The sequence below is a fragment of the Arachis stenosperma genome, chromosome 2 (assembly GCF_014773155.1).
Source record: "Arachis stenosperma cultivar V10309 chromosome 2, arast.V10309.gnm1.PFL2, whole genome shotgun sequence".
Lineage (NCBI taxonomy): Eukaryota > Viridiplantae > Streptophyta > Magnoliopsida > Fabales > Fabaceae > Arachis > Arachis stenosperma.
The window spans coordinates 47,775,333-47,847,421 of NC_080378.1; positions in this window are offsets into that span (position 1 = coordinate 47,775,333).

The following is a 72,089-nucleotide window of genomic DNA, read 5'->3' on the forward strand; positions in this document are numbered from 1 at the left end:
CCAATTCTATACACCATTCCCTCACTACATACAAAACCGAAACCCTTACCCTCATGCGTTTGATTGTCAACCTTCATCACCTCAATCTTCATCTTCACATATGGATCAAGCCACACAAGAAGTACTTTTCATACTCATTCAAGAACAATAAGAGTTCCAGAAGAAGCCAGAGCAAGTCATGTCTACCTTAGTAAAAACTCTTGATCGTTTAGCTTCATTACATTCATAACACAACCAAGAAATTCTAGTTGATGAATATGTGGAATCAAGTGAACAGTGTGGAGTGAGTGAAGAATCACAAAATCAAGTAGAAGATGACAAGTCACAACATGAAGCACAAGAGGAGACAAATGAAGAGTTAGTGGGAATTGATCAAGAGGATTCCATTATTCAAGATTTTTTGTCCAACTTAGTTGATCCCTTCACTAACATTCATAAGTCTCCCTATTTTGAATTTAAAGGAGATGTTAATATGGACTTCACACAACGTCCAATCTTTGACTTGAGTGATGATGTGGAAGATTCAAGAGAATTTGAGGAAGATTTTGGCTACCAAGAAGTGAAGGTACTTATGCAAGAGCAAATTGAGTGGGTGAAGATTTCTCCAACAAGCTTTCTAGGCCCACATCAATATGCCATCTTAGAGATGGATTGTCAACTTCAAACCCTTCTTGGAGTAGTAGATAGTGGAGAGAGCAATGTTAATTGGCAAGGGAAGAGAAAGTTCATCAAGAAGGAAAATTTAACATTTGGAGCTCAATTTTAGTGCAAGAGTCAATTTTGTGGATTTCGGGGAGTCTACAAGTGTGTCCATGGTGATTCAAGACAATGTTCATCTATGTGCAACAATAAAGATCAACGAGTAGATAAACAATAGACTAGAGTATGGGATTCGGGAATCGGTTTTAGAAGTCAACACTTATGGATCCTAGCAGTTAGCTTGGAGTCTCTCAAGAGTTTGGTACAATTCATTTGGGACCTCAGAGGTCAAATCAATAGCAAACTTGGTTGGAGATTGGTACGCGAAATTGTGATCACTACAACTTCACACAACTAACCAGCAAGTGCACTGGGTCGTCCAAGTAATACCTTACGTGAGTAAGGGTCGATCCCACGGAGATTGTTGGTATGAAGCAAGCTATGGTCACCTTGTAAATCTCAGTCAGGCAGACTCAAATGGGTATAGTGATAAACGAATAAAGCATAAAGATAAAGATAGAGATACTTATGTAATTCATTGGTAGGAACTTCAGATAAGCGCATGAAGATGCCTTCCCTTCCGTCTCTCTGCTTTCCTACTGTCTTCATCCAATCCTTCTTACTCCTTTCCATGGCAAGCTTGTGTAGGGTTTCACCGTTGTCAATGGCTACCTCCCATCCTCTCAGTGAAAATACGTCCCTGATGCTCTGTCACAGCATAGGCTAATCATCTGTCGGTTCTCGTTCAGGCCGGAATAGAATCCATTGATTCTTTTGCGTCTGTCACTAACGCCCTAGCCTGCTAGGAGTTTGAAGCACGTCACAGTCATTCAATCATTGAATCCTACTCAGAATACCACAGACAAGGTTTAGACCTTCCGGATTCTCTTGAATGCCGCCATCAGGTCCTGCCTATACCACGAAGATTCCGATTAAAGAATCCAAGAGATATTCACTAGAGCCTTGATTGCTTGTAGAACAAAAGTGGTTGTCAGTCACCTTGTTCATGAGTGAGAATGATGATGAGTGTCACGGATCATCACATTCATCAAGTTGAAGAACAAGTGATATCTTAGAACAAGAACAAGCGGAATTGAATGGAAGAACAATAGTAATTGCATTAATACTCGAGGTACAGCAGAGCTCCACACCTTAATCTATGGTGTGTAGAGGCTCCACCGTTGAAAATACATAAGCATAAGGTCTAGGCATGGCCGAATGGCCAGCCTCCCAATGATCTAAGAACTAGATGTCCAAAGATGAAAGATACAATGGTAAAAGGTCCTATATATAGAGAACTAGTAGCCTAGGGTGTACAGAGATGAGTAAATGACATAAAAATCCACTTCCGGGCCCACTTGGTGTGTGCTTGGGCTGAGCAATGAAGCATTTTCGTGTAGAGACTCTTCTTGGAGTTAAACGCCAGCTTTTATGCCAGTTTGGGCGTTTAACTCCCATTTAGGTGCCAGTTCCGGCGTTTAACGCTGGAATTTCTTGAGGTGACTTTGAACGCCGGTTTGGGCCATCAAATCTTGGGCAAAGTATGGACTATCATATATTGCTGGAAAGCCCAGGATGTCTACTTTCCAACGCCGTTGAGAGCGCGCCAATTGGGCTTTTGTAGCTCCAGAAAATCCACTTCGAGTGCAGGGAGGTCAGAATCCAACAGCATCTGCAGTCCTTTTCAGTCTCTGAATCAGATTTTTGCTCAGGTCCCTCAATTTCAGCCAGAAAATACCTGAAATCACAGAAAAACACACAAACTCATAGTAAAGTCCAGAAAAGTTAAAAACTAATAAAAATATAAAAAAACTCAACTCAAACTACTAAAAACATACTAAAAACAATGCCAAAAAGCGTACAAATTATCCGCTCATCACAACACCAAACTTAAATTGTTGCTTGTCCCCAAGCAACTGAAAATCAAATAAGATAAAAAGAAGAGAATATACTATAGAGTCCAAATCATCAATGAAACATAGCTCCAAATTAGATGAGCGGGACTAGTAGCTTTTTGCCTCCGAACAGTTTTGGCATCTCACTTTATCCCTTGAAATTCAGAATGGTTGGCTTCTTTAGGAACTCAGAATCCAGATAGTGTTATTGATTCTCTTAGTTAAGTATGATGATTCTTGAACACAGCTACTTTATGAGTCTTGGCCGTGGCCCAAAGCACTCTGTCTTCCAGTATTACCACCGGATACATACATGCCACAGACACATAATTGGGTGAACCTTTTCAGATTGTGACTCAGCTTTGCTAGAGTCCCCAATTAGAGGTGTCCAGGGTTCTTAAGCACACTCTTTTTGCCTTGGATCACAACTTTATTTCTTTGTTTTTTTTTCTTTCTTTTTCCTTTTCTCTTTCTCTCTTTTTTTTTTTGTTTTTCTCCTTCTTTTTTTTTTTTGTATTCACTGCTTTTTCTTGCTTCAAGAATCATTTTAATGATTTTTCAGATCCTCAGTAACATGTCTCCTTTTTCATCATTCTTTCAAGAGCCAACAATTTTAACATTCATGAACAACAAATTCAAAAGACATATGCACTGTTCAAGCATACATTCAGAAAACAAAAAGTATTGCCACCACATCAAACTAATTAAGCTAGTTTTAAAGATGAATTTGAAATCCTGTACTTCTTGTTCTTTTGTGATAAAAATAGTTTTCATTTAAGAAAGGTGATGGATTCATATTCATAGCTTTAAGGCATAGACACTAAGACACTAATGATCATAAGACACAAACATGGATAAACATAAAGCACTAAAATTCGAAAAACAGAAAATAAAGAACAAGGAGATTAAAGAACGGGTCCACCTTAGTGATGGCGGCTCTTTCTTCTTCTTGAAGATCCTATGGAGTGCTTGAGCTCCTCAATGTCTCTTCCTTGTCTTTGTTGCTCCTCTCTCATGATTCTTTGATCTTCTCTAATTTCATGGAGGATGATGGAGTGTTCTTGGTGCTCCACCCTTAGTTGTCCCATGTTGGAACTTAATTCTCCTAGGGAGGTGTTCAGTTGCTCCCAATAGTCTTGTGGAGGAAAGTGCATCCCTTGAGGTATCTCAGGGATTTCTTGATGAGAGGGGTCTCTTGTTTGCTCCATCTTCTTCTTAGTGATGGGCTTGAGGTCATGCCTTCTCAGTTGAACCGGCTTTGGATGCCATAAATGGTTATGGAAAAACAAAAAGCAATGCTTTTACCACACCAAACTTAAAAGGTTTGCTCGTCCTCGAGCAAAAGAAGAAAGAAGAGAGTAGAAGAAGAAGGAATGAGGAAGAAGGGAATGGCTTTGTGTTTCGGCCATTATGGGTGGATTTTATGAAGGTGAGTGGTGAAGAGAAAGATGGGATTTGATAGGTGAGGGGTTTGTGGGGATCCTGTGGGGTCCACAGATCCTTAGGTGTCAAGGAAAAGTCATCCTGCACCAAATGGCATCAAAAATCACGTTTTGCGCCAATTCTGGCGTTAAACGCCGGGCTGGTGCCCATTTCTGGCGTTTAACGCCAGTCTGGTGCCCCTTTCTGGCGTTAAACGCCCAGAATGGTGCCAGACTGGGCGTTAAACGCCCAATTGCTAGCCTCACTGGCGTTTAAACGCCAGTGAGTTCTTCCTCCAGGGTGTGCTGTTTTTCTTCCTGTTTTTCATTTTGTTTTTGCTTTTTCAATGGATTTTGTGACTTCTTATGATCATCAACCTACAAAAAACATAAAATAACAAAGAGAAATAGATAAAATATAATCATTGGGTTGCCTCCCAACAAGCGCTTCTTTAGTGTCAATAGCTTGACAGATGGCTCTCATGGAGCCTCACAAATGATCAGAGCAATGTTGGAACCTCCCAACACCAAACTTAGAGTTTGAATGTGGGGGTTCAACACCAAACTTAGAGTTTGGTTGTGGCCTCCCAACACCAAACTTAGAGTTTGACTGTGGGGGCTCTGTTTGTCTCTGATTTGAGGGAAGCTCTTCAAGCTTCCTCTCCATGGTGACAGAGGGATATCCTTGAGCCTTAAACACCAAGGATTTTTCATTCACTTGAATGATCAGTTCACCTCTATCAACATCAATCACAGCCTTTGCTGTGGCTAGGAAGGGTCTGCCAAGGATGATGGATTCATCCATGCATTTCCCAGTCTCTAGGACTATGAAATCAGTAGGGATGTAATGGTCTTCAACTTTTACCAAAACATTCTCTACAAGTCCATGAGCTTGTTTTCTTGAGTTGTCTGCCATCTCCAATGAGATTCTTGCAGCTTGTACCTCAAAGATCCCTAGCTTCTCCATTACAGAGAGAGGCATGAGGTTCACACTTGACCCTAAGTCACACAGGGCCTTCTTGAAGGTCATGGTGCCTATGGTACAAGGTATTGAAAACTTCCCAGGATCTTGTCTCTTTTGAGGTAATTTCTGCCTAGACAAGTCATCCAGTTCTTTGGTGAGCAAAGGGGGTTCATCCTCCCAAGTCTCATTTCCAAATAACTTGTCATTTAGCTTCATGATTGCTCCAAGGTATTTAGCAACTTGCTCTTTAGTGACATACTCATCCTCTTCAGAGGAAGAATACTCATCAGAGCTCATGAATGGCAGAAGTAAGTCCAATGGAATCTCTATGGTCTCATTTTGAGCCTTAGATTCCCATGGTTCCTCATTAGGGAACTCAGAGGAGGCTAGTGCACGCCCATTGAGGTCTTCCTCAGTGGCGTCCACCTCCTCTCTTTCCTCTCCAAATTCGGCCATGGTTATGGCTTTGCACTCTCCTTTTGGATTTTCTTCTGTATTGCTTGGAAGAGTACTTGGAGGGAGTTCAGTAATTTTCTTACTCAGCTGTCCCACTTGTGCCTCCAGATTCCTAATGGAGGACCTTGTTTCAGTCATAAAACTTTGAGTGGTTTTGATTAGATCAGAGACCATGGTTGCTAAGTCAGAGGGGTTCTGCTTAGAATTCTCTGTCTGTTGCTGAGAAGATGATGGAAAAGGCTTGCCATTGCTAAACCTGTTTCTTCCACCATTATTGTTATTGAAACCTTGTTGAGGTCTCTCTTGATTCTTCCATGAGAGATTTGGGTGATTTCTCCATGAAGAATTATAGGTGTTTCCATAGGGTTCTCCCATGTAATTCACCTCTTCCATTGAAGGGTTCTCAGGATCATAAGCTTCTTCTTCATGTGAAGCATCCTTAGTACTGCTTGGTGCGCGAAATTGTGATCACTACAACTTCACACAACTAACCAGCAAGTGCACTGGGTCGTCCAAGTAATACCTTACGTGAGTAAGGGTCGATCCCACGGAGATTGTTAGTATGAAGCAAGCTATGGTCACCTTGTAAATCTCAGTCAGGCAGACTCAAATGGGTATAGTGATAAACGAATAAAGCATAAAGATAAAGATAGAGATACTTATGTAATTCATTGGTAGGAACTTCAGATAAGCGCATGAAGATGCCTTCCCTTCCGTCTCTCTGCTTTCCTACTGTCTTCATCCAATCCTTCTTACTCCTTTCCATGGCAAGCTCGTGTAGGGTTTCACCGTTGTCAATGGCTACCTCCCATCCTCTCAGTGAAAATACGTCCCTGATGCTCTGTCACAGCATAGGCTAATCATCTGTCGGTTCTCGTTCAGGCCGGAATAGAATCCATTGATTCTTTTGCGTCTGTCACTAACGCCCTAGCCTGCTAGGAGTTTGAAGCACGTCACAGTCATTCAATCATTGAATCCTACTCAGAATACCACAGACAAGGTTTAGACCTTCCGGATTCTCTTGAATGCCGCCATCAGGTCCTGCCTATACCACGAAGATTCCGATTAAAGAATCCAAGAGATATTCACTAGAGCCTTGGTTGCTTGTAGAACAAAAGTGGTTGTCAGTCACCTTGTTCATGAGTGAGAATGATGATGAGTGTCACGGATCATCACATTCATCAAGTTGAAGAACAAGTGATATCTTAGAACAAGAACAAGCGGAATTGAATGGAAGAACAATAGTAATTGCATTAATACTCGAGGTACAGCAGAGCTCCACACCTTAATCTATGGTGTGTAGAGGCTCCACCGTTGAAAATACATAAGCATCAGGTCTAGGCATGGCCGAATGGCTAGCCTCCCAATGATCTAAGAACTAGATGTCCAAAGATGAAAGATACAATGGTAAAAGGTCCTATATATAGAGAACTAGTAGCCTAGGGTGTACAGAGATGAGTAAATGACATAAAAATCCACTTCCGGGCCCACTTGGTGTGTGCTTGGGCTGAGCAATGAAGCATTTTCGTGTAGAGACTCTTCTTGGAGTTAAACGCCAGCTTTTATGCCAGTTTGGGCGTTTAACTCCCATTTAGGTGCCAGTTCCGGCGTTTAACGCTGGAATTTCTTGAGGTGACTTTGAACGCCGGTTTGGGCCATCAAATCTTGGGCAAAGTATGGACTATCATATATTGCTGGAAAGCCCAGGATGTCTACTTTCCAACGCCGTTGAGAGCGCGCCAATTGGGCTTCTGTAGCTCCAGAAAATCTACTTCGAGTGCAGGGAGGTCAGAATCCAACAGCATCTGCAGTCCTTTTCAGTCTCTGAATCAGATTTTTGCTCAGGTCCCTCAATTTCAGCCAGAAAATCCCTGAAATCACAGAAAAACACACAAACTCATAGTAAAGTCCAGAAAAGTGAATTTTAGTTAAAAACTAATAAAAATATAATAAAAACTCAACTCAAACTACTAAAAACATACTAAAAACAATGCCAAAAAGCGTACAAATTATCCGCTCATCAGAGATTCAAAGAGGAGTGGAAACATAAGCCACCCTAATAAGGATAACCTCACCAAGTCCAACTTAAGGACTTTAAACTAAAGTGCGAGGTGGGAGACACCCCACCATGGTAATATCTTTCTAACTTTCTCTCTTTTAGTTTTTAATGCTTGAATAATTGGTTATTTTGCTTGGTTGGTTAGTTTTGTTTTTATGGTTGTTAGTTAATCTTAGTAAAATAATGTGTTTTTGGGAGTTTTATGATGTTTTGGGACTTGAAAACCTATTTAGAATGTCATTGTTGATGCCTTAAAGGCAAAATTTTTATTGCAGGAACAGAGGCCTGTGCGTACGCACAGCCTGGTGCGTGCGCACAGTTCTCCTATTTTTCCATCCCTGTGCGTCCGCACAGCAGCGTGCGCATGCACACTCCTAAACACTCCCTCTATTAATAGCATGCGAACGACTTGTGCGTGTGTACAACCCTTCCTTTCTTCCTATGCGTCTGCACACCATGCGTGCGTGCGCACACTTCACCCTTTTCATTTCAAAAAAACCCCACCTGTGTGTGCGCACAGCACTGAGCGCACGCACAGCTTGTGACAACCCCTCTGGTCGCAACGCACGCACCCCTCATGCATGTGAACGCATCCCCTCTTTTCCCTTCTGTGCGCGCGCACAACGCTTTGTGTGTCCACACAGGCCGCGATATCCCTTCTGCTCGCAGCGCCCACACGCTGCTGTGCGCGCACATACTGATGATTGGATTTTTGACGGTTTAGAATTTCACTAATGAAATCTCGTTGCAAGTATAGTTTCTAAACCAAGCAATAATTCTTTCATACAAAACATTGTTTGTCACTAGTACAAACCCCTAAAATTTATAAACCAAAGTATTGAACCTCGGGTCGTTCTCCCTAGGAATTGTAATGAAGTGTCTTGTTATTGGTTATGAGTTATTTTTGGGGTTTTGATAAGAGGCATGAAAGATAAATGGCAAGAAAGTAAACTAATGGCTAAAAAGGTCTTGGCAAGGGTTGGTAGTCAAGGATCTCTATCCTAATCACTAACCACAATATGAGAATTGGCAAGGATTAATCTCATTAAGTCATCCTCTAACCAGTAGTAAAGGAAAGTTAAATGAGATATATCAATCCTAGTCCATAAGTCCTAACTCTTCACTAATTCAATTAGTGAGAAATAGAGTCAATGGATCCCAATCATCAATTACTTGGACATTAGCAACTCAAGAGTTCCCTAGTTACCTTTCCAAGCCAAGAGTATAAAATTCTTCCCTAAAATCCTTCCAAGCATTTCATCAAACACTTGGAAGGCATAAAAGGAAAACATAGTAATACAACAACAAGAACAAAATTTAACAACAACTAATTGCAAAGAATTAACAACAACAAATCAAATGAACACAATTATTATGAATTACCTCTAATTGAATTGAAAGAGAATAGGAGGAACAAAAGTAGATCTACAACAAAGTATAAGAACAACATAAAGGAAATTACAACAAAAGAATAGAGGAAGATGAATATAGCAACAAGGAATTGAAAGGTAGAAGTAGAAGAAAGCATAGATTAAAACCTAGATCTAAGAACTAATCCTAATCCTAATCCTAGAGAGAAGTGAGAGCTTCTCTCTCTAGAAACTAACTCTAACTACTAAACTAAGCTAAAATAAACTAATGGTAACTAGATTCCTCATCCCTCTTCAATCCTTGGCTTAAATAGCATCAGAAATGAGTTGGATTGGGCCCACAAGGCTTCTAAAATCACTGGCCATGAGTTGCATTAAGTGGATCATGTGCCACCATCGGCACGTCCACATACCGTGCACGTGCGCGCCCTTATGCGCGATGCAACTATGGAAAATCTTATATCGTTTCGAAGTCCCGGATGTTAGCTTTCCAACCCAACTAGAACCGCATCATTTGGACCTTTGTAGCTCAAGTTATGGTCGATTAAGTGCGAAGAGGTCGGCTTGGCAGCTTTTGCGATTCCTACATTTCTTCATGAGTTCTCCATCTTTACATGCTTTTCCTTCATTCCCTTGATCCAATCTTTGCCTCCTAAATCTGAAATCACTTAACAAACATATCAAGGCATCTAATGGAATCAAGGTGAATTAAATTTAGCTATTTTAAGACCTAAAAAGCATGTTTTCACTCTTAAGCACAATTAAAGGAGAAGTTATAAAACCATGCTATTTCAATGGATAAATGTGGGTAAAAGGTTATAAAATCCCCTAAATCAAGCACAAGATAAACCCTACAAACAAGGTTTATCACATACCCCTCATTTTCCTTAAGTGTGCATCCACACACGACCTTGTGCATGCGCACGAGTCACTTTTCAAACGTTAATTCGAAAAGGGGACTCACGCTTCAGTTCCCCAAAACCCCCCAACCCTTTCTCTTCTTCTTTTTCTCTGAGGCGACAGTCACCTCCAACCCTCAACCCAGCAACTCGGCCACCACCCAACCACCACCTCCGGCGACCATCGCCGACCTTCCTTCTCCCTTCCCTCTTCTCCATTTCTCCCACATTCTTCTTCTACCTGCGCTACACATTGCCTGAGCCAGGAAGCCCTAGCCGCGCCTCCAGTTCGGTGACCAACCCCCAGCAGCGGCAAACCTCTGTGCCGCTGTGACCCCTCTTTCTCTACCTTGCCCACATTCTTCTTCTTCTTCCTTTTGTATTACAGGTTCCTTTCCTTCCCTGTTTCCTTGCCTTGTTTCATTTTCTACTGCTTTATTTTACTTGCTTTTTAATTTGCCTTTTAATTTCTATTTTAGTAATTAGGACACTATATGTTAGATAACTTCTGTATTCTGGATTGAATTGTTGTCGATTGTACTAAGAATGCTGCTTGTAAATATTGCACATAACCTGCCGAATGAAATGCCTGAATGGAATTTTTGATTCAATATTTTGTGTCTAATTAGCATAAGTTTTGGATTTTCCTTCCATTATGCATTGTCATTCATACCTGTGCAGTTTTATGAGATTTTCGATGATGGTTAAGACTGAATTCATGGATTCACCTTGTGTTATTTTTGCTGAAACATCAAACTGAACTTGAAATTCCAGCTATGTTAGAATACCAAGCTGAAACCATTTTGTTTGATGCATTACAAGTGCATAACCCAATTTTGTTTAGTGAATTGATGCAGTTGCCTATTCATGAAGTTTTTTAACATAGATAATCACATAGATGGTCAATTGTTTTCTTCAAATTTTTATGCAATCTAAATTGAAGCTTTTCAACTTGTTGTCTTTTTGAACAAGGGCTATATATGTCTGATTATTTTCCACTTTTCAACATGAGTAAGCAAACTTCTCATTGTCAAATTGGTTATTCTCTTGGTGCTGAATTTTAATTGAATCCTATAATTTGAATACGCTAGGACAATAACCAAAGTTTCTGGAATTAATTCACTTGCATTGTTACATCTAACTCATATATATACTTCTTTTTGAGTATTTAACTGTTTTATACATGTTTTCCCTTGATTGAATGTTCGTTGACCTTATTGGCTCAGATTTACATTGTTTGATTATACCCTCTTCTTTTTGGTAAACTTTTATCTGTTTCTTCTGAGTTGTATTATGTTTTTGTCTTTTTCAGGATGACTCACAAGGGAAAGGAAAAAGCCAATCCTTTGGCTCGTCCTCCTCCTGCACCTCCGAGTTCTCAACTGGACACGTTCATAAATGAAACAGCCGAGGAACAATATAACAAATTGAAAAAGCGAGCCTTTCACTATGAGCAAAAGTTAAACCTACCGGAGAAATATGTGGATCTAATACAAAACAGATTAGATTTTTATCATTAAAAATTTGTAGAATTTGATCCAGTGGAAATAAATGAACACCAGGTCAAAGAATTCTACAAAAATCTGCTTAAGAAGGATGCCACTACTGTTTTTTTGAGAGGTGTCACATTTGACACCTCCGACCACGCTATGGAGGCCCTCTTGCAGATACCGCATATTCTTCCGCCTCGGGATGCTTACACTCAGATAGTGAAGGACTTGAAATCTGGAAAGCTTTAATTGGATGTGGTCCTGAAGAAGATTGGCCTGCCTGAGGCTAGATGGGAGTACAGTAGAGGAGAGAATGTGGTCCCATTGAGCATTGCGTGCTTCGACTTGACCCCTGAGGCGAGGATCTGGTAGCAGATGATCGCTGACTGTATCCTGTCGAGCATGCATGCCACTCATATTCGCGTCTGTGTGGCCGTTCTTCTATGCGCGATTCTGGAGGGGAAGAGGATCTCTGTTCTTCTTCTTATCAGAGATTCGATGTGGAAGGTGAACCAATAGTAGAAATACAACATTCCCTTCCCATAGATGATCACCAGATTAGCCGCTTTGTCTGAAGTGGAGAGACGCCCGATAGACAGGACGTCTGTCTTCATCAGCAAGCAGCCAATCTTACCATACGCCGAGTATGAAGGACCGCCACCACAGAAGGAGTGGATGACCACTGAGCCACCATTAGTAGCAGAGCCCTCAGCACCTCCTGTACCTCCTATACCTACACCCTGACCTCAGACACCTTATTAGCATGGTCGACAGATCATTAAGATCCTCCACCGCTACGAGCGCCGCAATGCTTGCCGCTTTCAGTGGATTGTAGCGAAGTTTGAGGGTCGAGACCCTGGGCCACCTCCTCCAGATACACCAGAGCCTGAGTCCGAGACCGAGGAGTCGGCACCAGAGGAGCCAGCAACTGTAGCTGGCCAGGCAGTTGAGCCCCCTGACCAGAGAGCGGAGGAGTCTACGGCTGAGCCAAGAGCTGAGACAGTAGCAAAGCCAGCTGGCCAGGCAGTCGAGCCCTCAGACCAGAGAGCGGAGGAGTCCACAGCTGAGCTGAGAGCTGAGACAGTAGCAGAGCCAGCTGACCAGGCAGTCAAGGAGCCGACAATTGAGCCCATCCCAGAGCCTTCCCGCACCATCATTGTGTATCATCGTCATCAGCACCCACCACCATCAGACAGTGGAGCATCTCACAGTTGACCACCCCCGGTTCGATTTTTGGCATGGAGGACCGTGCATGATTGAAGTGTGGGGGAGGATATACGATTCTTGGGTATAAACATTCTTTCCTCAACACTTTTCATTTAGTTTATCTCAGTCTTATTATGCTTTTGTAGATATTTACAACACTTTACTTTTTGCTACATATTGCTACATATTCAGTACTTAGACGTATGTGCTTCTACTTTGGTATATATATTAGTTACTTACAGTTATATCTAGTATTGCACTTTTATTTTGGTATATATACATATTGCATTTTCTATTGCATGGTACATAGTATAGATATGGATTACGATTGGATGTTGTGAATAGCTAATACCTAGCTCATTTTGATCCTAATTATTCATGTTACCTTTTTGCTTGTTGAAAATTAGGAGAAGAACTAGGACTTTTTGAAAAAAAACTTTGCATCCATTACAACATACATACATACATATATAGGAAATAATTTTGGTGAAAAACAACATGACTTTCCAACAACTTTAGGCTTTCGATTGAATTGATTGGAAAACTATTTTTTTTAACTTGCTTGAATGGATTTCTTATGGAACATGGTAGAGTAGAGAACAAATGCCTTGTGAGTTTTTGAGCTATATTGAGTGGTTACATATTTTTAACCACAAAATTTTGTTCGTTGTGTGTTATATCTCTTCTATGATTGTAATCTTGGTTTTGCTTGATTCTCTATTTCCAATGATTGATATTTTGAATTGCATTGAGCATGATTGAAGCCTTCTTTGTTTAAAAGCTACTTTTCCCATATAGCCTACCCTTTGCATTTACCATTGTTAAACCCCTTTGAGCTTTATTTACCCCATTGTTCTTGATTTTAGCACATCACAACCATAAGTGGAAAACCATGAAATACCTTGGATTGTGTCCTTGATTAGCTTAGGTTGAAGGAGTGTGTTACGCTTATGTGTGGGGGAAATTTTGGGGAAACATTGGTAGTGAGTGACAATGTTTAAGAAAATTTTGGAAAATGGGAACATTCATGTATGAACTACTTAAACCATATACAATTCTAATAAAAAAAACTCTTCATCATAAAAAGGGGCACAAAGTCACCCTGAAGAGTAAAGAAACAAATAAAGGAATTGTATATGTGTTCTTTGTGTGAGAAAAGCATACATGAGTGTTAGTGAATTAAAAGTGATGGAAGGTTAGGATTACATTTTGAGTTTGATTCAGTTGATATAGGTTGAGTGAGAACTTAAACTAATCAAGGATACAATTGCATTAGTCCACTTGGCCATATCTATCCCACCTTACCCTAACCCCATTACAACCATATGAAGTCCTCATGATAATTGCATCCATGCATCACTTGTTTTTGATTGTTAGATGAAAAGCAAATTCTTGAAAGCATGACTGGAAGGAGATTTGAGTGGATTGACCCTAAACTCTGAGCGATTAGAGTGTATACACACCTAGTGAGGGTTCAATTACTCAACTCTTTGTCTCCATGCTTCTTATCATGTATTCTTGCAAGTTGCTTCATTTTTGATGACTTGAATCAATTCTTTGGATTTTGTTTTCATTGAATTAATTTTCTGTTTAGCCCTATCATTTTTATACTTGCTTAGAATTGGATTGCTTGCCTGTTTCACCAAATTAGTAGGACATTATCGATAGATAGATATATAGCATATACATACTTACATGCATATGGATAGTTGCATTTAATTAGTTGATTATCCCTTTTGATCATTTTCCTTGTTGGTTTAGCATGAGAACATGCTATTGTTTAGGTGTGGGAAAATTGATGAATCCATATTTGACGGTATATTTTGACTCAATTTAAATGGATTCTAGCATATGAACTCACACTTAAGCACCCAAATAGCATACTTTTGTGTTTGATCCCTAATTTGATCCTAAATGTGAAAACATGCAATTTTGTGCTTTGGTAGAGTGATTTAATTCCACTTTTATTCCATTCGATGCCGTGATACAGTTTGTGAGTGATTTCAAGTCTTGAAGGCAAGAATGGATGGCCAAAAGTGGAAAAAAGCATGTGCAAGGGAGAAAACATGAAGAAAACAAGGAAAAGCACACACAGTGAAGTGTGCGTGCACACAGCCTTGCGTGCGTACGCACAAACAAGAATTTCCGTGTGTGCGTGTGCACAAGCACCTGTGCGTACACACAGGTTAGTTTTCAGCCAAGTGTGCGGACGCACAGTCACAAGTCCCTGCACATGATTTCATTAATGAACCATGTGCTGCGTGAATTTGGAGTCCTCTTGGCCCATTTTGAAAGGCTTGAAGGCTAAATTTGGATGCTTTATAAAGGAGAATTCAACACATTTGAAGAGGAGGACTTAGATTGATTTTCTATAGTTACATATAGTATTAGGAGTAGGAGTAGTGTAGAATAGAGAGCTCTCCTAGGATTTATGTAGTTTCATTTTCCATTCTCATGTAGCATTTTATCGCAAGCTTAATTTTGGATTTTGATCATCTTTAACTGTAAGTACTCTTAATTTCCCCTTTAATTAAAGCACTCTTACCTTCAACTTCTTCTGGTTCAAGTTGCCTTGTTCATATTGCAATTTTGTGTTTCTTAAAGTTTTGATAAATGAATTTTCTGTTTCATGCTTTCTTTATGTTTGTTTGGATGTTTATTGTTGATTTTGTGCTTAGTTGGTTATAGCTTTTTATTTTACTTTGCAATTTCCATGTTTTATTTTTATGCACACAAGGTGTTTGTGAAAATGCCAACCTTAGATTTTGAGTAGATTTTCACACCTTGTCTTGTGGTTTGAGTTCCTAGGATACTAGAGTCATAATGTCCGACATTTAGTGGTAATTCTTGGGTAGTTAATTGGCCCTTGTTTCCATCGACGCTAGCCTTTTATTAACTAGTTTGGTAAGTTGGCAAGGACTTATGGATTAAGGTCAATTATGCTTGCTTGACTTACTCCTCGATAGTTGGGATTGACTAGGCGAGACTAACTCATGACAATTACTATAGTTGTGGTTATGGCGATGATAGGATTCCTTGGATCCTCACTCCCAAGTCAAGGTCTCTTTTATAGCATTTTCACTAGTTTTGGATCTTGTCTTCTTTTAATTGCATTAATTACAATTTTGATCATCTCCTAGTTCTTTTATCCTCAAGTTCTTTTAATCTTTCATTTCTTGCTTGAAACCCCCTTTTTTGCCTCAACAACCAAGGTAGTACCACTTCAATTGTGTCCTAGGGAGAACGACCCAAGGTTTAAGTACTCTCGGTTTAATTAGAATTTGTAAACATTTGATTAAGAGAATTCATTGTTGGTTTGGACTATACTACCAACGAATTGATTATTGTTTTGGTCGATCCCAAACTATACAATAAGCTTTCTCTTTGAACTTTATTTACCCCATTGTGTAACGACCCAACTTCCAATACGTCATGATCGTACCAAAAGTAAGGCGTTACTGACCTGTTTTCCTTATTAACTATTTAATATTGAGCCTTTAGTCCGAAATCGTGTTTCAGTTTTAGTAGAAAATGCCAGAAAATTTTGTTTTTATTTGTCAAATCATATATCAAGCATCACCAAATAATAATAATCATATAATTATTAGTAAGTATTATACAAACAAATCCAAGTGTAACTTAGATACAACTCCTATCCCTCTTTATAAAATAAAATCTTAAGCAACAAGGGCGAGGGAATTCTATGAAAGCAACTTAATTCAAAAACTTAACTCGTAAATAAGGTCTAACAATCGCCCGCAGCTTCAAACTGAGTCTTCGAACCTGTATCATTGAAAGGGTGGAAGATTTTGGGGTGAGAACAAACCACACGTTCTCAGTAGGGAATGGGAATGCCGTAAAAGTAATGATTTACATGCAAATAATTAACTCAAGTTTCCAATGTAGTTTTCTTTATCAAACCTTTTCAAAAATTTCTTAAAATTTACTTGAAACCGTTTAAATCCCTTTCTTTAACTCATATTACTTACATAAAGTCTCAACCGCGTTAGCAATTCATCAGCTACAAATAGCATTCCTCAACCATCACAGTAACTAAGTAAATCAGCAACATAAATCATATACCCAAACCTCATTTCACAAATACCATTCCTCAATACTTTACTAAGTTCACAGCATCAACAAAAATATCTTAATCGAACACACAAGCAAGTTACTAAGACAAACAGCATAATCACAAAGAAACAAGACAAGCAACACAAATTACAAAGAAATAAAACAAGCAAACACAATCAAATGCAGATGCGCAAATAAGGATGATGCATGTCTAGCCCTAGTGCAGGTAATGAGCTCATCTGTCGGTTACTAACCCGCTCCCGACGTTATCCAGCAACCTCTGTCTGGATAAGGCTTTCCTATTGGCTATACCCCTGTGTACAGGAAATAACCCCTCTGCCACCACAGGGTCCACTGCATACAGGAAATAACACATCTGCCACTGCAGGGATGTATGCCGACACACCTTCTGTATACAGGAAATAACCCCTCTGCCACTACAGAAATGGAACAGGTGGTCACGGTACTTCTGTAGCAGGAAATAACCCCTCTGCCTTACAGAATTAAAATATGGATCTGCACCGCAGGAAAGCGTTCTCAGTGGTCGCACCACCATCTATCTGACTACCTTCACGCAGCAGATCATCACATAAATATCTCAGGAGTTGCCATAATGCAACAAATGAATAAACACAATGATCCTCAGTTCGTGGGTTATACCCGAGACCGATACACAGCAAACAACGATCTTCAGTTCGTGGGATATACCCGAGATCAACATATAACAGTTAGTGGGTTATTCCCGTAATCAATGATTATCAATTCATGGGTTTTTCCGCATTTAAAACAAATAACAATTTATAGGTTTCTCCGAGATCAATGATCATTCAGTTCGTGGGTACTTCCCGAATTTAACCAATTATCAATTCTCCATTCTCTTTTTCCCTTTGAATCCTTATCACATTTTCTTAAACCTTTCTTAACTTTCTCAAGCATTCGTTCATAAAAATCTCAGTCATCAATTCAGTTCATAATCTCTGCTTTGGCAATCTTAAATAAAGCCAACTTTAAAACTATCTTTCATTAGAAGTAATCAAGTAAAACTCTTTCTCATGCTTACTAACTTCCCAAAGATTCAAAAGTCATCTCTCTTTACCATTCAAATTCAAATATTATAAATTCATCAATCTTCTAAACAGCAATCCTTTAATTTAAACCCAAAACATAATTCTTTTCATATTAATTCAATCTCAAAACATGGTTTCTTTTTTAAATAATTTATTTTTGAAGTATAAAACTTTCTTTGGTAAACCGAATTCAAAATAAAATAATTCTTTTCTTAACTAAACAAAAGTCAAGTAATATAATTTTCCAAATTCAAAGGTTCTAAAATAACTTTTCAAATAAAACCTCATATTTTTTATAAAATTTCGGCAACACCTCCCCTAAAACTCGGACTTAGCCTCCCTGACGGGTTCCCTCTTTCTCAACAATTCAACAATCCTTTCCCAATAATTATCAAATACAAGATTCTCAAGCAACCAGAAAATCCACAATTCATAATATTTAACAGATCAATCATACTTCGCAATTTCTGCTAATCCATCAATCCAATCTCACCATTTCATATTTACTTTTCACTTATCATAAAATCCATTCAAAATTAACCACAATCAATTCTCCATCCATTTATTAGCAACTTCCATAACAGATTCTCAATAATCATCTCATCATAATTCAGTTTAAGAACTAACATCCTTTCATCAATTAAAATCAGAATCTCACCCAGTCATCATTTTTTTCTAAAAGTAAACCAGTCTAACTTTAAAAACTCATAACTAATCTCCCAAACCAATCTTCAATCAGTCACCAACCAAATCCACTACCGTTACAATATATCAAATAACCAGCACATCATTCAATTCAATATAAATCCATCAAAGAACAGAATTTCAGTCAATTTGCAACCATCAGGCAAACCAGCCTATAACAACCAGTTCAACATAATCAAATAACAGGATTCTCAGTAATTCCAAACTATCAGAAAATCGGTAACAGTTACAGCCTCAAATCAAAATCAATATCATCAATTAATCACTTACAACAATGAAACCGGCCACAATCACAGCCAAGTTAGAATCAACAAATCATGACACAGAAAATTAGTCTAACCATTACAAAATTATTTAGATACTCTTAAAGTTTACTATATTATTTCAGAAAATCACAGGTTCTCAAAACAGTTTAATCTCTTAGTCCCAATCCTTCAATAACCATCAAAACCAATCTCAACTAGTTATAAGTAGACTTCACAGCCATTCCCATTCATCAAATATCCAATTCAACATCAAACAAGTCAATAATTCACTCAAAATCAGAATCTCAACCAATTCATCGCAGAATCAATAATTCAGTCACATTTCACAGCTGCATCTAATTTCAATTATAATTCAAAGTAATCACAACCATATTTAATTCGAATCATAACTCAGAAAAATCACAATAGCTAACCATTCTTAAACACATTTCAAGTCATTATTGTCAACTAAGAAATTCTTAACTATTATTAACCATTTGCACTTATCCAATAACTTTGTAGGCATTCTAAATTAAAAACGTTAAATCCCCTACCTCAATGTTGCATTAACAACGCAATTAAACCAAGCAACAGTCTCGGTGACGTTTTTCCTATGAGTTCCCTTCCTCTAGCAACAACACAGCAGCTCGACCTATCTAGCAGCATCAGAATCATCAAGAGCGGCTCCAACATTGGTTCACGGCAACTCCAATGGCACTAGCAATCTTCAAATAGAGCCGGCAGCTACCTCCAGTAACGGCGGCGGCAAGGTAATTTACAATAATCTCTTTATACAATACAAACAATTTCAGGGACAAGTTTCAAAGAAAAATTGAATTGACAGAACTAGGAGGAACCAGAAACAGGGCAAGCTTACCAAAACGGCAGCGATTCTAACGGTGGTCTCTGACGGTAGAGGCGGCGTGCAGATCGACGGCAGACCACGGTTGCCCCTCTACTATGCGGTTCTGCCTCCTTTCCTCCCAACCTCCAAGAGAAGCACCAGCCCCAAACAAGGCTCGACGGTGGTAGTGGAGTGGCTGACCTCAACACTGGCGACGCCGGGCGAAACAGCGACGGCGACAAAGGGGCACGAACGGCGATGTTGGGACGACGACAACAGAGCCCTCGCCGTGATGGTCATGAAATCGGTCGCAACGGTGACGTGCCACATAGCCCCTCTCCTCGCTGGTGAACCTGGCTCGCGGTCGTTCTCTCTTCCTCTGCTGGCCCTCGACGGCGACGACTCCGGGGGGAAAAACGACAAGCAAAAACAGCGACTCCTCGAGTGACAAATCGGCGGCATGAGTTTTGGCGGGAGTGGCTGCGACAAAGACGGCGCAGTGGCGGCGGGCTGAACGGAGGCAGCAGCGTGGCTCACCTCCGCTTCTGATCGCAGCTCCGCCTCCTCTCTCTCGGTCCGTTTTTCTTCTGCATCCCTTCCCCCTTTACTGCTGCGACTGATTTGAGAAAGGGAAAGGTTGGTATCACGGCTGCTGGGTCCGAGAAGGGCAATTGGAGTAGGGTTTCGGCGGCTATGTTTGGGAAGAATTAGGGTTTCCAATTTGGGAATTATGGTTTCTGATTCAATTTGGGAATTTAGGTTTAGGAATTGGGGATTTTATAAAAGAATATGGATAGATATGAATAGATATTTTGATAAAATTGAAGGGTAGAGTAATTTTAGAATCAAATATACTCTCTTAAAAAAATATTTAGACACATTATTTATCAACATATTGCTAAGTTAAATCAATTATTTCTAATTTACATTATAAAATGAACAAGTTAATTATATTTTGTAAAGTACAATTTAAATTCAAATATCAATTTTCTAGATTAAATCATACAAATCTCTATTATTTTTCTATCTCTGAAACTTTAATTTCAATTTATAAAATAATTAATTATATTAAAAACTGTACATAAATATTAATTGACTTAATCATAAAATGTTTATAAAAATCAATCTAATCATTTCTAGTAAATTAATTCCTATGAGTTCAAATTAATAACATAATTCATTTAAAATAGAATTTATTTAAATTAAGTTATACAATTCTTTCTTATTTTTCAATTACCAAAATTATAACTTCAATTATACCAAATATCTAATAAAATTTATATAAAAATTCTAATTAATTTAAACTTCAATTATCATGAAACTCTATTTAATCACCTTTAGCAAAATAATTTTCTTAAAATAAATCACAAATAACTAATTATTTGATTTTCAAAAACTAGGGTTGTTACATTCTACCCACCTTAGAAAAATTTTCGCCCTCGAAAATTGCTAGAATAAAATAAATTCGAACTTGAATCAAAGAAAATAGAATATATGAACAGAAACATAGGCATTATCAAGGATGAATATTCAAAGAGTTACGTAAGCAATCAGATTCATAGGCAAGCAAAGGTATATAAGAATGACAATGTATGGTTGGGAAACAAGCAAATCACATTCTAAGAAGAAAATTCAAACCAGAGAATTCCAGTGAAAATAACTAAGAAAAAGATAGCACGAGTTTGCGTGGCACGAATAAAGATTACACGTCAAAACGAAGCTAACTTTATAACTTCTAACGCTCCCAAACCCCGTGGATCGCATTACCTATTACTTCTATTTTGTCTATGATAACCCATTAGTGTTCCCATATACATAAATCATTAGTATTAAGCTGGCCAGACCTAATACCATGAGGCATGCAATGGTAAACAAACAGTGTTAATCATCAGACAGTCATGCAAATAAAACACAAACTCTTGTTATCAGAACAAGTCACAAAGCATGACAGACCATTCCCAAGGCTCTAACAGGAACAAACTGCTCTGATACCATTTTGTAACGACCCAACTTCCAATACGTCATGATCGTACCAAAAGTAAGGCGTTACTGACCTATTTTCCTTATTAACTATTTAATATTGAGCCTTTAGTCCGAAATCGTGTTTCAGTTTTAGTAGAAAATGCCAGAAAATTTTGTTTTTATTTGTCAAATCATATATCAAGCATCACCAAATAATAATAATCATATAATTATTAGTAAGTATTATACAAACAAATCCAAGTGTAACTTAGATACAACTCCTATCCCTCTTTATAAAATAAAATCTTAAGCAACAAGGGCGAGGAAATTCTATGAAAGCAACTTAATTCAAAAACTTAACTCGTAAATAAGGTCTAACAATCGCCCGCAGCTTCAAACTGAGTCTTCGAACCTGTATCACTGAAAGGGTGGAAGATTTTGGGGTGAGAACAAACCACACGCTCTTAGTAGGGAATGGGAATGCCGTAAAAGTAATGATTTACATGCAAATAATTAACTCAAGTTTCCAATGTAGTTTTCTTTATCAAACCTTTTCAAAAATTTCTTAAAATTTACTTGAAACCGTTTAAATCCCTTTCTTTAACTCATATTACTTACATAAAGTCTCAACCGCGTTAGCAATTCATCAGCTACAAATAGCATTCCTCAACCATCACAGTCACTAAGTAAATCAGCAACATAAATCATATACCCAAACCTCATTTCACAAATACCATTCCTCAATACTTTACTAAGTTCACAGCATCAACAAAAATATCTTAATCGAACACACAAGCAAGTTACTAAGACAAACAGCATAATCACAAAGAAACAAGACAAGCAACACAAATTACAAAGAAATAAAACAAGCAAACACAATCAAATGCAGATGCGCAAATAAGGATGATGCATGTCTAGCCCTAGTGCAGGTAATGAGCTCATCTGTCGGTTACTAACCCGCTCCCGACGTTATCCAGCAACCTCTGTCTGGATAAGGCTTTCCTATTGGCTATACCCCTGTGTACAGGAAATAACCCCTCTGCCACCACAGGGTCCACTGCATACAGGAAATAACACATCTGCCACTGCAGGGATGTATGCCGACACACCTTCTGTATATAGGAAATAACCCCTCTGCCACTACAGAAATGGAACAGGTGGTCACGGTACTTCTGTAGCAGGAAATAACCACTCTGCCTTACAGAATTAAAATATGGATCTGTACCGCAGGAAAGCGTTCTCAGTGGTCGCACCACCATCTATCTGACTGCCTTCACGCAACAGATCATCACATAAATATCTCAGGAGTTGCCATAACGTAACAAATGAATAAACACAATGATCCTCAGTTCGTGGGTTATACCCGAGTCCGATACACAGCAAACAACGATCTTCAGTTCGTGGGATATACCCGAGATCAACATATAACAGTTAGTGGGTTATTCCCGTAATCAATGATTATCAATTCGTGGGTTTTCCTGCATTTAAAACAAATAACAATTTATAGGTTTCTCCGAGATCAATGATCATTCAGTTCGTGGGTACTTCCCGAATTTAACCAATTATCAATTCTCCATTCTCTTTTTCCATTTGAATCCTTATCACATTTTCTTAAACCTTTCTTAACTTTCTTAAGCATTTGTTCATAAAAATCTCAGTCATCAATTCAGTTCATAATCTCTGCTTTGACAATCTTAAATAAAGCCAACTTTAAAACTATCTTTCATTAGAAGTAATAAAATAAAACTCTTTCTCATGCTTACTAACTTCCCAAAGATTCAAAAGTCATCTCTCTTTACCATTCAAATTCAAATATTATAAATTCATCAAACTTCTAAACAGCAATCTTTTAATTGAAACCCAAAACATAATTCTTTTCATATTAATTCAATCACAAAACATGGTTTCTTTTTTAAATAATTTATTTTTGAAGTATAAACCTTTCTTTGGTAAACCGAATTCAAAATAAAATAATTCTCTTCTTAACTAAACAAAAGTCAAGTAATATAATTTTCCAAATTCAAAGGTTCTAAAATAACTTTTCAAATAAAACCTCATATTTTTTATAAAATTTCGGCAACACCTCCCCTAAAACTCGGACTTAGCCACCCTGACGGGTTCCCTCTTTCTCAACAATTCAACAATCCTTTCCCAATAATTATCAAATACAAGATTCTCAAGCAACCAGAAAATCCACAATTCATAATATTTAACAGATCAATCATACTTCGCAATTTCTGCTAATCCATCAATCCAATCTCACCATTTCATATTTACTTTTCACTTATCATAAAATCCATTCAAAATTAACCACAATCAATTCTCCATCCATTTATTAGCAACTTCCATAACAGATTCTCAATAATCATCTCATCATAATTCAGTTTAAGAACTAACATCCTTTCATCAATTAAAATCAGAATCTCACCCAGTCATCATTTTTTTCTAAAAGTAAACCAGTCTAACTTTAAAAACTCATAACTAATCTCCCAAACCAATCTTCAATCAGTCACCAACCAAATCCACTACCGTTACAATATATCAAATAACCAGCACATCATTCAATTCAATATAAATCCATCAAAGAACAGAATTTCAGTCAATTTGCAACCATTAGGCAAACCAGCCTATAACAACCAGTTCAACATAATCAAATAACAGGATTCTCAGTAATTCCAAACAATCAGAAAATCGGTAACAGTTACAGCCTCAAATCAAAATCAATATCATCAAATAATCACTTACAACAATGAAACCGGCCACAATCACAGCCAAGTTAGAATCAACAAATCATGACACAGAAAATTAGTCTAACCATTACAAAATTATTTAGATACTCTTAAAGTTTACTATATTATTTCAGAAAATCACAGGTTCTCAAAACAGTTTAATCTCTTAGTCCCAATCCTTCAATAACCATCAAAACCATTCTCAACTAGTTACAAGTAGACTTCACAGCCGTTCCCATTCATCAAATATCCAATTCAACATCAAACAAGTCAATAATTCACTCAAAATCAGAATCTCAACCAATTCATCGCAGAATCAATAATTCTGTCACATTTCACAACTGCATCTAATTTCAATTATAATTCAAAGTAATCACAACCATATTTAATTCGAATCATAACTCAGAAAAATCACAATAGCTAACCATTCTCAAACACATTTCACGTCATTCTTGTCAATTAAGAAATTCTTAACTATTATTAACCATTTGCACTTATCCAATAACTTTGTAGGCATTCTAAATTAAATACGTTAAATCCCCTACCTCAATGTCGCATTAACAACGCAATTAAACCAAGCAGCAGCCTCGGTGACGTTTTTCCTATGAGTTCCCTTCCTCTAGCAACAACACAGCAGCTCGGGACCTATGTAGCAGCATCAGAATCATCAAGAGCGGCTCCAACATTGGTTCCCGGCGACTCCAATGGCACTAACAATTTCCAAATAGAGCCGGCAGCTACCTCCAGTAACGGCGGCGGCAAGGTAATTTACAATAATCTCTTTATACAATACAAACAATTTCAGGGACAAGTTTCAAAGTAAAATTGAATTGGCAGAACTAGGAGGAACCAGAAACAGGGCAAGCTTACCAAAACGGCAGCGATTCTAACGGTGGTCTCTGACGGTAGAGGCGGCGTGCAGATCGACGGCAGACCACAGTTGCCCCTCTACTCTGCGGTTCTGCCTCCTTTCCTCCCAACCTCCAAGAGAAGCACCAGCCTCAAACAAGGGTCGACGGTGGTAGTGGAGTGGCTTACCTCAACACTGGCGACGCCGGGCAGAACAGCGACGGCGACAAAGGGGCACCAACGGCGATGTTGGGATGACGGCAACAGAGCCCTCGCCGTGATGGTCATGAAATCGGTCGCAACGGTGACGTGCCACATAGCCCCTCTCCTCACTGGTGAAACTGGCTCGCGGTCGTTCTCTCTTCCTCTGCTGGCCCTCGACGGCGACGACTCCGGAGGGAAAAACGACAAGCAAAAACAGCGGCTCCTCGAGTGACAAATCGGCGGCATGAGTTTTGGCGGGAGTGGCTGCGACAAAGACGGCGCAGTGGCGGCGGGCTGAACGGAGGCAGCAGCGTGGCTCACCTCCGCTTCTGATCGCAGCTCCGCCTCCTCTCTCTCAGTCCGTTTTTCTTCTGCATCCCTTCCCCCTTTACTGCTGCGACTGATTTGAGAAAGGGAAAGGTTGGTATCACGGCTGCTGGGTCTGAGAAGGGCAGTTGGAGTAGGGTTTCGGCGGCTATGTTTGGGAAGAATTAGGGTTTCCAATTTGGGAATTATGGTTTCTGATTCAATTTGGGAATTTAGGTTTAGGAATTGGGGATTTTATAAAAGAATATGGATAGATATGAATAGATATTTTGATAAAATTGAAGGGTAGAGTAATTTTAGAATCAAATATACTCTCTTAAAAAAATATTTAGAAACATTATTTATCAACATATTGCTAAGTTAAATCAATTATTTCTAATTTACATTATAAAATGAACAAGTTAATTATATTTTGTAAAGTACAATTTAAATTCAAATATCAATTTTCTAGATTAAATCATACAAATCTCTATTATTTTTCTATCTCTGAAACTTTAATTTCAATTTATAAAATAATTAATTATATTAAAAACTGTACATAAATATTAATTGACTTAATCATAAAATGTTTATAAAAATCAATCTAATCATTTCTAGTAAATTAATTCCTATGAGTTCAAATTAATAACATAATTCATTTAAAATAGAATTTATTTAAATTAAGTTATACAATTCTTTCTTATTTTTCAATTACCAAAATTATAACTTCAATTATACCAAATATCTAATAAAATTTATATAAAAATTCTAATTAATTTAAACTTCAATTATCATGAAACTCTATTTAATCACCTTTAGCAAAATAATTTTCTTAAAATAAAGCACAAATAACTAATTATTTGATTTTCAAAAACTAGGGTTGTTACATTCTACCCACCTTAGAAAAATTTTCGCCCTCAAAAATTGCTAGAATAAAATAAATTCGAACTTGAATCAAAGAAAATAGAATATATGAACAGAAACATAGGCATTATCAAGGATGAATATTCAAAGAGTTACGTAAGCAATCAGATTCATAGGCAAGCAAAGGTATATAAGAATGACAATGTATGGTTGGAAAACAAGCAAATCACATTCTAAGAAGGAAATTCAAACCAGAGAATTCCAATGAAAACAACTAAGAAAAAGATAGCACGAGTTCGCGTGGCACGAATAAAGATTACACGTCAAAACGAAGCTAACTTTATAACTTCTAACGCTCCCAAACCCCGTGGATCGCATTAGCTATTACTTCTATTTTGTCTATGATAACCCATTAGTGTTCCCATATACATAAATCATTAGTATTAAGTTGGCCAGACCTAATACCATGAGGCATGCAATGGTAAACAAACAGTGTTAATCATCAGACAGTCATGCAAATAAAACACAAACTCTTGTTATCAGAACAAGTCACAAAGCATGACAGACACTCAGAGTATGCAGTGAAGTATAGTCAGTTCATTCCCAAGGCTCTAACAGGAACAAACTGCTCTGATACCATTTTGTAACGACCCAACTTCCAATACGTCATGATCGTACCAAAAGTAAGGCGTTACTGACCTGTTTTCCTTATTAACTATTTAATATTGAGCCTTTAGTCCGAAATCGTGTTTCAGTTTTAGTAGAAAATGCCAGAAAATTTTGTTTTTATTTGTCAAATCATATATCAAGCATCACCAAATAATAATAATCATATAATTATTAGTAAGTATTATACAAACAAATCCAAGTGTAACTTAGATACAACTCCTATCCCTCTTTATAAAATAAAATCTTAAGCAACAAGGGCGAGGGAATTCTATGAAAGCAACTTAATTCAAAAACTTAACTCGTAAATAAGGTCTAACAATCGCCCGCAGCTTCAAACTGAGTCTTCGAACCTGTATCACTGAAAGGGTGGAAGATTTTGGGGTGAGAACAAACCATACGTTCTCAGTAGGGAATGGGAATGCCGTAAAAGTAATGATTTACATGCAAATAATTAACTCAAGTTTCCAATGTAGTTTTCTTTATCAAACCTTTTCAAAAATTTCTTAAAATTTACTTGAAACTGTTTAAATCCCTTTCTCTAACTCATATTACTTACATAAAGTCTCAACCGCGTTAGCAATTCATCAGCTACAAATAGCATTCCTCAACCATCACAGTAACTAAGTAAATCAGCAACATAAATCATATACCCAAACCTCATTTCACAAATACCATTCCTCAATACTTTACTAAGTTCACAGCATCAACAAAAATATCTTAATCGAACACACAAGCAAGTTACTAAGACAAACAGCATAATCACAAAGAAACAAGACAAGCAACACAAATTACAAAGAAATAAAACAAGCAAACACAATCAAATGCAGATGCGCAAATAAGGATGATGCATGTCTAGCCCTAGTGCAGCAAATGAGCTCATCTGTCGGTTACTAACCCGCTCCCGACGTTATCCAGCAACCTCTGTCTGGATAAGGCTTTCCTATTGGCTATACCCCTGTGTACAGGAAATAACCCCTCTGCCACCACAGGGTCCACTGCATACAGGAAATAACACATCTGCCACTGCAGGGATGTATGCCGACACACCATCTGTATACAGGAAATAACCCCTCTGCCACTACAGAAATGGAACAGGTGGTCACGGTACTTCTGTAGCAGGAAATAACCCCTCTGCCTTACAGAATTAAAATATGAATCTGTACCGCAGGAAAGCGTTCTCAGTGGTCGCACCACCATCTATCTGACTGCCTTCACGCAGCAGATCATCACATAAATATCTCAGGAGTTGCCATAACGCAACAAATGAATAAACACAATGATCCTCAGTTCGTGGGTTATACCCGAGACCGATACACAGCAAACAACGATCTTCAGTTCGTGGGATATACCCGAGATCATAATATAACAGTTAGTGGGTTATTCCCGTAATCAATGATTATCAATTCGTGGGTTTTTCCGCATTTAAAACAAATAACAATTTATAGGTTTCTCCGAGATCAATGATCATTCAGTTCGTGGGTACTTCCCGAATTTAACCAATTATCAATTCTCCCTTCTATTTTTCCCTTTGAATCCTTATCACATTTTCTTAAACCTTTCTTAACTTTCTCAAGCATTCGTTCATAAAAATCTCAGTCATCAATTCAGTTCATAATCTCTGCTTTGACAATCTTAAATAAAGCCAACTTTAAAACTATCTTTCATTAGAAGTAATCAAATAAAACTCTTTCTCATGCTTACTAACTACCCAAAGATTCAAAAGTCATCTCTCTTTACCATTCAAATTCAAATATTATAAATTCATCAAACTTCTAAACAGCAATCCTTTAATTTAAACCCAAAACATAATTCTTTTCATTTAATTCAATCTCAAAACATGGTTTCTTTTTTAAATAATTTATTTTTGAAGTATAAACCTTTCTTTGGTAAACCAAATTCAAAATAAAATAATTCTTTTCTTAACTAAACAAAAGTCAAGTAATATAATTTTCCAAATTCAAAGGTTCTAAAATAACTTTTCAAATAAAACCTCATATTTTTTATAAAATTTCGGCAACACCTCCCCTAAAACTCGGACTTAGCCTCCCTGACGGGTTCCCTCTTTCTCAACAATTCAACAATCCTTTCCCAATAATTATCAAATACAAGATTCTCAAGCAACCAGAAAATCCACAATTCATAATATTTAACAGATCAATCATACTTCGCAATTTCTGCTAATCCATCAATCCAATCTCACCATTTCATATTTACTTTTCACTTATCATAAAATCCTTTCAAAATTAACCACAATCAATTCTCTATCCATTTATTAGCAACTTCCATAACAGATTCTCAATAATCATCTCATCATAATTCAGTTTAAGAACTAACATCCTTTCATCAATTAAAATTAGAATTTCACCCAGTCATCATTTTTTTCTAAAAGTAAACCAGTCTAACTTTAAAAACTCATAACTAATCTCCCAAACCAATCTTCAATCAGTCACCAACCAAATCCACTACCATTACAATATATCAAATAACCAGCACATCATTCAATTCAATATAAATCCATCAAAGAACAGAATTTCAGTCAATTTGCAACCATCAGGCAAACCAGCCTATATCAACTAGTTCAACATAATCAAATAACAGGATTCTCAGTAATTCCAAACAATCAGAAAATCGGTAACAGTTACAGCCTCAAATCAAAATCAATATCATCAATTAATCACTTACAACAATGAAACCGGCCACAATCACAGCCAAGTTAGAATCAACAAATCATGACACAGAAAATTAGTCTAACCATTACAAAATTATTTAGATACTCTTAAAGTTTACTATATTATTTCAGAAAATCACAGGTTCTCAAAACAGTTTAATCTCTTAGTCCCAATCCTTCAATAACCATCAAAACCAATCTCAACTAGTTACAAGTAGACTTCACAGTCGTTCCCATTCATCAAATATCCAATTCAACATCAAACAAGTCAATAATTCACTCAAAATCAGAATCTCAACCAATTCATCGCAGAATCAATAATTCAGTCACATTTCACAACTGCATCTAATTTCAATTATAATTCAAAGTAATCACAACCATATTTAATTCGAATCATAACTCAGAAAAATCACAATAGCTAACCATTCTCAAACACATTTCAAGTCATTCTTGTCAATTAATAAATTCTTAACTATTATTAACCATTTGTACTTATCCAATAACTTTGTAGGCATTCTAAATTAAAAATGTTAAATCCCCTACCTCAATGTCGCATTAACAACGCAATTAAACCAAGCAGCAGCCTCGGTGACGTTTTTCCTATGAGTTCCCTTCCTCTAGCAACAACACAGCAGCTCGGGACCTATGTAGCAGCATCAGAATCATCAAGAGCGGCTCCAACATTGGTTCCCGGCGACTCCAATGGCACTAACAATTTCCAAATAGAGCCAGCAGCTACCTCCAGTAACGGCGGCGGCAAGGTAATTTACAATAATCTCTTTATACAATACAAACAATTTCAGGGACAAGTTTCAAAGTAAAATTGAATTGGCAGAACTAGGAGGAACCAGAAACAGGGCAAGCTTACCAAAACGGCAGCGATTCTAACGGTGGTCTCTGACGGTAGAGGCGGCGTGCAGATCGACGGCAGACCACAGTTGCCCCTCTACTCTGCGGTTCTGCGTCCTTTCCTCCCAACCTCCAAGAGAAGCACCAGCCTCAAACAAGGCTCGACGGTGGTAGTGGAGTGGCTGACCTCAACACTGGCGACGCCGGGCGGAACAGCGACGGTGACAAAGGGGCACGAACGGCGATGTTAGGACGACGGCAACAGAGCCCTCGCCGTGATGGTCATGAAATCGGTCGCAACGGTGACGTGCCACACAGCCCCTCTCCTCGCTGGTGAACCTGGCTCGCAGTCGTTCTCTCTTCCTCTGCTGGCCCTCGACGGCGACGACTCCGGGGGGAAAAACGACAAGCAAAAACAACGACTCCTCGAGCGACAAATCGGCGGCATGAGTTTTGGCGGGAGTGGCTGCGACAAAGACGGCACAGTGGCGGCGGGCTGAACGGAGGCAGCAGCGTGGCTCACCTCCGCTTCTGATCGCAGCTCCGCCTCCTCTCTCTCGGTCCGTTTTTCTTCTGCATCCCTTCCCCCTTTACTGCTGCGACTGATTTGAAAAAGGGAAAGGTTGGTATCACGGCTGCTGGGTCTGAGAAGGGCAATTGGAGTAGGGTTTCGGCGGCTATGTTTGGGAAGAATTAGGGTTTCCAATTTGGAAATTAGGGTTTCTGATTCAATTTGGGAATTTAGGTTTAGGAATTGGGGATTTTATAAAAGAATATGGATAGATATGAATAGATATTTTGATAAAATTGAAGGGTAGAGTAATTTTAGAATCAAATATACTCTCTTAAAAAAATATTTAGAAACATTATTTATCAACATATTGCTAAGTTAAATCAATTATTTCTAATTTACATTATAAAATGAACAAGTTAATTATATTTTGTAAAGTACAATTTAAATTCAAATATCAATTTTCTAGATTAAATCATACAAATCTCAAGTATTTTTCTATCTCTGAAACTTTAATTTCAATTTATAAAATAATTAATTATATTAAAAATTGTACATAAATATTAATTGACTTAAACATAAAATGTTTATAAAAATCAATCTAATCATTTCTAGTAAATTAATTCCTATGAGTTCAAATTAATAACATAATTCATTTAAAATAGAATTTATTTAAATTAAGTTATACAATTCTTTCTTATTTTTCAATTACCAAAATTATAACTTCAATTATACCAAATATCTAATAAAATTTATATAAAAATTCTAATTAATTTAAACTTCAATTATCATGAAACTCTATTTAATCACCTTTAGCAAAATAATTTTCTTAAAATAAATCAAAAATAACTAATTATTTAATTTTCAAAAAACTAGGGTTGTTACACATTGTTATTGACAATAGCACATTACAACCTTAAGCGGAAAATCATGATTTACCTTTTATTGAATCCTTGATTTGCTTAGGTTAAGGAGTGTGTTTAATTTAAGTGTGGGAGAATTTTGGGAAGCATTGGTAGTGAAAATGTTTAATTTGGGTATTTCATTGAAAAAATTTTGGAAAATGGGTGCATTCATGTATGAACTAGTAAACCATATGCATTTATTTTCCCTTGAAAAAAAAAAATCGTCCCCATAAATAGGGGAACAAAGGTTACCCCTAAGAAACGTGAGTAAGAAATGCATATGTGATGTGAATGATAAAGCATACATAAATGTTTGTGAGAGAGAAATGATAGGAAGTTAGGATTGCATATTTTATTGTTGGATTGATAAAGGTTGAGTTGGAAACTTAAACTAATGAAGGATTCAATCACTTTAGTCCACTTGACCATATTTGTCCCACCTTGACCTTAACCCCATTACAACCCTAATAAGTCCTCAAGATAATTGCATTTATGCATCACTTGTTTATTGATTGTTAGATGCAAAGCAAAACCTTGAAAGCATGATTAGAGGATATTTGAGTGAATTAACCCCTAGACACTGAGTGATTAGAGTGTATACACACCTAGTGAGGGTTCAATTACTTAATTCTATGTTTCCATCTCTTTAGTTATGTATTCTTGCAAGTTGCTTCATTTTGATGAGTTGAACCAATTTTCTAGATTTTGGTTGCATTGGATTATTTCTTTGTTTAGCCCTATATGTCTATACTCTTGGTTGGAAATTTGTTTGTTTGTTTTCACCAAATTCATAGGAAACTGTAGATAGATATATAGCTATAAATAGTATATATACATACTTGTATGCATATAGATAGTTGCATTTGATAAGTTGATTACCCCATTTTCATCCTTCTCCTTGTTAGTTTGGCATGAGGACATGCTATCATTTAAGTGTGGGAGAATTGATGAGTCCACATTTGATGATATATTTTGACTCAATTTGGATGGATTCTAGAACATAAACCTACACTTAAGCACCAAAATAGCATACTTTTGTGATTCTCCCTAATTTTGACTTAAATATGAAAACATGAGTTTTTATGCTTGAAATGGGCAATTTTAATTCCACTTTTATGCCCTTAGATGCCATGATATGTTTGTTGAGTGATTTAAGGTCATTTAGGTAAGATTGGCTAGGCAAAAATGGAAGAAAGCATGTACAAGGGAGAAAACATGAAGAAAATAAGGAAAAGCACACACAGCAAAGTTTGCATGCACACAAGGAATAACGTGTGTGCGTACCAGAAGAAATTTTCATGTGTGAGTGTGCACAAGCACCTGTGTGTACGCACAGGTAATCTTTCGGCCAAGTGTGCGTACGCAAAGGACCCTACACATGATTTCATTAAAAAAACACGTGTTGTGCATTTTCTGAGGGGTTTTGGCCCAAATTTTGAAGGTTTGGAGCTGAATTTGGATGCTATATGAAGGGGAATTCAACAATTAGCTAGAGAGCTCACTTAGATAGTTTTTTTAGAAGTAATTAAGAGTAGGAGTAAGAGTTGTGTAGCATTGCTCTCTTAGGGTTTCATTTCCATTTCCATTGTAGCATTTTATAGCAAGCTTTGATTTTGGAATTTTGCTTCTTCAATTGTAAGTACTCTCAATTTCCTCTTTAATTAAAGCACTTTTACTTTCATTTCCTTTTGATTGAAGTTACTTTGTTCATATTTGCAATTTTGAGTTTGTTGAAGTTTTGATTGATGAATTTAATGTTCCATGCTTTCTTTATGCTTGATGGTATGTTTATATTTGGTTTTGTGAATAGTTGGTCATAATTTTCTAATTTTCCTTGCAATTTCTCATGTTTTGGTCATATGCCTGATGAGCGGATAATTTATACGCTTTTTGGCACTGTTTTTAGGTAGTTTTTAGTAAGTTCAAGCTACTTTTAGGGATGTTTTCATTAGTTTTTATGTTAAATTCACATTTCTGGACTTTACTATAAGTTTGTGTGTTTTTCTGTGATTTCAGGTAATTTCTGGCTGAAATTGAAGGACTTGAGCAAAACTCTGAAAAAGGCTGACAAAAAGGACTGTTGATGCTGTTGGAATCTGACCTCCCTGCACTTGAAATGGATTTTCTGGAGCTACAGAACTCCAAATGATGACGTAACTTGGCATTGAATGCCAAGTACATGCTGCTGTCTGAAGTTAAACGCCAGAAACACGTCATGATCCGGAGTTGAACGCCCAAAACACGTTATAACTTGGAGTTCAACTCCAAGAAAAGCCTCAGCTCGTGGATAGATCAAGCTCAGCCCAAGCATACACCAAGTGGGCCCCGGAAGTGGATTTATGCATCAATTACTTACTCATGTAAACCCTAGTAGCTAGTCTAGTATATATAGCACATTTAACTATTGTATTAGACATCTTTTGATCACTTTAGATCTGAAGAGCATCTTTGAACGTTTGGTTCTTAGACCATGGGGGCTGGCCATTCGGCCATGCCTGAACCTTTCACTTATGTATTTTCAACGGTGGAGTTTCTGCACACCATAGATTAAGGGTGTGGAGCTTTGCTGTACCTCAAGTTTCAATACAATTACTATTACTTTCTATTCAATTCTCTTTTATTCTTATTCCAATATATACGTTGCACAACACTTTGATGAATGTGATGATCCGTGACACTCATCATCATTCTCACCTATGAACGCGCGTGATTGACAACCACTTCCGTTCTACCTTAGGCCGGGCGCATATCTCTTAGATTCCCCAACAGAATCTTCGTGGTATAAGCTAGATAGATGGCGGCATTCATGGGAATCCGGAAAGTCTAACCTTGTCTGTGGTATTCCGAGTAGGATTCCGGAATTGAATGACTGTGACGAGCTTCAAACTCCTGAAGGCTGGGCGTGATGACAAACGCAAAAGAATCAATGGATTTTATTCCAACCTGATTGAGAACCGACAAATGATTAGCCGTGCTGTGACAGAGCATTTGGAACGTTTTCACTGAGAGGATGGGATGTAGCCATCAGCAAGGGTGATGCCTCCAGACGATTAGCCGTGTAGTGACAGCGCATAGGACCATTTTCCCGAGAGGATTGAAAGTAGCCATTGATGATGGTGATGCCCTACATACAGCTTGCCATGGAAAGGAGTAAGAAGGATTGGATGAAAGCAATGAGAAAGTAAAGATTCAAGAGGAGCACAGCATCTCCATACACCTATCTGAAATTCCCACTATTAATTTACATAAGTATTTCTATCCCTTTTATTTTCTATTTATCTTTAATTTTCGAAAACCATAACCATTTAATCTGCCTAACTGAGATTTACAAGGTGACCATAGCTTGCTTCATACCAACAATCTCTGTGGGATCAACCCTTACTCACGTAAGGTATTACTTGGATGACCTAGTACACTTGCTGGTTTAGTTGTGCGGAGTTGTGAATTGAATTTTAGACACCGTGATATTGAGCACCAAGTTTTTGGAGCCATTACCGGGGATTGTTTCGAATTAGAAAAGAATGAATCACAATTTCGTCCACCAATGCCCACCAAGTATTTGTGAAAATGTCACTTGGTAATTTTGAGTAGATTTTCACACCTTGGCCTGGGGGTTGAGTTCCTAGGATACTAGAGTCGTAATGTCCAACATTTAGTGGTAATTCTTGAGGAGTTAGTTGACTCTTGTTTCAATTAAAGCTAGCCCTTTATCAACTAGTTTGGTAAGTTAGTTAGGACTTACGGATTAAGGTCAATTATGCTTGCTTGACTTACTCCTCAATGTTAGGGGTTAACTAAGTGAGATTGACTCATCATAATTATCATAGTTGTGGTTATGGCCATGATAGGATTCCATGAATTCTCAACTCCGAAGTCAAGGCTTTTTATGCATTTATAGCATTTTCACTAGTTTTGGTCTCATCCCCTTTTTACTTACATTAATACCAATTTTGATAATTGCTTAGTTCTTTTTTTTTTCTTAGTTCTTTTAATCTTTCGTTCTTTGATTTGGAAACTACCCCTTTTTTCCTCCACAACCGAAAGCATAACACTTTCAATTGTATTCCTAGGGAGAATGACCCGAGGTTTAACTACTCTCGGTTTATGTTTGGTTTGAATTGTGATAACATTTGATTGTGAGAGTCTATTATTGGTTTGGACTGTGCTACCAACGAATTGATTTTTGTTTTTGATCGATTCCAAACTAAACAAGAAACAACTCGTCATCACAGCTTGAACAAGAGGCCAAAGGACAACAAGAGGCCGAGCGAGACCTCCGGAGAGAAACAAGGTGACGTCGAGAGCTAGAAGAAAAACTCCTAATGCTCAAAGCCGACCTCAAAACTAAAGCCACTCGATCCGACCGCAAAGATAGCCCTCACAAGGATCAAGACCCGTTCATAAAAGAAATCATGAAGGATAAGGTTCTGAAAGATTTCAAAGCTCCCGACATGACTGCATATGATGGCCCATCCGACCCGAGTCATCACCTCAGCAACTTTAGGAGCCGGATGTACCTCACAGACGCTTCGGACGCAACCCGTTGCAAGGCCTTCCCGACCACTCTAACTAAGATGGCGATAAAGTGGTTCGACAGCCTACTGGCAAGGTCGATTGATGAGAAGAATTTTTTTGGTAAAGAATTTCTCAACGAAATCTCATTGCAAGTATAGCTCTAAACCAGCAATGAATCCTCAAATCAAAATTTAATTTGTTTGTCACAAGTACAAACCCCAATGAAAATAACCGAAGTATTTAAACCTCAGGTCGTCTCTCAAGGAATTGTAGGGAAGTGCGCTCAATTATTGGTTATGGATAAGTATTTTTGGGGTTTTGGAATAAGAGAAAAGAAAAGTAAATGAAATCCAAATGATAAAAAGGTCTTGGCAAAGGTTGATGGTTAAGGATCTTTATTCTTGTTACTAACCATAACATGATAATTGCAAGGATCAATCTCATTAAGTCATCCTCTAACAATTGAATGAAAGTCAAATGAGCTACATTAATCCTAGTCCATAAGTCCTAACCACTCACTAATTGAATTAGTGAAAGCTAGAGTCAATGGATACCAATCATCAATCACTTGGACATTAGCAACTCAAGTTCACCTAAATTACCATCTCAAGCCAAGGACACAAAAAATTCTACTCTAACATCCTTCCAAGCATTTTATCAAACACTTGGAAGGCATAAAAGGAAAGTAAGATAAAATGACAATAAGAATAAAATCTAACAACTACCAATTGCAAGGAATTAATAACAACAATTCAATTAAACATAAAGAACCATAAAATGTAAATTGCATTAAAAGGGAAAATCAAAGAAACAATAGTGCATGAACATGAGAATAACAAAATAAAGGAAATAACAAATAAAGCTAAGAGAGTAAAGATGTAGGAACAAGAAATGGTAAAGAAAACTAAATCAAAGCAAGAATTAAAAGCTAGATCTAAGAGAAATTAACCTAATCCTAACCTAATTCTAGAGAGAAGAGGGAGCTTTTCTCTCTAGAAAACTAACTAAAGGCTCATCCTAACTACCCTAAGTGTTCCCCTCCTTTGTCCAATCTTCAATTCTGCATGAAATAGTCTCTAGAAACAGTTTGATTTGGGCCTCGAAAGCTCAGAAATCGCCCCCAGTGTTTTCACTTTAATGAGGTCACGTGCGAGCTACGACGCGTATGCGTCGGTCATGCGTACGCGTCGCTTGACATTTTACCATCCACGCATACATGTTTGTCACGTGTACGCGTCGCCATGCGACTTCATATCCACGCGTGCGCGTTTGTTGCGCATACGCGTCGATGTGTGTACTCCAAATCTTCCTTGAGTTTTCCACTTTACATGCTTTTGTCTTCACTCCTTTTATCCATTCCTAGCCCTTTTCATCCTAAATTCACTAACAAACACATCAAGGCATCTAGTGGAATCAAAGGTGAATTAAAACTAGCAAATTAAAGGCCTAAAAAGCATGTTTTTACACTTAAGCACAAATTAAGGGAGAATTACAAAACCATGATATTTTATTGAATAAATATGAGAAAAGGTTGATAAAATCCCCTAAATTAAGCACAAGATAAATTACAAAATTGGGGTTTATCATCGATCACAAGCTTCGATGACCTTGCCAAGAAGTTCCTCGCCAGGTTCTCCATTCAGAAGGACAAAGCCAAGCACGCTTCAAGCCTGCTACAGATTAAACAGGGAGATCGAGAAAGCCTCCACAGCTACATGGAAAGATTCAATAAAGCATGACTTGACACACAGAATCTCCCCACAGAGGTGGAAATTATGGGGCTCATCAACGGTTTACGGGAAGGACCCCTTAGCCACTCCACATCCAAGAAGTATCCAACATCTCTGAATAAGGTACAAGAACGGGTCGAATACTGCGAATACCACAAGATCTACGGACACCCTACCAATGAGTGCTATGACTAGAAAAATGTCATAGAAAAATTGGCTCGAGAAGGAAGACTAGACTGATTCCTGGCCAACAGGACCGACGAGCCAAAAAGGAGAAGAAGGGATGAAGAGGAGGGGCGAGCTGAACGACCTCCTCACACCCCAGAAAGGCACGTTCATATGATCAACAGAGGATTCGCAGGAGGAGGAATCTCCAAATCATCTCGAAAAAGACACCTCAAAGAGGTATACCATCTCGGGGAAGGGGATAGGTCATCCGACTTCCCCACTATCGCCTTCAATAAAGTAGACGCCGCGGGTATCATTCCCGAGCATGATGACCCCGTAGTCATCATCATCATACTCGCCAATGCCAATCTTAACCGAACACTGGTCGACCAAGGAAGCTCTGCAGATATCCTATTCAAATTCGCCTTCGACAAGCTTGGTCTATAAGAAAAAGAGCTCAGAGCATATTCCAACAGTTTGTTCGGGCTCGGAAATGCCCTAATCCAGCCCCTAGGTTACATCCCACTACACACAACCTTTGGAAAGGGAACCCACTCCAGAACACTGAACATCGACTACATCGTAGTCGACGTGAGCTCTGCGTACAACGCCCTCAAAGGTCGGACAATGCTAAATCAGCTCGCCGCAGTAGTCTCCACTCCACACCTATGCATGAAATTCCTAACCCCAGAAGGGATAGCCACCATAAAAGGAGACCAAAAACTCGCGCGACGCTGTTACAATATAAGTTTGAATCTTAAAGGCGATCCCAGAGGAAAGGAAACCAACACTATAGAACTCGGGGGAGCCCGAGCCCGCGATGATTTTCGCCCTCAACCAGAAGGCGAGACCGAAGAGGTCCAAGTCGGAGATACTCAAGATAAAATGACAAACATAGGCGCGAACCTAAAAGGAAACCTAAAGGAGCTAATGATAAAGTTCCTAAAGAATAATTCCGACTTCTTCGCATGGAAAGCAGTGGACATGCCCGGCATAGGCCCCGGATTAATGTAACACAAGCTAGCAGCGTACCCCAGATCTCGGCCAGTACAACAGAAGCGCAGAAAGCTTGGTCCAGAGAGATCACAAGCTGTGGAGGAGCAAGTACAAGCCTTACTAGAGGCAGGGTTCATAAGGGAGGTCAAATACCCACTATGGTTGGCCAACGTAGTATTGGTCAAAAAGCCAAATGGAAGTGTGGAATGTGTTTCTACTATACCAATCTCAACAAAGCTTGCCCAAAAGATCCCTACCCCCTCTCGAATATCGACACCCTAGCCGACGCCTCATCGGGATACAAGTACCTCTCCTTCATGGACGCCTACTCGGGATATAACTAGATCCCGATGCATCAACCCGACCAGGAAAAAACCCTGTTCCTAACCCCAAGAGTAAACTACTGCTACGTAGTTATGCCGTTTGGACTCAAGAACGCGGAGGCCACATATCAGAGGTGGATGAACAAAGTATTCGCCGACCACATCAGGAAGCTGATGGTAGTCTACGGGGACGACATGCTGGTAAAAACACAAAGGGAATAAATACTATTACCCGACCTCATTGAAGTATTTGGCACCATAAGAAAGTATGGGATGAGAATAAATCCCATAAAGTGCACTTACGGTGGAAGCTGGCAAATTTCTAGGGTTCATACTCACCCAGAGAGGGATTGAGGCAAACCCATACAAATATCAAGCCATACTCAACATGAAAAGCCCAACCTACATTAAGGAGGTACATCAGCTAAACGGAAGGCTAGCGGCCCTATCTAGGTTCCTAGCCGGATCAACCATAAAATCTCTCCCTTTCTATGCAACCCTAAGGAAAGGAAAGAGGTTCGAATGGACCCCAAAATGTAAACAAGCCTTCCAAGACTTCAAAACATTCCTGGGGTAACCACCTATTCTAACCCGACCACGACAAAAAGAAGAACTGATCATATACCTCGCTGTGGGAATTCGGGCGATAGCCTCGGCCCTAGTCAGAGAAGACGAAAACGGACAGCAACCCATCTACTTTATCAGCAAGGCTCTACAAGGGGCTGAACTAAACTACCAAAAGATAAAGAAGTTTGCCTACACCCTCATACTCACCTCTTGACAACTCTAACCACACTTTTAGGTCCACACCATCAGAATACGGACCAATCAACCCATAAAAGGTATCCTGCAGAAAACTGACTTAGCTGGAAGAATCCTACAATGGGCAGTTGAGTTGTCCGAATTCAACCTTAAGTATAAAGCTCGGACAGCCATCAAGTCTCAGTACCTGGCTGACACCCCTATTGGTTGGAACCTCTACGTTGACGGCTCATCAAACAAAGCTGAAAGTGGAGCAGGTGTCATCGTAGAAAGTGATCAAGGAACCCAACTCGAACTCTCCTTAATATTTGAGCTTCCCGCCTCAAATAATCAAGCCGAGTACAAAGCCCAACTGGCTGGTTTGAAGTTGGCTAGGGAAGTCGAAGCCCAAAAGCTTACCGTCTTCAGCGATTCACAAGTAATCACCTCGCAAATAGAAGGAAGCTACCAGGAAAAGGACCCCACCATGAAAAATACCTAGACAAGACCAGAAAATAACTCGGAAAATTCATGGGATATGAGATCCGATATATACGCCGGGAACAAAATGCCCGAGCTGATGCACTTTTAAAACTAGCCAGCACCAAACCATGGGGCAACAATAGAAGCCTTATCTAAGAAACACAACAAAACCCATCAACCACGGAAGAAGAGAAGGTCATAAACATATCAGACCATAACCAAGGGTGGATGACTCCCATAATCAGCTACCTCAAGTCCAAAACACTCCCGCTAGATAAAAGGGAGGCAAAAAGGCTAGTACAATAAGCACAGTACTATACCATAGTGCACGACGTCCTATATTGGAAAGGAATCTCAACACCCCTCCTAAAATGCGTCCCGACCTCCGCTACAAGGGAAGTCCTAGAAGAAGTCCACAGTGGCATGTACGGCAACCACCTCGGGGCACGAGCTCTTTCCAGAAAGGTACTCTGAGCTGGCTTTTACTGGACGACCTTGCAAAAGGAAGCAATCGAGTTCGTTAAAACATGCCCCCATGCCAGAAGCACGCCAACTTTCATATTGCCCCACCCAAAGAGCTCATCTGCGTCACTTTACCCTGGCTGTTAGCAGAGTGAGGGCTCGACCTCCTCGGACCATTCCCCCAGGGATCAGGACAAGTCAAGTTCCTCATTGTAGGAATAGACTATTTCACAAAGTGGATTGAGGCAGAACCATTAGCTGCTGCCACCGGCCAAAGAAGTCGGAAGTTCCTGTACAGAAATATTGTCACAAGGTTTGGGGTCCCATACTCGATCACCACAGACAATGGCATTCAGTTCACCGACACGGGTTTCAGGAACTTGGTAACCGATCTGAAAATCAAGCACCAGTTCACCTCTGTAGAACACCCACAGGCCAGTGGACAGGCAAAGCTGCCAACAAAGTCATATTGGTCGGATTAAAACAGAGACTACAGGACGCAAAAGAAGCCTGGGCTAAAGAGCTCCCGTAAGTCCTATGGGCATACTGGACGACACCACACTCCACCACTGGGGAATCACCTTTCCAACTTGCTTACGGAATAGAGGCAATGATTCCCGTAGAGGTGGAAGAAAGATCCCCTAGGGTGATCCTCTACAATAAAGATACCAACTGCTAAACATAGAGGGAAGAGCTCGACCTACTTCCAGAAGTCCGAGAAAGAGTTCGGATTATAGAGGAAGCACTAAAGCGTCGAATAGCTTTAAGGTATAACCGGAAAGTAATCCAGCGAAGCTTCACCACCGACGACCTCATCCTAATTCAAAATGATATCGGAGCACGTCGATCAGGAGAAGGGAAGCTAGCATCCAACTGAAAAGGGCCATACCGAGTCACAGAAGTACTAGGAAAAGGTTACTATAGGGTGGCCGGCCTCCAAGGGCGAGAGCTCCCGAGGTCATGGCATTCTTGCAACTTAATAAGGTACTACAGCTAGAAAAAAGTCTCTAGCCAAGGCGCACTCTTTTTCACCTAAAGGGTTTTTTAATGAGGCACCATGCCTAGACCTAAAAGCTTCCCGACTAGTAGGGTAAGCGCTGATAAACCACTATTTTATGATATATCTTGTGCTTTAATTGAATGATTTTTTCAATTCTTCACCCACTTATTCATATGAAATTTCATGGTTTTACAATTCCATCCTTGTTTTATGATATATGAGAAAACATGTTTCATATGCTTTAAAAAATAATAAATTTAATTATCCTTTATTACCATTTGATGCCGTAATTTGTGTGTTGAGTACTTTTAGGTTTTATAGGGCAAGAATGACTTAAAAGATGGAAAGGAAACATACAAAAATTGAAGGAAAGCACAAAAATGGAGTTTTTGAAGAAACGGACTGACGCGACCGCATGGACGACGCGGACGCGTGCTTAAGCGCAAAGAGCACTGACGCGAGCACATGGATGACGCGAACGCGTGACTCACGGAACACAACTGATGTGGACGCATGATTAACACGACCACATGGAAAAGCAAAACTCCAAATGACGCGATTGTGTGACCCACGCGGACGCGTGACGTGCGCGCTCTGCAGATGTTGCAGAAGTCGATCCCAGTGACTTGTAGACCCTTTTTGGCCCAGATCCAAACCCAGAGAACACAAATTAAAGGCCATAAATTGGGAGAATCCATTCATTCATAGAAATCATCAGATCATAACATATAGTTTGAGGATTAGATGTAGTTTTGAGAGAGAGAGAGGTTCTCTCCCCTCTCTCTTAGGATTAGGATTAGGATTTATTTTAGGATTTAGGATTTCTCCTAGTCATCAGGATTGTTTCTTCATACCAGGTTCAATAATTTATGTTTCTCTTCTACTCTTATTTACTCTGATGTTTTTTATGTGTATTTGGCTTATGTTGCCCAATTGGTTTATGGACCATTCATGTTATGATTTTCTTAGTTAATATAAATTGAAGTATTTCAGACTCATGATTGTTTTGCTCTGTTTATGATTTATTTTCTTCTTTTGGCTTTGGTTAATTAATTGGTAATACTTGAGTTATCAAACTCAGTAGTGGTTGAAATTGGTAGATTGCTAATTAATTTGGATCGCTCTAAAAGTTGACTAAGACTCGAGGATCAATTTAATTAGTCCACTTGACTTTTCTTTATTTAATAAAGGATAACTAAGTGAGATTAAAACCCAATTCTCACCACATCTGATAAGGATAACTAGGATAGGAATTCCGGTTTGCATACATTGCTAAGAGATTTACAGTTATTGATTTATTAATTCCTGCAATCTATTTCTCTTGCTCAAACCTTCTTCAAACCCAAAAGCACTGTTTTCCATAGCCAATAATAAGAACACCTCCCTGCAATTCCTTGAGAAGACGACCTGAGGTTTGTTACTTGTGACAACCAAACGTTTGTACGAAAGGATTTTCTGTTGGTTTAGAAACTATACTTACAACGCAATTATTTTTACATTTCTTTACCGATAGGAAATTTCGTTCGTCAAAATGGCGCCGTTGCCGGGGAGTTGCAAATGTGTGCCTTATTATTGGTTATTGTAAATATTTTTTCTTTTATTTGTTTATTTGTTTTTGTTTTTCCCTTTTATTTCTATCAGCTAGTATGAATTTTCACCCCTCTCGCTTTGAGTTTGGTCTACATTTGTTGAAAGGAATGGAAGCTATAACAAGAATATGCATCAAGGTCAGAGCAATCAAAGATGGATGGAGCCATGAGGACTTGATCAACCCTTTAGGCAACAACACAGACGACGACCATTATACAAAGCATACCAAGCTGATAGATATGGTGGACCCCCTGATAGTTACTAACAAATTCCACCCTGTGCTTATAGACCATCCTCTCAACGTAGCTTTGAACCACCACACTCACAAGTTCTTTTTCGCCATTCACCACCATATGACCTTTATCCACCACAATTCCAATCCTATTACTCCCAAAAACCACCTCATTCTTATTATGAACCCTCTCTTCCAACCGATGAGCCCTCATACCCACCCCAACCTCCATTAAATAACAAACTTCGTGTTCTTCTTCAAGGGCAAGCGAAGATGCAAAGGGGCGTACTGGAACTCACTACTGCCTTAACCGAGGTAGTAAATATAATAGCTTCTCGACATCTGAGCACTCAAAGTATTCCCATGGTCACATGTGGAGAATCAAAAGAAGAGCGTAGCATGAAGGAGACACTAGAAACTTCGGTGGACAGTGAGGAGCATGGCTTTGTCTTGGAACAAGTGGAGGAAGCCATAATAGTTGTAGAAGAAGAAGTGGTTGAAGATTTAGGAGATGCTGAACCTCCATGGGAATCGAGAACTATAAAGGATTCTGCTGAGAAGCTCGGAATGGACACCAAGGAAGATAGTGCACAACCTCCAAAGCTTATACCTTGTGAAAAATTGGACGGAACAGACCAAGAAGTTGATTCCATAGGCAGTGATGATCATGAATCAAGCTCTCCTAGTCACGAACTTGCATCCGCAACTGAACTCCTTGAACCTGAAGAACCTTATCTCAGTGAGTACGAAGATGATGTCGAGGTAGATTTCTCTAAACCTCCAAGTTATGACTTGAGTGACGAGGAAGACATAGAAGACTTTGATCAAGACGTAGTTGTAGTTGAAGAAGTTCGCAAGGAAGTGGAGGAATTCAAAGAAGGATACAAGGGAGTAGAGCCTACAGAACCACTGGAAACATGATGAGCGAATAATTTATACGCTTTTTGGCATTATTTTTAGTATGTTTTTAGTATGTTTTAGTTAGTTTTTAGTATATTTTTATTAGTTTTTAGTTAAAATTCACTTTTTTGGACTTTACTATGAGTTTGTGTATTTTTCTGTGATTTCAGGTATTCTCTGGCTGAAATTGAGGGACCTGAGCAAAAATCTGATTCAGAGACTGAAAAGGACTGCAGATGCTGTTGGATTCTAACCTCCCTGCACTCGAAGTGGATTTTCTGGAGCTACAGAAGCCCAATTGGCGCGCTCTCAATGGCGTTGGAAAGTAGACATTCTGGCCTTTCCAGCAATGTATAATAGTCCATACTTTGCCCGAGATTTGATGGCCCAAACCGGCGTTCCAAATCAGCTCAAAACTGCCCGGCGTTAAACGTCGGAACTGGCACAAGAATGGGAGTTAAACGCTCAAACTGGAACAAAAGCTGGCGTTTAACTCCAAGAAAAGTCTCTACACATGAAAGCTTCAATGCTCAGCCCAAGCACACACCAAGTGGGCCCGGAAGTGGATTTTTATGTCATTTACTCATTTCTGTAAACCTTAGACTACCAGTTCTCTACAAATAGAACCTTTTGCTATTGTATTTGAACATCTTGAGATTTTCATATCTTTAGATTTTTAGATCTTTGGACGTCTAATTCTCAGATCATTGGGAGGCTGGCCATTCGGCCATGCCTAGACCTTGTTCTTATGTATTTTCAACGGTGGAGTTTCTACACACCATAGATTAAGGTGTGGAGCTCTGCTGTACCTCGAGTATTAATGCAATTACTATCGTTCTTCTATTCAATTCAGCTTGTTCTTATTCTAAGATATTCATTCGTACCCAAGAACATGATGAATGTGATGATTATGTGACGCTCATCATCATTCTCACTCATGAACGCGTGCCTGACAACCACTCCCGTTCTACAAGCAAACAAGGCTTGAATGTTTATCTCTTGGATTCCTTAATCGGAATCTTCGTGGTATAAGCTAGAATTGATGGCGGCATTAAAGAGAATCCGGAAGGTCTAAACCTTGTCTGTGGTATTCTGAGTAGGATTCAATGATTGAATGACTGGGACGAGCTTCAAACTCGTGAAGGCTGGGCATTAGTGACAGACACAAAAGAATCAATGGATTCTATTCCAACCTGATTGAGAACCGACAGATGATTAGTCGTGCCGTGACAGGGTGCATTGAACATTTTCACTGAGAGGACGGGATTGTAGCCACTGACAACGGTGATGCCCAACATATAGCTTGCCATGGAAAGGAGTAAGAAGGATTGGATGAAGACAGTAGGAAAGCAGAGAGACGGAAGGGACAAAGCATCTCCATACACTTATCTGAAATTCTCACCAATGAATTACATAAGTATCCCTATCTTTATCTTTATGCTTTATTCATATATCATTCATAACCATTTGAATCTACCTGACTAAGATTTACAAGGTGACCATAGCTTGCTTCATACCAACAATCTCCGTGGGATCGACCCTTACTCGCGTAAGGTTTATTACTTGGACGACCCAGTGCACTTGCAGGTTAGTTGTGTGAAGTTGTGAAATTAAGTTTAGACCATGGTATTGCGCACCAAGTTTTTGGAGCCATTACTAGGGACTGTTTGAGTTGTGAAAAGAATGAATCACAATTTCGTGCACCAAAACACCTATCCCAAGGCCCTTACCACCTAATACAAGCTTCAAGTGGGTACAATCCTTGACCTTTATCCTTACTTTTCCACTTGAATATGGTTTGCTTGAAACAGATGGCCAGCTTAGAGCTCTTTGTGGCTTTAAGAGTAAAATGGAAATGGCTCATACTCAGAGCTGGTGTGCAAGGTTCCATAGGATTCGACGCTTCAATCCGAAGTGTAAGGTTTAGTATCAAGTTCAGTTGAATGGGTCTCGAAAGACGTTTGGTCATCTTGGTGATAATACAATTTCCAAACCGCCCGAAAGGAAGAATATAAATCAAGACAGAGGCAGATTTAAATGCAAAGTTTGGGATCCTGGAATCTACTCTGACATTCGTCACCCCAGGAGCCTGAGAATCTGTTTGAAGCTGCTCGAAAACTTCATATGCCTGGTTTGGGACCTCGGAGGCTGTTGGCCTTCCAAACATTGGTGGAGATTTCTGGACGAATTCAAACACAAGCAACCATAATAGGAAGCTCATCAAATGTCCAACTTAAGGATTTAACTAAAGTGCTAGGTGGGAGACAACCCACCATGGTATGATCGTTCCTCTTCCACTCTAATCTGTTTTTGAATTTTGATTGAACCTGGAATTTTTGCATCACATTCATTGCATTTTACATTTCGCATGCTGCATAATAAAAAAAGGAGCCACATGAGCGCGCAGGCCACACGTGAGCGTGGTATGGAAATCGGCGTAAGGATCCAACGCCCAGAAAGTTGGGCTGAAATCATGCGGCTATGGTACGTTTAGCACAAAATGGACTACGCGTTTGCGTCCCTGACGCGACCGCGTCACTTGCATCACATTCATCCCACGCGAAAGCGTGAGCCACGCATTCGCGTCACGTGGATTCTATGGCAACCTAAATAGAAACAGAGAGTTGTGCCAAAATGACGCTGGAACTGTGCATCTAGCACAAATTCCAGTGACGCGTTCGCGTGATTCACGCGTCCACGTCACCCATCTTTCCCCTACTCACACGATCACGTAGATTTAAATCCACTAACCCCAAGTCACACGAACCCTAACCCTATCGCGCCCACCCATACCCCACCTTTTTCTCCTTCCCCTCTCTGCAACTCCCTCTTCTGCCACCATCACCACCGCCAACCATCTCCGACCGCTGCACCACCCCCAACCACCCAGACCCCCCCGCGACATCTACCCCCTCTCTTCTTTCTTTTCTTCCTCCACCACTCCCAACCTTCCCTCTCACCCTCCTCCGCCACTGCCCCCCACCGCGGCCAACCTCCGATGGCCACCTTCCACACCGACCACCACCACAGCCCCACTACCCTCGCCCCCTTCCTTCCTCTTCCCCTCGCCCAACCTCCAACCCGCCCTGCTCCGCCACCGCGACGCCGTACCCCCAGTGCCGCTGCGTCACCACCACCACCTCTCTGTCCTCATCTCTGTTCCATATATTTGTACTTCTATGCACCAGGTTCCGCTGAACGCCACTTTTCTTTCCTTCGTAGTTAATTGCATATTTTTTTAGTTTATGTTCAAATTAGGATAGTTAGAGATGCATGTTATAGTGAATTCTAGGTGCTTAGGTAGCTAGGATATGGTTAGTAGATTTAGGACTAATAATTACGCCGTACTTGTTGCTTGTTTTACCTATTCTGCATTTTTGCTCTGGCTGTGATGTTCATACTGTTCATATGATTTTTTCAATTCTTTACCCACGTATTCATATGAAATTGCATGGTTTTACAATTCCTTCCTTGTTTTATGATATATGAGAAAACATGTTTCCTATGCTTTAAAAAATATTAAATTTAATTATCCTTTATTACCATTCGATGCCGTGATTTGTGTGTTGAGTACTTTCAGGTTTTATAGGGCAAGAATGAATTAAAGGATGGAAAGGAAACATACAAAAATAGAAGGAAAGCGCAAAAATGGAGGTTTTGAAGAAACGGACTGACGCGACCGCATGGACGACGCGGACGCGTGCTTAAGCGCAAGGAGCACTGACGCGAGCGCATGGATGACGCGAACGTGTGACTCACGGAACACAACTGACGCGGACCCATGATTGACGCGACCGCATGGAAAAGCAAAACTCCAGATGACGCGATCACGTGACCCACGCGGACTGTGACGTGCGCGCTCTGCAGATGTTGCAGAAGTCAATCCCAGTGACTTGTAGACCCTTTTTGGCCCAGATCCAAGCCCAGAGAACACAGATTAAAGGCCATAAATTAGAAGAATCCATTCATTCATAAAGATCATTAGATCATAACATATAGTTTGAGAATTAGATGTAGTTTTGAGAGAGAGAGGTTCTCTCCCCTCTCTCTTAGGATTAGGATTAGGATTTATTTTAGGATTTAGGATTTCTCTTAGTCATCAGGATTGTTTCTTCATACCAGGTTCAATAATTTATGTTTCTCTTCTACTCTTATTTACTCTGATGCTTTTTATGTGTATTTGACTTATGTTGCCCAATTGGCTTATGGACCATTCATGTTATGATTTTCTTAGTTAATATAAATTGAAGTATTTCAGACTCATGATTGTTTTGCTCTGTTTATGATTTATTTTCTTCTTTTGGCTTTGGTTAATTAATTAGTAATACTTGAGTTATCAAACTCAGCAGTGGTTGAAATTGGTAGATTGCTAATTAATTTGGATTGCTCTAAAAGTTGACTAAGACTCGAGGATCAATTTAATTAGTCCACTTGACTTTCCTTTATTTAATAAGGGATAACTAAGTGGGATTAAAACCCAATTCTCACCACATCTAATAAGGATAACTAGGATAGGAATTCCGGTTTTCATACCTTGCCAAGAGATTTACAGTTATTGATTTATTAATTCTTGCAATCTATTTCTCTTGCTCAAACCTTCTTCAAACCCAAAAATACTGTTTTCTATAGCCAATAATAAGAACACCTCCCTGTAATTCCTTGAGAAGACGACCTGAGGTTTGAATACTTAGGTTAATTATTTTTATTGGGTTTGTTACTTGTGACAACCAAACATTTGTACGAAAGGATTTTCTGTTGGTTTAGAAAGTATATTAACAACGCGATTATTTTTACATTTCTTTACCGATAGGAAATTTCGTTCGTTAAGCGCCCATATGTACATACTCTTATCTATATTTTTCATTTTACTACCTAAATAAAAAATTTAAGATTCCCTAAAAAGTTTTCTACCAAGATGCATTAATTCACGCTCAAAATGCAAAATTCATCACCCGACAAAGGAAAGGTCGGCAAGGTGAAGTGACAAAGGCAAAGGTTAATGCGAGAAGTTATAAAAAGTAACCCATACAAAGCGACCTGACAAGGTCAAACTAAATTGGGATTACTAAAGATAACTTAAGAAGGCCCAACAGAGAAGTCAGACCAATGAAAGGATCACTACAAAGGGAACAACACCATATAAAGGCCAAAATGCTTAGCCAAAGGGTATAAGTCCTAAAAAGGGACGCTACTTAAAAGGTGAGAGCGCGACCTCGGAATAAGGCTAAAAGGTCATCCAAACAAACTAAAAAGAAAAGGTTCCCTACAAGAACGCTACCTAAAAAGTTGTTGGAAACCGACTAAAAAGCCCAGACAGCAAACCATAAAGGACGATGTCGCTAAAATAGAAGGTTGTCCGGACAACTAAAACAAGGCGTGATCCAAAAAGAAAAGGTAGAAAATAAACACTACCTCGAAGAAGATGTCGGACCAAAGAGCTCCGAACACCTAAATCCCAAGGGCGTAAGTGCCCGCAAAGGGGTGCCGTCACCAAAACATAAAGCCATACAAAGGTTAAAAACAAAAGCACCTCGCCAAAACCAGTCAGTGCACTACCAAACACAAAAATTAAAACATTAAAGGCTCAAGGGCTGCCCAATGGCAACACAAAAGTTAAAAGTGTATTAATTAAAAACAAAAGTTGCTAAAAAGAAACTAAGAAAAGTTTCAAAAAAGTCATCCCAAAATAGTTACAAAACCAAAGTTCAAAAGGTCCATAGCTCGAACCGTATAAATATATAAAGAGATATGTAAAAGAGAACTATAAAGGATCCAGCTTCGCCCCGGTGGCAGCATCTTTAGGAGAAAGAGGGATGACTGAGATCGGGGTAGCTCCAACAACCCCGTCCAGACCATTCAGGATCCCCACATCAGGCTCGGGCTCAGGAGAGACCACCTCAGTAAAAGGGGCTGTAGAAGCCTTAACTGTCAACACAGAAGGAGGAGCCTCATCATCGTAATCAGTAGCAGGCATAATTTTCCCATCCTTCACAACATTGTCCATGCTGAATAAGTAAAGGTCAACATCAGGAGCAAGAAATCGGACCTGGGCCTTCAGATTTTCATATAAAGCGGTCATACCGTTCACCACATGGCCTTGGAGCTCGGCATAGTCATCATAGGCGGACTGAAGCCTCTCCTTGGTCTCCAACAGCTCGCCATGGGTTCGAGTATAGCACTCCTTAGCCTTTTTCTCCATATCTTCAGCCAGATTAGCGGCTGCCTCTGCAGCTGTGGCCCTAGCCTTCTCCTTCTCCACCGAAACATCCAATACAACATTCTTGGCCTCCCACTCACGCCTCAAGCCCTCCACCCTCTCATAATCAGCCTTGGCCTCCTCAAGGAAAGCCTTAGTGGCATAGACAGGAGACTCTTTAATAACCCGAGACAAGGCAGCACTAAGATTAGCCATCTAGATACTATTGCTTGATATAAAGTCGAGGCGGTGAAGAATTGACACATTATAAGTAGAAACCTTGCCATAAGGAGCAATGAGTTCTGAAGCAAAAGCCACACCATCAAAGTCTTTATCATCCAAATTATAAGTCCCAAAAGTCCTCGGCTTCTTGTGAGGAGGGTCAGAGGAAGAAGGGGAGAAGGTAGCACCAGAAGTTGCCAAGGGAGGCTCAATAGGAACCGTCCAAACTCGAGGGGTCGGGATGACTTTCCTCGGACCCTGAGGGTCGGGCTCTGGCTTCTTCGGAGGAACCAGGCTAGAACCCTCCCCCGACGCCTTGTTTTGAATATTTTGGGCGGCTACTGTTTTCTTGGCCTTTCTAAGGAACTTCATCGAATCGGAAAGGGCCACCATCTCTGAAAAAGAGAAAAGGTAACCATAAAAACGGTCACGCAACAGAGGAATGCGAAATATTCAGACGAATAAACAAAAAAGACTCCTCATAAAGAAGTCAGCCACTACCTAATTCAGAGCGAAGGAGAGTGGAATCTCCTAAAAGCTTCTTCATGTCCAGAAGAGGAGGCTCTCCCCAGTGCTCCTCCAAGATACCTACAAAGGCCCACTCTACCTCATCTAGACTCTCCCATAGGTACTTAAGAACTACAGTATCTTTCTGCCACCAAAGGGGAAGGTCGGTTCATTGTTCTTGTCCAAGAAAAAGGGGTGAACATCCTCAACACCCGACTTTGAAATAAAAGTTCTTAAAATCTTAAAAAAAATCATCAAACATAGAAAAAACCTTCTTCCCCTGAGTAGCCCGAAAGGAGATCCAAGAAGCCTTTTTCTTGGCTGCTCCCAGCTTTGTCAACACAAACAAATAAAGGAAGAGAGAAAGGGAAGGTCGGATACCTAGCTCTTGACACAACAACTGAAAGATTTTCATAAAAGTCCAAGAGTTCGGGTGAAGCTGCGAAGGGGCCACATTACAGTTTCACAAGATTTTGGTCTCAAATGTAGTAAAAGGAATGGTAATACCTAGCTGGGTAAAGAAATAGTCATAGGCATAGAAGAAAGGACGTTTTATCATACTTAAAAGAGGGAAACTAACCCTCTCCTCAGGGTCGGGTGACACTAACTCATAGTTCTTTTTATCCTCCCTACGCTCACAAATTCTATGAAACCTTCTAATCTTCTCACAATACTCAAGATCAGCCACAGTAACACACATTAACACTATAGAATCCAACCAATAAGCCATACCAGCAGGGACCTTTGTAGACATCTCGACAATATTCTTACGAGAAGACATAAAGAAACTACACCTACAGCAAGAAAATGAATGAAACATCACCACCAAAGTAACTCGGGCAAAAGCCAAACGAAAAGGACACACCAAGGTTCACAAGAACATAAAAAACAAGCAAAATCCAGGGGCACCCTTTGGAGGCAACAGTACGGAATACAGAAGGGAAGAAATACTGTGAGCCAAAACCCTAACTCTCTCAACAAAGAAACACAAGGAGGCAAACAGAAATCTAGGCGTAAACATTTCTTCAAAGGTACAAGCAAAGCAAAAAGATCAAAACTTTCTACAAAATAAACATGCAAAACCAACAGAGAGCAACACAGAACTACCAGCGAACCAGAAAAATACAGAACGCACAATAAAAGAAAGAAAAAGCACTAACCTGCGATGAAGAAGGAACGACCGCAACGAATGCATAGCCAAAACGCAGACGATCCACACCAACAAGTGCCTCGAAGCTCCAGAGAATGAAGAAATCTTGGGGCAAATCGAAGGAACGAGACCAAGGAATGAAGCTTTTCTTCAGAAATGTAAAAGCAAAGCAAATGGAAGCAAGAAACTGAAAAAACCAAAAAAATCTCTTTGATTTCAAATTAAAGGAGGGAATGAAACGGAAAAAAGAAATCAAAGTCCAATTAAAAGGCTTTAAAAGCGCTCGCTTAAACCTAAGAAAAAATGATGCACTCGAGAATGACGCCGCATTTAAAAGCAAAAACACTTCGCGTTTCGAAGGCATTAAAGACGTAAAATTTTCCCGAGAAGGAGCAAACTGGGCACGACCAGGAAGATGCTTGAACACGACTTTCCCAAAGAGGTCGAAGCTCAGAAACAAACACAACCTCATGGAAAGGTCAAAGCTCAAGCAGGGACACTGTTCGTACACTGGTCCGAGCTACAAGGTTCGGGTTGGTCAAAGACAACAGGACCGACCTTTGGAAAGATTGGCCCATTAACGACCTCTTCACAAAAGTGATCAGAAGATCGCCACAGAGGCCTAAGGAGGCCCAAAACACAGAACCGCCGCCTACTAAGACACGGTTAACAAAAGATATGACCTTACCCACAAAAGATAAGATAAGACAATGAACTTATCTCAAGGAAGGTCGCCCAGCACTACTGTAATACACTGGAGCACCCAAGTATAACTCATACTCCAATTCTACACAAAAACCTGCCTAAAGCCCGTACTGACTTAAGCATCAGAGTCTCTTGCAGGTACCACCCGCTTCTGGTGCACAAGGACCAGCAGCGCCTCCTACTCTGCCAAGTCGGACACAATAACCTTGATCAGTCCAGAAGATATTGTTCGTGATCGACCTCTCAGTTTCAGGTAACACTCAGAACATTGACGCAGTTACTGGAGAACCTAGAAGTCATCCCATCAAACATGGCAAACAACCCTCTCACCAACGACCATACCTCCAGACTAGAAGAAGGAACGCCAAGAAAGGACAAGGATGCCACACCAACCTCCTCAAAGGATGCACACCACTCCAAAGGAGATAAGCAACCCCAGGATGCAAAAATCCTAGAAGTCATCCGTGAATAATAGGATCGCCTCAAACAGCTTGATGAGTCCACATTTGATGATATATTTTGACTCAATTTGGATGGATTCTAGCACATAAACCTACACTTGAACACCATAATAGTATACTTTTGTGATTTCTCTCTAATTTGGACTTAGATGTGAAAACATGAGTTTTTATGCTTGAAATGCACAAATTTAGTTCCACTTTATGCCATTAGATACCATGATATGTTTGTTGAGTGATTTTAGGTTATTTAGGCAAGATTGGGTAGGCAAAAATGGAAGAAATCATGTACAAGGGAGAAAACATGAAAAAAACAAGAAAAAAACACACACAGTAAAGTGTGCATGTGCATAAGCAAGCGTGCGTGCGTACCAGAAGGAATTTCCATGTGTGCGTGCGTACCAGAAGGAATTTCCATGTGTGCGTGCGCACAAGCACCTAAGCGTACGCACAGGTCAACTTTCGGCCAAGTATGCGTACGCACACATCTGTGCGTACGCACAGGACCCTGCACGTGATTTCATTAAAGAAACACGTGCTGTGCGTTTTCTGAGGGCTTTTGGTCCAAATTTTGAAGGCTTGGAGCTGAATTTGGATACTATATGAAGGGGAATTCAACAATTAGCTAGAGAGCTCACTTAGATAGTTTTTTTAGAGAGTAATTAGGAGTAGGAGTAGGAATAGTGTAGCATTACTCTCTCAGGGTTTCATTTCAATTTCCGTTGTAGCATTTTATAGCAAGCTTTGATTTTGGAATTTTGCTTCTTCAATTGTAAGTACTCTCAATTTTCTCTTTAATTAAAACGCTTTTACTTTCTTTTCCTTTTGATTCAAGTTACTTTGTTCATATTTGCAATTTTGAGTTTGTTGAAGTTTTGACTGATGAATTTAATGTTCCATGCTTTCTTTATGCTTGATGGTCTAATTATATTTGGTTTTGTGAATAGTTGGTCATTGTTTTCTAATTTTCCTTGCAATTTCTCATGTTTTGGTCATATGCCCACCAAGTATTTGTGAAAATGCCACTTGATAATTTTGAGTAGATTTTCACACCTTGGCATGGGGGTTGAGTTCCTAGGATACTAGAGTCGTAATGTCCGACATTTAGTGGTAATTCTTGGGAAGTTAGTTGACTCTTGTTTCCATTAAAGCTATCCTTTTATCAACTAGTTTGGTAAGTTAGTTAGGACTTATGGATTAAGGTCAATTATGCTTGCTTGACTTACTCCTCGATTGTTAGGGGTTAACTAAGTGAGATTGACTCATCATAATTATCATAGTTGTGGTTATGGCCATGATAGGATTCCATGGATTCTCAACTCCCAAGTCAAGGCTTTTTATGCATTTATAGCATTTTTCACTAGTTTTGGTCTCATCCCCTTTTTTACTTGCATTAATACTAATTTTGATCATTGCTTAATTCTTTTATTTCTTAGTTCTTTTAATCTTTCGTTCTTTGATTTGGAAACCAACCCTTTTTGCCTCTACAACCGAAAGCATAACACTTTCAATTGTATTCCTAGGGAGAACAACCCGAGGTTTAACTACTCTCGGTTTATATTTGGTTTGAATTGTGATAACATTTGATTGTGAGAGTTTATTGTTGGTTTGGACTATGCTACCAACGAATTGATTCTTATTTTTGATCGATTCCAAACTAAACAAGAAGAAATCTCTCGTCATCAAATTTGGCACCGTTGCCAGGGATGCAATTGGTGCTATCTTTTGGTTGATGTGAATATGTTAATAATGTAAATAGCACTTTTTGATTGTTTGCTTGCTTTTGTTAGTAGGTTTTTGTTTATATTTTGTTCATGACTTTTTCACACCATCACCACAATGCACCACAATGGAACCTGGTGCACGAAAATGCAATCACACTTTTGCAACTCCGCACAACTAACCAGCAAGTGCACTGGGTCGTCCAAATAATACCTTACGTGAGTAAGGGTCGATCCCACGGAGATTACCGGCTTGAAGCAAGCTATGGTTATCCTGTGACTCTTAGTTAGAAGATTAGTGATAAAAATGATTTTGTTTATGAAAAGTAAATAACATAAAATGAATGATACTTGTGGTTCAGTAATGAGGAACAGGTTGAGGTTCCAAAGATGCTCTGTCATATGAACCTCTGCTTTCTTACTGTCTTCTTCTCCAAACACGCATGACTCTTTCTATGGCAAGCTATATGTTGTGGATCAGCGTTGTGAATGGCTACCATCTGTCCTCTCAGTGAAAATGGTCCAGGTACGGTTTCCGCACGGCTAATCATCTGTCGGTTCTCACTTGTGTCGGAATAGGATCTCTCTATCCTTTTGCACACTATCACTGCGCCCAACATTCGTGAGTTTGAAGCTCGTCACAGTCATCCCGTCCCAGATCCTACTCGGAATACCACAGATAAGGTTTAGACTTTCCAGATCTCAAGAATGCTGCCAATTGGTTCTAGCCTCTACCACGAAGGTTCTAATCTCACGAGTTTAAATGCTTTGTTGTCAGGAGATGCAAGTCAAACTCGTGGATTAGAAACCCAAGAGATACGCACTCAAGTTGTCGCCCAATGACTACGTTGAGCTCAGATAGAATGGAGGTGGTCGTCAGGCACGCGTTCATAAATTTGAGAATGATAATGAGTGTCATGGATCATTACATTCTTCACATTGAAGTACGAGTGAGTATCTTAGAACAGAAACAAACGTGATTGAATAGAAAATAATAGTAATTGCATTAATCCATTGAAACACAGCAGAGCTCCTCACCCCCACCTATGGAGTTTAGAGACTCATGCTGTAGAAGATACAATAAGAGATGTAAAATGTCATAAGTTACAAAATGAATCTCTAAAAGTAGTTTTTATACTCAACTAGTAACCTAGGTTTACAGAAAAATGAGTAACTAAGTGCAGATAGTGCAGAAATCCACTTTCGGGGTCCACTTGGTGAGTCTTTGGGCTGAGCTTTGAAGTTTTCACGTGCATAGGCCATTCTTAGAGTTAAACGCCAGTTTGGGTGCCAGTTTGGGCGCTTAACTCCAGTTTTGATGCCAATTCTGGCGTTTTACGCCAGAAAAGGGTCTCTGGTTGGCGTTTAACGCAAGTTTGGGCCATCTTATCTCCGGTAAAGTATGGACTATTATATATTTCTGGAAAAGAGTAGCTCCAGAAAATCCACTTCGAGTGCAGGAGGGTCAGAATCCAACAGCATCTACAGTCCTTTCTCAGCCTCTGAATTAGATTTTTGCTCAGGTCCCTCAATTTTAGCCAGAAAATACCTGAAATTACAGAAAAACACACAAACTCATAGTGAAGTCTAGAAATGTGATTTTTGAATAAAAATTAATAAAAATATAACAAAAAGTGAATGAAACATGCTAAAAACTATATAAAAATACTACCAAAAAACGTATAAAATATCCGCTCATCAGAACCCAAACACTTACCCTTATAGTCACCAATTCTATACACCATTCCCTCACTACATACAAAATCGAAACCCTTACCCTCATGCGTTTGATTGTCAACCTTCATCACCTCAATCTTCATCTTCACATATTGATCAAGCCACACAAGAAGTACTTTTCATACTCATTCAAGAACAACAAGAGTTCTGAAAGAAGCAAGAGAAAGTCATGTCTACCTTAGCAGAAACTCTTGACCGTTTAGCTTCATTACATTCATGCCACAACTGAGAAATTCTAGTGGATGAATGTGTGGAATCAAGTGAAGAGTATGGAGTGAGTGAAGAATCACAAAATCAAGTAGAAGATGATAAGTCACAACATGAAGCACAAGAGGAGACAAATGAAGAGTTGGTGGGAATTGATAAAGAGGATTCCATCGTTCAAGATTTTTTGTCCAACTTGGTTGATCCCTTCACTAACATTCATAAGCCTCCCTGTTTTGAATTTGAAGGAGATGTTGATGTGGACTTCACACAATCTCCAATCTTTGACTTGAGTGATGATATGGAAGATTTAAGAGAATTGAGGAAGATTTTGGCTACCAAGAAGTGAAGGTACTTATGCAAGAGCAAATTGAGTGGGTGAAGATTTCTCCAATAAGCTTTCTAGGCCCACATCAATATGCTATCTTAGAGATGGATTATCAACTTCAAACCCTTCTTGGAGTAGTAGATGGTGGAGAGAGGAATGTTAGTTGGCAAGGGAATAGAAAGTTCATCAAGAAGGAAAGTTTAACATTTGGAGCTTTTTAGTTGGAACTTTAGGGGGTTCTCTAAAAAAGATAAATCTGTTAATAAAAGAATGGAAAAAGCTTTTATTGTGTCACTTAAGTTATATAGGAATTCTCGAACCCATGAGTTAAGAATAAGAAGTTCTTGATTACCCAGACTGGAATAACCACTTAGAATAACAAAACTAAGTATGTTTGTCGACCTCGGTTCCGTAGGAGCAAGTCATAAAGATTGAGAAAAATCGGTCATTCACAACCACTGATGAAGGATTCCTCGAAAAGTTAAGGATTAGTATAGTAATCCTTTTGAAAATTCTAAATCGAATGGATTCGGAGAGGATTAGAGCACGTGGCTACGAACCACGGTGTCGGGGGTTCGAATCCCTCCTCGCCCACAACCGGCCAAAAAGGTAAGGACCCTTACCTCTGGGGGTAAGAAAATCATGATCGGTGCAAGAGTCAATTTAGTGGATTCCGGGGAGTGTACAAGTGTGTCCATGGTGATTCAAGACAATGTTCATCTATGTGCAACAATAAAGATCAACGAGAAGATGAACAAGAGACTAGAGTATGGGATCCAGGAATTGGTTTTAGGAGTCAACACTTATGGATCCTAGCGGTTAGCTTGGAGTCTCTCAAGAGTTTGGTACAATTCATTTGGGACTCCGGAGGTCAAATCAATAGCAAACTTGGTTTGAGATTCAAGGAGGAGTGGAAACATAAGCTGATGGCAAGTCATCATATACCCATTTTTCAAGCTAATTTCACTTGTTTTGTTAGCATTTATGCACTTTCTTACATCCTAAGTTAGTGATTTGGAGTGAAAATGCACAACTTCTCTAAATCAAGCAACCACCATGAAATTAATGATAAATCATGAGGTTTAAGCTAACTTTAATTGCATTTTAATTGATTTATAAGCCTCTTGAATTTAGTGATGCTTTGAGTGGTTGTTTGGTTTATTTTAGGTGAAGAAAAGAAAAGAAAATGGAAAGCGTGGCATAAAAAGTGTAGCCAAAGAAAGAAAAGCGTGGCCGAATCAAGAGGAGGCGTGCCGCATTATAATGGGGAAGCAACCTTGCCCTCCACAAGGGCAGAATGCCCTCTAGGAGGGCAGCATCAAGTAACCAAACCAAGACAAGGCAACCTTGCCCTGCCCACTCCAAGGGCAGAGCACAAAATGGTGCCTTGGAGCCAAGAGAAGCAAACTCTGCCCTGCCCTTGTGGAGAGCAGGATCGGGCTCCATGAGGAAAGAAATTCAAGGGAAAATGACACCCATGCAAGCCACAAGTTTCGAACAAGGGACCATGAAGAAGCCAAGCTCTAACACCCACTAGCGTGCCAAAGAATCAAAAGAAAAAGTAGCGTGTTTGCAAGCCACCAGATTCGAACACGGGCCATGAGATTGGGAACCTTGCCCTGCCCTTGGCGCGGGCAGGGCAGCATTTGAAATTGGCGCATCACACACAAGACCTTGGCGCACCAACTCTGCTTCCTGGCGCACCAAACCATTCCTGCCCTGCCCTTGGCGCGGGCAGGGAGCATCCACGCGTCAACGTGCTTCGCGCGCACGCGCGCTCCTCAAATCTGGCCGTCCCACGCATCAACGTGCAGCACGCGCACGCGCGCTTCTCAATTCTGGCAGCACCAAGCGCACGCACGCATCACGTTCTGGCGCAGCAGCTTTCCCGCCCTGCCCTTGGCGCGGGCAGGGGCAGCCTCTGGCGCACCAAGGGCGCACCAAACTTGCACCAACACGCATCATGGCCGCACCAATTGCTAGCCCAAGCATCAATTTTCTGCCCTGCCCTCCACAAGGGCAGGGCAGCCTCCTGGGAGTGGATTTTTGGGCCGAAAATTCAAATTAAAACACCATTTTAATTCATTCCTTCACCAATTCAAAAGCCCATCCAAATCCCAAAATCCAAGAATAGAAAGTGTATAAATAGAAGCTAGTTTGATGTAATTAAAAAACCCTTTTACCATCTTTTGAATTTTTGGACCTTTTGTGAATTTTCACTTTTAACTTCACTTTTGAATTTTTATTTCTAGCTTTCTGTTGAGATTTCTGAGAATTGGGGAGGGAATTGATCTCTCTTCTCCCTCGTTCTTGCCTGAGGAATTTTACTCTTCTGTTTCTGAGATTTGGGTGTGAGAAATTGAGGAAATTCTGTCTCAATTCCCATTCAAATTCTCTTTAATTCACTTTCTGCATAATTGAAGCTGTTTCAAGTTCCTTTACTGCTTCTTCTTCTAATTTTCTTGTCAATTGCTTTGTTCATTTGGATCTAGGAAGGCAAATAGAGATCTAGGCTCTGCTACCTAGTCTCTTGAGACCTGAGACCCAATTTGGCTCTTGAATCTTCTATGAACCTTGCTGCATTTTATTTTCCTTCTGTTTGAATATTAATTGCTTCTGATTTAATTTCTACTCAACCAATTGCTGCAATTTACTACTTCTTTGTTTAGATTCTGCAATCCCATTCCTCAATTCCCTTTTATATTCAAGCCATTTATCTTTCTTGCCATTTAAGTTACTGCAATTTACCTTTCTTGCACTTTAAGTTTCAGTCATTTAATTTCTTGTTCTTTAAGTTTCTGCAATTTTACTTCTCTGTTTCTCAATTTACTGCACATTCCCCTTTCCCTTTTACATTTACTGTCATTTATTTTCTATTAAGCACAAATCACTCAACCAACACTTGATTTGCTTGACTAAACCACCCACTAAACTAAAATTGCTCAATCCTTCAATCCCTGTGGGATCGACCTCACTCTTGTGAGTTATTATTACTTGATGCGACCCGGTACACTTGCCGGTGAGTTTTGTGTTGGATCGCTTTCCACACATCAAGTTTTTGGCACCGTTGCCGGGGATTGAAATAGATTGACAATGATTAAGTGAAGTGGAGGTCTAGATTAAGCACTTTTTCTTTTTCTGTTATTCTAACTCTCACCAACACACTAACTGTTTGAATTTTTGCTTAAACTAACCAAAACCTCATTCTAGCAATAGATTGAAGTTTTGTTAACTTTCTGGGTTTGTGTGTTTATTGTTGTGTGTTTGTATGTCAGGTATAGGGAGATCCTCTCCTATCATCTCTGAAATTGATCCAAGGACTCTTCGGAGAATAAGAAGAGCTGAAAGAGGGAAGAACATTGTTGGAGAAGAAGAGGAATCTGAGGAGGAATTCCAAGATATGGAAGGAGATACTAGTCAACCAGGAGGAGGAGCCAACAATAACCAACAGAGAAGAGTCTTAGCTTCATACACATTTGCAAATGCTAGGCATTGTGGGAGTAGCATTCTTCCTCCTAATGTCAATGCCAACAACTTTGAACTCAAGCCACAACTCATAACTCTGGTGCAAAACAATTGTTCTTTCGGAGGAGGACCTTTGGAGGATCCAAACCAACATTTGTCCACCTTTTTGAGAATCTGTGATACAGTGAAGACAAATGGTGTACCTCCTGATAGCTATAAGCTGCTTCTCTTCCCATTCTCTCTTAGAGATAAAGCAACTCAATGGCTAGAGACCTTTCCAAAAGAAAGCATCAACACTTGGGATGACTTGGTGAGCAAGTTCCTGGCCAAATTCTACCCTCCTCAAAGAGTCCTAAGGTTGAAGACAGAGGTTCAAACATTCACTCAATTGGAGGTCGAGAGCTTATATGAAGCATGGGAGAGATACAAGGCTCTATTGAGGAAGTGTCCACCAGAGATGTTCACTGAGTGGGACAAGCTACAAAACTTCTATGAAGGCCTCACTCTTAAAGCTCAAGAGGCTCTTGATCACTCTGCCGGAGGCTCTCTACAACTCATGAAAACCACAGAGGAAGCTCGAAACCTCATTGATATGGTGGCCAACAACCAATATTTCTTTGCTCATCAAAGACAACGCCAACCATCACAAAGAAGAGGAGTCATGGAGTTGGAAGGAGTTGATTCAATCTTAGCTCAAAACAAGATGATGCAGCAACAGATTCAACAACAATTTGAGCAAATGGCTAAGAGAATTGATGGCTTGCAAGTGGCAGCAGTGAGCACCACAAGCCAACCTCCAAACACTTGGGTACAAAGTGAAGAAACTCAAGAGGAGCAACAACAAGAGCAGGTTCAATACATGCACAACCAAAATCCTGGAACAAATGAAGTCTATGGTGATACCTACAATCCATCTTGGAAGAATCATCCCAACCTCAGATGGGGAGACAACCATAATCAAAACCAACAACCATGGCAAAGAAACATAGGCCAAAACAATTGGAAAAACACAAACCACAACCCCCAGCCAACCACTAACCAAAATTCATACAGAAAACCACAAAACAACTACCCAATTTCTAACCAATATCCACCCAATAACCACCCAACTAACCAAAACACCTATCCTCACCCATCAACACCCCAAAATCAACCCACCTCACAAGATTCACAGAGAATCACTCATCTAGAACAGCTCATGGAAAAACTGATGAAAAACCAAGAACTGACCACCAAGAATCAAGAAGCTACCATGAAGAACTTAGAGAGGCAAATTGGCCAAATCTCTAAGAAGATCTCTGTTGAGAAACCATCAAGTTCACTACCTAGTGACACCATTCCCAACCCAAAGGAAGAATGCAAGGTGGTGCAACTGAGAAGTGGAAGGGTGTTAACAGAAGGTAACCAAGGAGCAACAAAGAAGCTTATGGAGAATAACAATGAGCCAACAAAGAACACTGAAGCCATTAACAAGGATATGACAACCAAGAATGATCCAGAAAAACTCACAGAAGAAGATAACAAGCCACAGAATCTGAAGAAAGGAAAGAAGATCATGGAGGAACCAATTCCAGAACAGCATCAAGTGGTGAAGAGCTCAACACCACCACTACCTTACCCACAAAGATTTCACAAGGAAAGAAAGGATCAGCACTTCCACAAATTTCTTGAGACTTTCAAGAAGTTGGAAATCAACATACCTTTGGCAGAGGCTTTGGAGCAAATGCCCCTGTATGCTAAGTTTCTAAAGGAGCTCATCAACAAGAAAAGGGATTGGAATGAGAAGGAAACCGTGATGCTTAGCGAAGAGTGTAGTGCACTCATCAAAAGGGACTTCCTCCCAAGCTTGAAGATCCTGGAGGATTCTTCCTACCATGCACTATTGGGAACCTGTTTATCAACAAGGGGATGTGCGATCTAGGAGCAAGCATAAATCTAATCCCATATTCTCTAGTGAAAAAGCTTGGCATAGAGGAAGTAAAACCAACAGAGATGTCTTTGGAATTGGTGGATCAATCAATAGTCTATCCTAAGGGGCTAATTGAGAACCTTTTAGTTAAGGTTGGCAAGTTCATCTATCCGGCAGACTTTGTAATCCTAGGTTCTTCAGAAAATGGAAATGACTCCATAATACTTGGTCGACCATTTTCAGCCACTGCTAGAGCCATTGTGGACATTGAGCAAGGAGAGTTAACTCTGAGGATGCATGAGGAGAGCATCATCCTGAAAGTTTTTCCAGAAGAACAAAAAGATGAAGAAACAGGCAAAATGAGTGATGATCCCCTTCCAAAGCAATCAACTGAAAAGGAATTGGAACAGAAAAACAAACAGATGCAAGAAGAAAAGGGGATTCACAAGGAAGCAGGGGTGATCAGCAGAAAGGAAGGCATCACAACTCAAGTAACTGTCAAGAAGGGAAGATCAACAAGCAAGAAAAAGGTGAAGAATAAGAAAAAGGCTCACAAAGGGTGGAAGAACAAGAAAATCCCAACTGAAGGACTTTCTAAGGGTGATAAGGTGCAATTAATATACCAACAGCAGGGAGCAGAAGATTATTACACTGTCAACCAAATTCTTTCTTTTGAGCATGTGGAGATTGAACATCAAGGCACTCAGAGAAAGCTGACAGTGAGGGGTGACAAGTTGAGACACCACCAATATCAACCACCCTAAAGGGAGGTCAATGTCAAGCTAATGACAATAAAAGAGCGCTTCATGGGAGGCAACCCATGATTTAAAATTTTTGCCTTCTCTTTAATAAGCTATGATTTCCTGAGTATGATTCTGAACCTTCATATTTGATAAATGCACATTTTATAGCATAAGTCAGAGTTCTAAGTTTGGTGTCCTTATGGTACACTAAATTTCAACTTTCCAAAAAGAAAGGGAGCCATTTTTAGAACATATGCATAATTCATTTGAATAAAGCATATAACCAAACACTAAGTTTGGTGTCTGCAAGTGCAACAAAATTCAGAAAATCATTTACCACTTATGGAATCAAAAGCATACAAACAGGATCATGCATCATAATTATTTTTTTTAAAAGAAAATGTCAATTGTGAAGAATGGTTGATAGTTGTTCGGCCATCCCCTTCATAAAAGATAAGTTTGGTGTTCACCAACTTTCGACATCTTTAATTAAGGGACATAGTTGACCAAAAATTTTTTTTTTTATTTTTATAATACACAAAACAAAACAATTCCTTTTACTTTAATACAAATTAATTGCCAACAACCTTATTAATGATCTAAAGCTAGCTGTCTTGATTCATGCAGGAGGAAAAAAGGATTAAGACAAGCTCAAGGAAGGCCACGGCTAGGAGGAGCTATGTGAGGGAGGTCACATATGCCTAGGAGAACGTGTTCATGGGAAACAAAATCTGCATGCATGCATCCTTGGACACTTAACTACATGCAACCAATGGGAGGAGAATCCTCGTCAAGCCTCAACCATGCATGCAAGCCGTCCATTTCATGCATTCCTTGAATAAGCAAACCAATCTCAGCCCTTCATGAAAACTCACGGTCCCCTCCTCACTCATTCATTGTGGTTTTGTTGAAAAGCTTGGAAACATGGCCTATAAATAGCCGTTACTACCAACACGGCATACACCCTCTTTTATTCGAGCCATTTTCATATTAAAACCACACAACTATTCCACTTCCAAAGCCAACATATTTCCTCCTTACCTCACACATCAAAACTGAACCAAAGTTCACCCCAACCACAACACATATTTCTTCTACTCTTACTTCCTCTTTCTTTTCACTTCAACCTTCAATGGCCTCCTCAAGCTCAAAAAGAAGGCCCGGAAAAGAACCTATGGTAACCGAACCCCCCTCATTTGATGCAAGAAGGTTTAAATCCCAATTCCATGAAGGGAGATATTATAGGTTCATGGAGGGAAAGAATGTCATCTATGAGAAAGGCCTTGATTTGAGGGAAGGAGAATACCCCATCATGAGGCAAATTACTAGAGAAAGAAGATGGGAACTCTTGTGTGCTCCTTTAACCGACATCAGTGCAGTAATGATTAGGGAGTTCTATGCAAATGCTGCCAAAGAAAACAAAAATAGTGCTCCCTACACAAGCTATGTCAGAGGGGTTGAAGTGAGTTTTAGCCCTGCTGCTATCACAAGAGCTCTCAAGTTGAGGACCATCACCTATCCAGAGCTTAGCTATGAGGCTAGATTGCAACGGGAAAACAATCCTGATGAGATCCTGCAAGGAATATGCATGGAAAATACAGATTGGGAAAGAGATTCAAAGGGGATTCCAAGTCACATAAGAAGAATCAATCTTACTCCTGTGGCTAAAGGATGGTTTGAAATAGTGAGGAGATCTATTCTTCCTACTGGAAATGCCTCTTGGGTCACAATCAAACGAGCTCTCATGACACACTGCATCTTGCATGGGGGTGAGATCAATGTTGCACAACTCATAGCCGACAGCATTCAAGAAATGGCAGATAGCACAAGCAAGTCAAAAGGCCTTGGACATCCAAGCACCATCCAAAGGCTATGTAACAGAGCTAATGTCATTTTTGAAGATGAGGACACAACAAAAGTGAAGGTAGGAAAATGGATTACCAAGAAGAGCATGGAGGGAAGTAATGAAGAAGAAAATCAAGAAGGGGTAGTAGCTCCTAGACAAAGGAGATCACAAAGAGAGGAAGGACGAAATCAGGCTTATGATGCCATAGATATGAGCCAATTGCAAAGATCAATTGAAGAGTTAACTCAGCAACTCATGCAGGCTCAACAAGGTCAGAATCAACTCATGCAGATCCAACAAGGCCGAAATCAAGAAGGCCAAGTGCAATATCTAGAGCCACAAGGCCAAAATCAGGAGGGCCAAGAGAAATATCTAGAGCCCCATCCTGAATTCATGGAGCAATTCTTGAAAGAAAAAGAAGAACGAGAAGCTTGGCAGCATCAAATGGAGGAGAAGCAAGAGAAATGGCAACAACAAATGATGACTCAGCAGCAAGAATTTCAAGCACAGATCCTTGAAGGACAAAAAGAGCAATACAAAGAATTCAAGGAATCATATGATAAGCTGTATTTCAGTCAAGCTAAAGCATCGGAATATAGTCACAACCTGTATCAATGGAAGAATGTTCATCATACCATAGGTGAAGTTAGACACGTACAAAGAATGGAGTATGATGAAAACATGCAAGCAAGGTTGGAGTACTTGACTCACAATTTGCCAACACTCAATCCTGAGATCAAGCCATTTGAGCAATGCCCTGAATTCTTAGCCAAACAACAAGCAAAATCTCGTCAATACACTGAGTCAACCTTTAACACATTGGAAACTTATGGGCTCAAAGGACTCATAGATTCTGTTTGGGCTAGAAGATGTCCTGGAGAAGAGATCCAAGATTACTCCAAAACAGGGAAGAGAAAGAAGAAGAAGGGAGAATCAAGCAGCAGCCATGACCATTAGAAGGTGGCAAAGTTCTTTCATACTTCCTCTTTCATGTCTTTAATAAGGAGATGCATGTCTGAAACATGATATGCCTCCACCATTTATTTTCTTTGCTTTATGCATTTTCTGTTCTTTGCTCTTCATTTTAGTTAGTCAATAATTAGCTAGAAAAATGATGAGTCTGCATAATGCTTGTATCCATCACTTAGCTTTAAATATTGCTTTGCTTCCCATATGCTTAAATAAAAGAGTTTGGTTTGAATTGAAAAGAGAAAAATCCAATGTTGCATGAGTATGAATGGAAGTTGGTGGTGGCACATGTGTTTGATTAAATGTATAACTCATGAAATAAATGTTGCATGATATCATTCTCATTCAATTATAAGTTAGCTTGCTGTTACATAGACCTTTATCAATAATGAAGCACCCTTGGTAACAAAAACAGAAAGAAAAGGAAGAAAGAAAAAGCCAAAATGGCAAGAAAAACAAAGAATAAAGGTTGGACACCAATGGTTTGGACCCTAGGACAAATGCCTGTGGTGTTCTTGTACTGAGATCTGCTTGGATGAGTAAATTCTAAGGGGTATTTTGAAACCCGGTCACTTAGATCAACTGATTTGGGATGGCCAATTGAAAATCCACAATAAAGAGCAACTTAGATACAAAGCACTTAGTGATCCAAAGAGATGCTGGGCATCAATGATCCTAGGAAGAATTAGTGAGCTAAGTGTCTGTGGTGGAAAGATGTTGAGCAAAATAAAAGAAAATGAAGCCAAAGGCTAAGCTGCAACATTTAACACCAAACCTCTTAAAGAATAAAAAGCTTATTAAAAGCATTATAAGCCAAGAAGAGTTAGCAAGGGAGTGAGTAAAAGGTGAGTCTTATAACAGCAAGTTTAGCAAGCCTTTGAATAAAGATATGTATTATGCAGCAGCAACAATAAGTGAGTATCATTGTCTGCATAAATGCCCCATAAATTGAAGTTCTGCTATCTGCATAATAAGGATTTATGTTCTTTTCTTATTCATATCATTTACTCTTAGTTTTGATGCTTGCTTGGGGACAAGCAAGGTTTAAGTTTGGTGTTGTGATGACAAGTCATCATATACCCATTTTTCAAGCTAATTTCACTTGTTTTGTTAGCATTTATGCACTTTCTTACATCCTAAGTTAGTGATTTGGAGTGAAAATGCACAACTTCTCTAAATCAAGCAACCACCATGAAATTAATGATAAATCATGAGGTTTAAGCTAACTTTAATTGCATTTTAATTGATTTATAAGCCTCTTGAATTTAGTGATGCTTTGAGTGGTTGTTTGGTTTATTTTAGGTGAAGAAAAGAAAAGAAAATGGAAAGCGTGGCATAAAAAGTGTAGCCAAAGAAAGAAAAGCGTGGCCGAATCAAGAGGAGGCGTGCCGCATTATAATGGGGAAGCAACCTTGCCCTCCACAAGGGCAGAATGCCCTCTAGGAGGGCAGCATCAAGTAACCAAACCAAGACAAGGCAACCTTGCCCTGCCCACTCCAAGGGCAGAGCACAAAATGGTGCCTTGGAGCCAAGAGAAGCAAACTCTGCCCTGCCCTTGTGGAGAGCAGGATCGGGCTCCATGAGGAAAGAAATTCAAGGGAAAATGACACCCATGCAAGCCACAAGTTTCGAACAAGGGACCATGAAGAAGCCAAGCTCTAACACCCACTAGCGTGCCAAAGAATCAAAAGAAAAAGTAGCGTGTTTGCAAGCCACCAGATTCGAACACGGGCCATGAGATTGGGAACCTTGCCCTGCCCTTGGCGCGGGCAGGGCAGCATTTGAAATTGGCGCATCACACACAAGACCTTGGCGCACCAACTCTGCTTCCTGGCGCACCAAACCATTCCTGCCCTGCCCTTGGCGCGGGCAGGGAGCATCCACGCGTCAACGTGCTTCGCGCGCACGCGCGCTCCTCAAATCTGGCCGTCCCACGCATCAACGTGCAGCACGCGCACGCGCGCTTCTCAATTCTGGCAGCACCAAGCGCACGCACGCATCACGTTCTGGCGCAGCAGCTTTCCCGCCCTGCCCTTGGCGCGGGCAGGGGCAGCCTCTGGCGCACCAAGGGCGCACCAAACTTGCACCAACACGCATCATGGCCGCACCAATTGCTAGCCCAAGCATCAATTTTCTGCCCTGCCCTCCACAAGGGCAGGGCAGCCTCCTGGGAGTGGATTTTTGGGCCGAAAATTCAAATTAAAACACCATTTTAATTCATTCCTTCACCAATTCAAAAGCCCATCCAAATCCCAAAATCCAAGAATAGAAAGTGTATAAATAGAAGCTAGTTTGATGTAATTAAAAAACCCTTTTACCATCTTTTGAATTTTTGGACCTTTTGTGAATTTTCACTTTTAACTTCACTTTTGAATTTTTATTTCTAGCTTTCTGTTGAGATTTCTGAGAATTGGGGAGGGAATTGATCTCTCTTCTCCCTCGTTCTTGCCTGAGGAATTTTACTCTTCTGTTTCTGAGATTTGGGTGTGAGAAATTGAGGAAATTCTGTCTCAATTCCCATTCAAATTCTCTTTAATTCACTTTCTGCATAATTGAAGCTGTTTCAAGTTCCTTTACTGCTTCTTCTTCTAATTTTCTTGTCAATTGCTTTGTTCATTTGGATCTAGGAAGGCAAATAGAGATCTAGGCTCTGCTACCTAGTCTCTTGAGACCTGAGACCCAATTTGGCTCTTGAATCTTCTATGAACCTTGCTGCATTTTATTTTCTTTCTGTTTGAATATTAATTGCTTCTGATTTAATTTCTACTCAACCAATTGCTGCAATTTACTACTTCTTTGTTTAGATTCTGCAATCCCATTCCTCAATTCCCTTTTATATTCAAGCCATTTATCTTTCTTGCCATTTAAGTTACTGCAATTTACCTTTCTTGCACTTTAAGTTTCAGTCATTTAATTTCTTGTTCTTTAAGTTTCTGCAATTTTACTTCTCTGTTTCTCAATTTACTGCACATTCCCCTTTCCCTTTTACATTTACTGTCATTTATTTTCTATTAAGCACAAATCACTCAACCAACACTTGATTTGCTTGACTAAACCACCCACTAAACTAAAATTGCTCAATCCTTCAATCCCTGTGGGATCGACCTCACTCTTGTGAGTTATTATTACTTGATGCGACCCGGTACACTTGCCGGTGAGTTTTGTGTTGGATCGCTTTCCACACATCATAAGCCACCCTAACAAGGATAACCTCACCAAGTCCAACATAAGGACTTTAAACCAAAGTGTGAGGTGGGTAACCCCACCATGGTAATATCCTTCTAACTCTCTCTTTTTTAGTTTTTAATGCTTGAATAATTGGTTATTTTGCTTGGTTGGTTAGTTTTGTTTTTATGGTTGTTAGTTAATCTTAGTGAAATAATGTGTTTTTGGGAGTTTTATGATGTTTTGGGACTTGAAAACCTGTTTAGGATGTCATTGTTGATGCCTTAAAGGCAAAATTTTTATTGCAGGAACAGAGTCCTGTGCGTACGCACAGCCTGGTGCGCGCGCACATTTCTCCTATTTTTCTGTCCCTATGCATCCGCACAGCAGCGTGCACACGCACACTTCTAAATACTCCCTCTGTTCACAGCACGCGCATGGCTTGTGCGTGTGTACAACCCTTCCTTTCTTCCTGTGCGTCTGCACACCATGCGTGCGTGCACACACTTCACCCTTTTCATTTCAAAAAAAAACCCACCTGTGCGTGCGCACGGCACTGAGCGCACGCACAACTTGTGACTACCCCTTTGGTCGCAGCGCACACACCCCTCGTGTGTGTAAACGCATCCCCTCTTTTCCCTTATATGCGCGCGTACAACGCTTTGTGTATCCGCACAGGCTGAGACATCCCTTCTGCTCGTAGCGCCCGCACGTTGCTGTGCGCGCGCATACCCCTCATTTTCCTTAAGTGTGCATCTGCACACGACCTTGTACGTATGCACGAGTCACTTTTCGAACGTTAATTCAAAAAGGGGACTTGCGCTTCAGTTCCCCAAAACCCCCCCAACCATTTCTCTTCTTCTTCTTCTCTGAGGCGACAATCACATCCAACCTTCAACTCAGCAACTCGGCCACCACCCAACCACCACCTCTGGCGACCATCGCCGACCTTCCTTCTCCCTTCCCTCTTCTCCATTTCTCCCACATTCTTCTTCTACCTGCGCTGCACATTGCCCGTGCCAACAAGCCCTAGCCGTGCCTTCAGTTCGGCGACCAGCCCCCAGCAATGGTGACCTCTGTGCCGCTGCGACCCCTCTCTCTACCTTGGACACATTCTTCTTCTTTTTCCTTCTGCATTATAGGTTCCTTTCCTTCCCTGTTTCCTTGCCTTGTTTCATTTTCTATTGCTTTATTTTACTTGCTTTTTAATTCTCTTTTTAATTTTTGTTTTAGTAATTAGGACATTATAGGTTAGACGACTTCTGTGTTTTGGACTGAATGTTGTTGTTGATTGGCTGCTATTTGAATTTTTCTGGGATTGAAGGCTGCTAGATTGTACTAAGAATGCTAGTTGTAAATATTGCACACAACATGCCGAATGAAATGCCTAAATAGAATTTTCGATTCAATATTTTGTGTCTGATCAGCATAAGTTTTGGGTTTTCCTTCCATTATGCATTCTCATTCATACCTGTGCAGTTTTATGAGATTTTCGATGATGGTTAAGACTGAATTCATGGATGCACCTTGTGTTATTTTTGCTGAAACATCAAACTGAACTTGAAAATTCCAGCTATGTTAGAATACCAAGCTGAAACCATTTTGTTTGATGCATTACAAGTGCATAACTCGATTTTGTTTAGTGAATTGATGCAGTTGCCTATTCATGAAGTTTCTGAACATAGATAATCACATAGATGGCCAATTGTTTTCT